Source organism: Sarcophilus harrisii, chromosome 1, assembly GCF_902635505.1.
Source record: "Sarcophilus harrisii chromosome 1, mSarHar1.11, whole genome shotgun sequence".
NCBI classification, from domain to species: domain Eukaryota; kingdom Metazoa; phylum Chordata; class Mammalia; order Dasyuromorphia; family Dasyuridae; genus Sarcophilus; species Sarcophilus harrisii.
Genome location: NC_045426.1, coordinates 507,742,782 through 507,794,893, shown reverse-complemented (window position 1 = coordinate 507,794,893; position 52,112 = coordinate 507,742,782). Strand labels below are relative to the sequence as shown.

The window sequence follows — 52,112 nt, the reverse complement described above, 5'->3', positions numbered from 1 at the left end:
CTCCTGGGAGATATGGCTTTAGGTTAAGAGATGAAAAGAAAGAATAGAGAAATTAAGTCTGTCTATAAGGCCACCTTTTAGCACAAATTCAGCACAAATGAGGGGAGCAAAGGTGAATATATAAAAGCAATTGAGATGTAGAATTTAAATGAGATAGTTTGTGATGGATTGTCTATTTTCTCAGTAACGTGAAGAGTGAGGCTATTAGCTGAGAGAAGTGTGTAGTAATAGCCTTATGGAGAGAATATTTCAGAGACAGAAATTTTCTAACAGCTTTTTCCTTCTTCCTGCATTGGTTTATTAAACAAGAATAGGAACTGAGAAAATGAATGGTGGTGATGATCCAACTGAAAGGATATGAGTGATGATAGGAAAAGGGGGCAAGAATGGAAGAAAGTGCAGGTCTTTGCCCGGGGTATTGTTATTATAACTCACAAGAATCATAGAATTAAAGCTGGAATGGACTATGTAGGCTGATATTTTATAGAATAGAAAAATGAAGGATAGAATTTAAGTGACTTGTCCAGAGTCATAAAGACAGTATCTGAGGCAAGCTTTGAAGATAGATCTTTCTTTCTCCAAGTATGATGCTCCCACACTACACTATACTGCCTTTGTATTCTAGCATTGAAACTGTGTGTTTAGTTCCAGCTATTAGACCTTCTGATACCATCAGTCCCTTTGCTTGCATTTATTTTTATAAATGGTGGGAAAAGAAATATTTTTCTCCAGGATCTATGGGAAGAAATGAAATCTCAGACAATAAGCATTCAGATTCAGAAGGGACTATCTCATGGAGCATGTTCAGAGTTTCATTTCCTGGTTCTAGGGGAAGACAAGTATACATATTTTAAAATGTAAAAATAATTATATGTAAAATAAATAAGATAATTTTTTGAGATAGAAGCAATAAGAGTTGAGAGTGGGGATCAAGAAAGACCTTTTGGAAGAGGGGGTATTTGAACCAAGCTTTTGAAGGAAGGAACCCTTTTTTCCCAAAGGGTTGAAGTAAATGGTGGGAAGCAAAGAATCTAATAATGGCCATCAAAATACCCCCCCCCATACTATTTTCCTTTGTCTGTGTATGTGTGTGTGTGTTTGTGTGTGTGTATGTACATAGGAACCTAGATTTAGAGGTAGGTAGAAGAGCCATTACATGTCAACTGGTCCAACTAGTTCATTTTTCAGATGAATGCAGCATGGGGAAGTGACCTTCTTAATATCGCAATGGTAGTTAGTGGAAGAGCTGAACCTAGACTTTCTAATTCCAAATTCAACACTCTTTCCATATTGCCATCCTGCCTGTAAACTCAGCTTGTTTCTTAAATGCTTGTTTGTACTCTTTCCTTGGAGCCAAACATTGCCCACTTAAAGGGTTTAACTGAGCCCAATTTGAAGGCCCCAGGGCTTCTCCCCAGCTGTCTCAGCTGCTCTCAGGAATTTTGTGGCAGCTTCCACAGGGGCAGCTGCCCCCTTAATTTTGGTCCTGGCTCAATGATTCAGAAAGCATCTTTCTCCACCCCTCTCCCTACCCCATCCATCTTTCCACACCCTCTTTACAAATCCCCTGGCTTCCTTAATCTCTCTACTAAATTAAAATTGTGAGTAGCCTTCCCAAATGTTACTTATATGGTTTTCTCATTTGGGAAAGGATACTTAGACCCTGGGCTCTATATCAAGGAAATGGCTCAGTGCCTTAGCATTCTATCTATTTATTATTGGTTTGGTTTATTGGAGTCCAGGGATATCTAAGCAACATTTAGAAAATGATTAAAGGGTTTCTTTAGTATTTTACCCTCTACTGTTTCTTTTTGAATTAGATAAGGACCTGTGATTTCTTTGGTATAGGCAACTCCCATAAGAAGAAACTACCCTACCAAGGCAAATTAACAACTCTGAAAGTCTGAAAGAATAGCCCAGAACTTTGAGAGTTTAATTGACTTGCCCAGTGCCACAGAGTCAGTATCAGAATGGGCTAATTTTTCCTGCATTTTACAATGTCCAGCAGTTCTATTTCCTTTGTACTCTTTCCTTGGAGCCAAACATTGACCACTTAAAGGGTTTAACTGAGCCCAATTTGGTGAAAGTTCCTCTTCTCTTGTTCTCCCAGGTAACACAGATCCCCTTCATCCCAGGGAGGCATTCATGCTAAAACGCCTGAGTACAATACATCTCTTCTAGGCCTCTGGATGCAGAACTCCATCAAATCCCCACAGAAAGTCTTCTCTCTTCTTTACACTCTCAGTTGGTTTGAACACAACCAGATTAAGGCTAGGGTTTCCAACCTATTTTTACGAGACCATCGGAAATACAGTCTGGGCCCAGCAGCAAAAGCAGCAGCTCACTGGTGGAATGCTAGGCCAGATGGATTACATGCCAACAGCTGAAGCAGGATAGCCCTGGAGCACTGGCTATGGATGTGTTTACTGATTTTGAGAAATCTGGGCTGGGACCAGCCAAAAAAACACACCCAGAAGGCTTGGGGTTCCTCACCACCGTGCTGTTTCTGAGCTTTTTCTCCCACTAAGGCCATAAAGTGCTGCTATGGTCAGGGCCAATGACTGTCATTGAAACCTTGAATGGTTTTCTGGACTATGGGAGATAAGGATGTGGAAGGTCAGGAAGGCCATGAACCAGGCTCCATTCCTGCTGGAGGCTAGCACTGAATAACCTGTTTCACGGTCTGTATGTTAAACACTGTGGTCAGCCCATTAAAAGATTAGCTTATCTGCTGTTGCTGATACTGCCACCAGCACAATGCTACTCTGCCCTGTTTTGAACAAAACAAAAAAAAAGTGCCTTTGTAGGCAAAACACAGAGAAAGCACACATTCTGGTTTGTAGGGAGATTTAGAGCTTTTATAGGAAAAAACAAAGAGAAACCTAAAGGCCCAGTGAGCCCGGAGCCAGGAAGACTTGGATTCAATTTCTCACTGTATGACCTGGGACAAGTGTGAGACCCCTAGCTTTAAGCTTACAACAGGGTTTTTTTAATTATTATTATTATAGCTTTTTATTTACAAGTTATATGCATGGGTAATTTTACAGCATTGACAATTGTAAAACCTTTTGTTCTAACTTTTCCTCTCCTTCCCCCCACCCCTTCCCCCAGATGGCAGGTTGACCAATACATGTTAAATATGTTAAAGTATAAGTTAAATACAATATATGTATACATGTCCAAACTGTTATTTTGCTGTACAAAAAGAACCGGACTTTGAAATAGTGGACTTTTTGAAATAGTGGACTTTTGAAATAGCCTGTGAAGGAAATCAAAAATGCAAGTGGACAAAAATAGAGAGATTGGGAATTCTATGTAGTGGTTCATACTCATTTCCCAGAGTTCTTTTGCTGGGTGTAGCTAGTTCAATTCATTACTGTTCTGTTGGGACTGCTTTGGTTCATCTCATTGTTGAAGAGGGCCATGTCCATCAGAATTGGTCATCATATAGTACTGATGGGATTTTTAATGTGTGTATGTGTTGTAGACCCTTTTGGCAATCTGGAGAAGCCCATGAGCTCTTTCTCAGACTAATGTTTTAAAATGCATAAAATAAAACACACATTAAAAAGGAAAACCATGTATATTAAAACAGTGCTTACTATGTGTCAAACATTCTGCTAAGTCTGTAACTAATTATAAAAATATTTTAAAATCAAGTTCACAGAACTCAGGTTAAGAACATTTGATTTACTAAATTGCAGATGGGAAGGAATTCCCACACAGGGAATCACAGATCCTAGACCTATTGATTAACAAGGCTCAATTCCACTGTGAAATTCTAGAGCTGGAAGCTAGTTAAGAGGTGAATCCTCTTATATAACAGTTGAGGATTCTGAGCCACAAAAGAGTAAGTGACTGGCCATGTCAGAAGTGGAATTGAACCCTAATTCTATGACTCCCAGTTTGGTGCTGCTACAAAGGCCACAGGTATCTCTAATGGGGGCCCAAGATCATAGGATAATCACCAGTAAATATCACCTTTTCATTTGGACCATAGCACTTGGAAAGATGTGAACTCATTCCTTTTTATTTTTATATATTACATATATTTAGTGAAAACAAAGTATTTTTAAAGGGCTTTATAATATCCTCTGTTTCCGAAAGAAAAAAGAATCAACAATGAACAACTTGATTTTCCTTTTCTAGGAACAGAGAGAATAACAGACTGGTGAGAAACAATTTCTGAATAGCTAGGGTCATAATGTTGACACAGCTTTTTTCCTCTAATAGAATCAATATTATGAATTCAACAAAGATATGGCTTTTGATAAAAGATTTGTTAAGCAATTGATAATATAAATATGAATGGGCAAATTAGATTGCAAAAGAATTTCCCCATATTTGTTTGGGACACTAGCCAGATGGGGGGGTGGGAGGAAGGGGCAAGAAGGGGGATCTAGTAGAAAAGTCCATTTTTTAGAGATTGGGAGATGCTGGTGCTAGCCCTGAGCTGCATTTCATTTAAGCTCTCCTATCTTAGATTCCTTGTACTTGTAAGGATCCCGGAAAGGATTAGTACTTCAAACAAAATGATTCTCAAAATGCAATTGGCATTTTGAAAAGCTAAATATCCATCCACCTCTCTCTCTCTCTCTCTCTCTCTCTCTCTCTCTCTCTCTCTCATCTATGATTTTTAATGAAAATGGGGTAGTAACTCAGTTTTTTATTCTTTAAATTACTTGTTTGAATATTGTGGTATTTGCCAAAGGGAATTATTCATTAGCAGGAAGATTAGAATAAGAAATGAACTATGGATCTCTTGGACTTAAGTATCTGTCTTGAAACTGAAAGGAAAGAAAATATTTATTTCTGTATGACAGAGTGCCTATGTGAACCTGTGAAGAATGTCCTTAACTAAAGCTGTTTGACTTATTGTAGAGCTTCAAACCTTTATGTTACTTTTAACAGACTTGAAGCTCTAAATGTATTTCCCCTGTTATTGCAGTGGAAGTCTTTTCTTTGGCACTGCTCCCCACCCTCCATATTTGTTCTATAGGAATGCTACTTTGAAGGCAGGACAGGTTATCATAGGAGTTTTACCTTGGGTTTCCAAGTGGATCCATCACCCCAGTTCCTTTTCACTAGCTTCAAGGTTAATCTCCCTTCCTATAGCAGTGTCCAAACTTGCAAAGATTCTGAGAATACTCAGAGCTCATCTCCAGGAACAAAGCTGATTGTGAAATGTGCATGTGTGGCACAGGCTGTAATTGTATTGTGTTTATACACGTAGAAATAGATAAATGGTTCACCAGTGGCTCGAGACTGCTTTCATTCATCCATTCAACAATCCTTTTTAAAGTGATGACTGTGTGCAAAGGCACTTTGCCAGTTACTTTTGGGGATGCAAAGATGAATAAGGCATAATCTATTTCCTTAAGGAGCATCCAATTTAGTTGAATAGTTGGCTCCTAGTTTATATGTTCTTTAAAACTATTTCTCAATATTAGAATGACAAAGATAATTAGGAAACATAAATCTAAATGTATAAGAAAATATTTTAACTAAAACCCATACCAAACACAATGCAATCATTTAAATTTTTGATTAATAATACATAAATAGTCCATAATTTTCTTTGCTCATGACCTGTTAGTTCATGGCTATTGAACATTAGTATTAATCCCAGATAGAAACAGATCCCTGTGGGCAACATATTGACTTAGAAAAATAGTATATTAAATACTATTTATCTATATAATACTACATATATAAGTAATGATATAATGTCATATTAAACAATATAATAGTATAAAGTTATATATTATATTATATTTTTGTTTATTTTGTTAAACATTTTCCAATCATGTTTTAATATGGATGGGAGTTTTGAAAGAAGCTTGAGTCTCTTAGGCATGAGTTTGACACCTCTAGTACAATATGAGACCTGCATTGCTAAAGTGAGCAACTTTTCTGTAACTAGAAATCATTGAATGATATCTAGAGCATCAAGGGGTTGTTACTTACCATGACCACGCAAATATAGACTTGAAATCAGATCTTCCTGGCACCATGTCAAGCTGCTTCTCATTTGTTAATAATATTATTTAATAATTATAACCATTATAATTATTTATTTATTTAATATCTATTTATTTATTATATATTATTAGGGACTACCAAGTGACACAGTGGATAGACTTGGAGAAATTAGACTTGGAATAAGGAAGATCCAAGTTCAAATCTGGTGTAAGACCTAACAGTGTGACTCTGGGTAAGTCACTTAACCCTGTTTTCCTCAATTGTCTCATCTGTAAAATGAACTGGAGAAGGAAATGACAAATCACTCCTGTATCTTTGTCAAGAAAACTCCAAAGGGTCATGAAAAATTGGATACAACTACACAAAACCATTAAATTAATTGATGATCCTTGCTACAATTAAATATTTTTAAGATTCATTCTTTGAATTTCAGAAGGTTGAGCCCAAGTATATAATTATCTCAGGAACAAATTTATCATATTAAAGATACTTTTCCTTATCTTTAAAATGAAGGAATTAAATAAACTAGATCTCCAAGGTGATTTCTTCTAGTACCAACATTTTATATTTGTATGATTAAGTAATGAAACCTACTATGTCATATTGGTAGAGAATTGTTCTTGAAGCCTAGAGGGCTTGGGTTTAAGTTCTTTTATATCACAGGGTTAAGCCATTTCATCTCAGGGCTTCAGGCCAGTAATGCTAAAGTCAAATGAAAATGGTGGCTACCATATATAAAGATCACTTGTGAGTGCATATTGACTTAGTTTTAAAGTATGAAATAATTTATATTTATTGTATTTTTATTCAGTTCATTAAATACTTCCCAATTACATTTTATAATTTTATGTTTACATTTACAATTACATTTTAATTTTTTTTTAAACTAAGGAGCTTTGTGGGCTCCTTTGACATCTTAGACACCGTTGCTCTAGGCAGCTCTCTAAAACTAAAAATTGCAGGAGGGGTTTCAAGAGGAATTGTTAGGGGAATTTCCTTACCTGTAATCCAGGCACTAGGTAATATTGTGGATAGAGTTCCAGGCTGGAGTCAGGAAGACTCATCTTCCAGAATTTAAACCAAGCCTCAGGTACTTATTAATCATATGACTCTGAGCAAGTCACTTTACACTATTTACCTCAGTTCCTCAGCTTTAAAAATGAACTGGAAATGGAAATGGCAAATCACTTCAGCATCTCTGCCAAGAAAAATTCACAAAGAATCAGAGGACTCAATAACAATAACATTCTTATTTTAAGATTAACTCTTAAAACAGCTTTAATGATGGCCTGTATTAGCATGAAAAAGAAAGAAAACTTTGAGGTTTTTGTTTGTTTTTTTGACAAGAAAATTAAGATAAAGTGGCTTGCCCAGGTTCATACAACTAGTAAGTGTCAAATGTCTGACATTAGATTTGAATTCACGTCCTCCTGACTCCAGGATTCATGCTCTATCCACTGTGTTACCTAGTTGTCCCTGGGAGTATGCACTTAAACAAACAAACAAATAAATGAATGAATAAAACACTTGGAAAAGGAAAAAGGCAATAAACAATGATAACTAATATATAACTGAAAATAAGAAAACAAACTGATAAAAATAAAACCAAGAACTCGTTTGTTTTGTTTTGGAAAGACTAAGAAAACTGATAAAGAATGAACAGATCTATTTCTTTTTTTCAAAAGAGAGAGCAAGCCTATATTCCCAAAAATAGCAATGAGAGAAACAAAAATCAGAAAAATCAACATGATCAGAGATTTGCTATACTCAGCTGTTGGCTGATAAATTAGAAAGAAATGAGTACTTATTTACCAAACACACAAAATCCAAATAAAAGTTAAGTTCAAGTTTCCAGTACAATGGACTTTATGTCACTCTCCCTCATCTCCGCCCAGACTAGCTGTGGAAAAAGGGGAATTGGAGACAATTGGATATTTTCTGCTTCTGCCTTTAATCCTCCTAGTCAGGGAGCCCTTTAAAGGTTGATATAATGGGTTTCTGCCTGTACTATGTTGGTATTTCAGTGCAAAAAGAAACATTATTCTCTGTAAAGAATTTCAAAGAGGAACTTTCATTGAGACTGAATTATCAGTTCTCTAGAAAAGTCTTGGACAAACAGCTGGGTTTGGGGAGACAGTGTCATCCTTTGTTGCCCAGGGACTCCTAAGGAAAGCTGGATCTGGAGAACCAGATGCTACTGGCTCATTAAAGGGAAAGGCTTGCCTTCTCTACAGCATCTTGTGACTCAGGGAGCTGCATGTTTACAAATAGGACAGTCAGAGCCAAATGATCTTTCTGGAACAGCTGCTAATGCCAAAGATAAGAAAGATCTCACTCCAGACCAGAATTGGGGAAATCCAAAGAGATCAGGGAAACTGAGCTCATAAGCGCAACTTTATTTTAAGCTTCATTGGATCTGCAGCTCTCAAGGGCTGAAAAAGTTTTTCTATTAATATCTTGTAAGTACTTCAAGTATTTTCCTACCTATCAACAACTTTTCTCAGAAACTCCCTAAAGCATCTAGATGAGATGTCATCATTCTTATCTTACAGATGATAAAATTTATTAATAAACTTATTTTTACAGATGATAAACTTATTTTACAGATGATTAAAGTTAGCACGAGAACAGAATAGGAGTTTGGACCAGTGCTCAGGATGATGCAATCCTGACATCTTTCTTTTCACTTAAGAAAAATTTTTAGATTAATTTATGAGTATTATCTTTATAGTTACCTCTTAAATTCAGTCTATTCCAACAAGAATTTAATAAGCACATGTAGCTGACTGTAGATCTTGGGTGTATAAAGACAAAAAAATGAAACAGTCTTTGCCCTCAAGAAACTTACATTCAACCAGAAAGCAAGTAAGTAAATACAAATCAGGATGGGTATGGGAAAGAGAGAACACTAATTCCTGGGTTGATTAGGAAAGGTCTTGTGTGATTGGTGATACTTGAACTGACGCTTGAAGGCAACTGGGTTTTCCAAGAGAGAAGAGGGGGCAGAAAATTCCAGAGTACAAATTGGGAATTTTTAGTTGCATATTATGTAAGAATGCTAGGCTTTTCTTTTCCCCTGAACCTTGAAATTCACAAATACTCTATTTTTAATCTTTTCTATAAGCTAAGGTAGTTGGTGTAAGAGAAATAAGAGGGTCATGTGATAATCACTAATGATGATAATCATCATCAGTAATCACTGACCATGGCCTTTCTAGGTCAATCTCAATTTTACCAATGAATTAGCATTTAGAATCTTTCAAAAGATTCTATCAAAGGTGACTGAGGAGTGATTCAAAAGACATGTCAGTTCTTATACTTGAGCCAGTTGCCTTAAACTGACTATGGATTGCTGGGTGTGCTGATTATCTCCATTCCTTCGTTTGTCAGCTCCTTAGTATCCCTTTTCTTTTCTTTTCTTTTTTTATTTAATAGCCTTTTATTTACAGGTTATATGTATGGGTAACTTTACAGCATTAACAATTGCCAAACCTCTTGTCCCAATTTTTTACCTCTTACTCCCCACCCCCTCCCCCAGATGGCAGGATAACCAGTAGATGTTAAATATATTAAAATATAAATTAGATACACAATAAGTATACATGACCAAACCGTTATTTTGCTGCTTAGTATCCCTTTTCATATGTTACCTTCAAACCAAAGGTCATTTGGCAGAGAAAAATAGAAGCAAAATAAAAATTGAGTACCTTTATCTTGTTTATCCATTTGGCCCTGGTATCAGTCTTATACCTTCTTTATTCCTCTTCTTTTCCCCAATATAACTAAATAAAAGATGTTTCTTGACCTTAAAAAAAAAGATTCTTGCTTTTTCATGACCCAACTCAGATTTCTTTTGATTGTTGGTCTCACCACCAACATCTAAAAGCACTTTCACTTTTCATTGAACTCTGAGGAGACTTATTGTTTATATAATTCATATATAATTACATGTGTACTACTTTGGGACATCTTTCAACTCGAAATCCTAACAATTCTGTTTTATTACTATCTTGAATTGTCAAGGTAGTTAAGTGGTACATTAGTGTATGATCTCTGCCTCCCTTTCCTCAGCTATAAAATGAAGATAATAACAGTACCTACTTCACAGGATTGTTGTGAAATAATATTTATAAAGTGTTTAGTAGCACAAAGTAGTCTTTTAGTGAATGTTTCTTCCTTTCCCCCTTCTCTTCTTATTTAACTTTTCATAGGAGTGATATAAGATCAAAGACAAATGACCCTGACTTCAAGGAGTTGACAATGTAGTTGGGGAGATTGAGTTTAGTTATAGGAATGAAGAATGATTCTTCACATTAGAAGCTCCCTCTTATCAGAGTTGGATCTGCTTGGAGAGGGGGGGAACTCTTACTTTTCTTATTAGTGTCTCTACACAACTAGGACTTTATACTTTTAATCGCTGTCATTTTTCCAAGGGTTGCCACCAGTTCCTTCTAATAAGTAGTATGACTTACAACACTCCCCAACCCAAAGTTTCACTTACAGAATAGACAACCACAAAGTACTTGTATCAAGTCCATAAAAAGTCAACAACTAGCACTTCTTTCTAAGTTCTTCCCCAAAGGACTTATAAAGAAATACCCTGGGGAGAAATCTGTCAGGAAAGAGAAAAGAAAGCAACCCAAAACTTTTGAGTTTACTTTTTTGAAGCATTGAATCTCTTGACTTCACTTCTTTCTTGACAATAATTCTTTTCTCATAAGTATTTTTCCTTTGCATCATTGTTCTAAATTCTGCCATGTGTTGTCTCTACTGTTCAGAATTCCTTCCACAGACATTTTATTGCTCTATAGATTCTTTTTACACTCTGTCTCCAGTCCTGTAGTTTCTTCTTGGACATAATAGTGCCAATTCTTAAATGGCAGAATTGTGAAGGGATTAAAGAATAATGATTATCAGTTCCTCCAACTAAATTTTTTTTTGTTTCATCTACTTTTTTTCCTTAATAGTATATTATTTTTTCCAATTACATGTAAATATAGTTTTTAACATTCATTTTTATAAGATTTTGAGTTCTAAATTTTTTTCTTCTTCCCTCCCTTATCTCCCTCTCTCCAAGACAGCAAGCAATCTCATATAAGTTATACATGTAAAATAATTTTTAACATATTTATTAGTTATGTTGTGAAAGAAATATCAGAACAAAAGAGGAAAACCACAAGAAAGAAAAACAAATAACAACAAAGGTAAAAATAGCATGATTTGATTTGTATTCACTCTCCATGGTTCTTTCTCTGGATGCAGATGACATTTCTCATCCTACATTGTCTTGGATCACTGTATTTCTGAGGAGAGCTAAATCCATCATAGTTGATGGATCTTGCTGTAACTGTGTACAATGTTCTGATTCTGCTCATTTCATCCAGCATCTGTTCATATAAGTCTTTCCAGGCTTTTCTAAAATCAGCTTGTTCATCATTTTTATAGAGCAATAATATTTCATTATTTTCATATACCAGAACTTGTTCAGCCATTCCCCAATTGATGGGCATCTACTAATTTTCCAATTCTTTTCTACCAAAAAAGAGTTGCTACAAATATTTTTGTACACATGAGTCCTTTTCTCTCCTTTATAATTTCTTTGGGATACAGACTGGCTACATTCTTTTGCTTTCCTCAACCCCTTGGTGAATCAGTAGATTAAAATCCTTTTCCCTATTGTCTTTTTGCCAAATCCTAACCTCAGTTCACTCCTACCAAACATCTCTCCCTCTCATTTCTCCCACCTTGAGAAAACAAGCAAGACAAAATACTTATTATATACATGTATAATCCAGCAAAATAAAATTTTTCATTGATTATTTAAAATGTCTCAATTTACAATCTAATAATTTATATAGCTATTTATTGTTTTAATCAGCTAAGATCTATTTTCTTAATTTCTCACTTCCCATTCCATCACCATAGAGAATAAAGAAAAACAAAACCTATATAATAGGTTTTAGATATATACATTATAAATGTAATATAATTATATTATAAAGTATCATATACATTTGTATGTTGTATTGAATATTGCATGTATATTATATACATTATATATAATATATATTTTACATAATATATCTAAAACCTATTATGTACATGTATAATCAATCAAAACAGATTTCCAAATTGGTTATGTCCTAAAAAAATATTATCTCAAGTCTGAATTCTGAGTTCTTCATATTTTTATTAGATAGTAGATAGCATATTTCACTATTATTTCTTGGGAACTTTGGTTGGTCATTTTGCTAATAAAAGTTCAGCACAATAATATTCTGTCACATACACACACAACTTCACACACACACACACACACACACACACCCCTTGTTCATCTATTCCTCTATTGATAGATATCCCCTCAGATTCCCATTCTTTCTTATCTTAAAAAGAGATATAAATATTTTCATGTATTTAGAATTTCTTTCATTAACTGGAAACTGAGTGGATGCCCATCAGTTGAAGAATGTCTGAATAAGTTATGGTATATGAATATTATGGAATATTATTGTTCTATGAGAAATGATCAGCAGGATGATTTCAGAGAGGCCTAGAGAGACTTACATGAACTGATACTGAGTGAAGTGAGTAAAAACAGGAGATCATTGCACATGGACAGAGTAAGATTATATGATGATCAATTCTGATGGACGTGGCAAATGGTCTTGTGATGAAGAGAGCCATCTGCACCCAGAGAGAAGACTGTGGGGATTGAGAGTGGCTCACAACATAGTATTTTCATTCTTTTTGTTGTTGTTTGCTGGCATTTTGTTTTCTTTCTCATTATTTTCCTTTTTGAGCTGATTTTTCTTGTGCAGCAGTTTTTGTATTTTAGCAAGAATTAATAATTGGTACAATCAGGGTCAGTTTTATAAGGGAGAGGTCACTTAGACTGAGTCTTGAGGTAAAAATAAAATCATGAAGGACAGAACTGGGCAGAATGTGCATTTCAAGCCCTGGGAGTGAATTGTTTAATTTTTTATTTTTATATTTAAAATTTTACATTTAAATTTAAAATTTTTATTTTTCTTGTTTTGTGAATGTATGGAGTGAAGTAATATCAAGTTCAGAGAACAGGGAGTAAACACATTTTTGATCAGAGACTTGATAGACTTCTCAAGTCCAGTAATGGGAAATGAGGCTAGAAAAATAGCCTGGAGTAAGAGCTGTTTCATATAGCTAGATACAGAAGAGACCTTAGAAGTCTCCAAGTCTCTAATTTAACAAACAGCATCATACAGCTAATAAGTATCTGAGGCAGGATTGTAATCTAGTTCTTTTTGACTCGAAATCCAATAGTCTATCCACTATACCTTAGATTGTGGGATAAAACTGAAAAGGTAGTTTAGAATCTTAAAAATCAGAGTATATATAATTTATACTCTATATTTCATAGATCATGTGTGTTGTTGTAATTTTTAAAAACTGAATTGAATATCCAAGTGAATTGGGTATCCTCAAGATGGGGACCTCTGAGGTGATGAAGAAAAGTCATGGTCAGATCTGTCTTAGAGAGATTATTCGGCAACTATATGGAGGATGGATGGGGTAGAATGCAGAGGAAGGTGTGGGTTAGAGATTGAAAGAAGAGATATTTGTATGAGTCTATTACAAGAGTCTACATGCAGGAGTTGATGAAATATAGAACTAGTCTGATGGCCATGTGAACTGGAAAAACTAGACAGATGTGAGCTGTAGAGGAAAGATCAATCATACCTCTACATGACTCACTGGATAGAATTCTGAGCCTGGAGTCAGGAAGGCTTAAATTAAATCTACCCTCACTTGCCTATGTTGTATGACTTTGGGCAAAACACTTAATGGATAATTGCCTCAGTTTCCTCATTTGTAAAATTGGGATAATAATACAGTTACGTTTCATAAAAGAATAAAAAAGAAATTCAGAGGAGGGGGAAAAGAGGAAAAGAGAAAGATGAGTAGGGATAACAAAGAGTTGAAGAGTGATAAAAGAGAGAAGAGATAGTAATAGAAAGAGAGGAAAAGGGGATGAGGAAAAGGAAAGGAAAGGGAGAAGAAGGAAGGGAAGGAGTAGTGGACTTGAAAGGAGAAGAGAGACAGAGAGACAGAGACAGAGAAAGGGAGGGAGAGAGAGAGGTAGAAAAAAACATAGAAAGAATGTTTGGGAAAATATTCTCATACAATTTGCTGAAATAGCATTATCAAATTATTTTTCTTCTATTTTTTCTAGAATTCCAATAATTCTGAGGTTTCTTAGAATTATTGGACAACAGAGCTTTTTGTTGTTGTTGAATAATTTTCTATCGTCTCCAACTCTTCATGGCCCCATTTGGGGTTTTCTTGGCAAAGATACTGGAATGGTTTATGATTTTCTCTTCCAGCTCACTGTACTGTTAGAAAAATGAGGCAAACAGGATAAATTTGTCTAGTATCACACAGATTATAATTAGGATAATAATTGTTTGAAGATTAAGTCTTCCTCACTGAGGTACCAAGCTGCCCCCAGTCTCTAGGAATCTTAGAGATAATTGTTTTACAATTGAATTGAAATTTTTAAAAAAGTTGTAGTACACAAAAACATTTGTTATTCTTATCAGCATTCAAGTGACAAAAGGGAAGAATCAGGGGTAAGTCTTAGGGACTATGGTAGCTGGGTGATGGCTGAGAGGAAATCAGTGGCTGTTCAGGAACTGGTCAATTTGGATGATGCCATTTTTTTTTTTTGTATAGTTACTTTCCTAGATCCTGGACTCCTGTTCCAAAGCTGTAAGTGTTAATCTACAGACTATGGGCCTGTCCTCTGGAATGATCTATCACGCCAAAAGCATCTTCCCCTTTTATAACCTAGAATAAATGACCTCTCTATAAGGTGATAGACAGATCCAGAGATCTGTCAGGCTCACATTGCCTAGAAGTCTTGTCTTTGTTTGTCATCCTAGGTCATTCCAGAACAAACAGCCTTATTATAAAACCTGTGACAGACAAAGCTTATTCTAGAACAAGCAGGACTCTGATCCATAAGGTGGAAGGACAACTCTGACAGTCATACCACCATCTTCTAGTGGAAATGCTTTATTTTAGAGCTAAGAAAACTGAAGTCCAGAGGCTGAGGAGTGACTTCGCTGAGTTCACATTGTTAAGAGGCAGACAGATCAAGGCAGAGGACAGACCCCCAGCCTCCCATTCCAATGCAGTTTTTCCTACCACACTGTCTCTTTAATCCCCACACTGATTTCATCCCCTTGATCTTTCTTCCAAATCTGTCATCTTCACTGTAGTGCTTCCAAATGTTTTCCTAGTTATTTTCTGAGCTTATTTTTCCATTTCAGCTGCATTATCTGCCATCCTGACTTCTATTATATTAATCTTGCTTTTAGCTGCAATTATTGATCTCAAAATCACACTGTGCTATTTTCCATTTTATTCCCAGTTTTGTCATCATTTACTCTTGAATATTTTAGATTCAATCAGTTATCAACTTAATTCCTCCAGAGATTTTTTTAAAATTGCATTTAATTCTTCTTTTAACTCCTATTGTGATTCTTCCTTCTTCCTTTCTCTTCCCCTTGACTTCCTGGAATATATATATATATATATATATATATATATAATCTATTTGATTGTATCTCTGGCATTGCATCTGTTGCTGCTTCTGATACTATTTCAGTGTGTTTATCTTCTGGGTGTTTTTTGCCCCCTCAATGTTCCTCTTATTTGCTGATATTCTGATGGCATCAGAGTTCTTCAGTATGTTGAGTTTTTTTTTTTTTAAGTGAATTTTAATTTTCTGTTGCATACTATAGTTTTCTTTCTCTCTTCATTTTCTTTCTCTTTCCTTTCATTCTTCCTTCCATTCTCTCTTCCCTTTCTCCCTTCCTTTTTTTCTTTTTCTCTCTCTCTCTCACTTCCTTCCTTCCTTTCTTTTTCTTTCTTCCTTCCTTCCTTCCTTTCTCTTTTTTCTTTCTTTCTTTCTGTCTTTCTTTCTTTCTGTCTGTCTTTCTTTCTTTCTTTCTTTCTTTCTTTCTTTCTTCCTTCCTTCCTTCCTTCCTTCTTTCTTTCTTTCTTTTTTCCTTCTTTCTTTCTTTCCTTCCTTCTTTCCTTCTTTCTTTCTTTCTTTCTTTCCTTCTTTCTTTCTTTCCTTCTTTCTTTCCTTTCTTCTTTCTTTCTTTCTTTCTTTCTTTCTTTCTTTCTTTCTTTCTTTCTTTCTTTTTTCCTTCTTTCTTTCTTTCTCTCCTTCCTTCCTTCCTTCTTTCTTTCTTTCTTTCTTTCTTTCTTTTTCTTTCCTCAAATTATTTTTAGCTTTTACCAAAAATCAAAGAGTTGCCAACACTGACAATATTCAAGAAGGTGATAGAGACTCTGATAGAACACATTTCTCCGCTGTTTTCCCATCTCCCCCATGACTCATAATTTTGCAATCCATAGATATTTAAGTTTTGTCATGTTCATTAAAGAAATTTGGAAATAAACACCAGCCTCACTACCTTAAAGACTTGTCTCATAAATTCTTGACTCATATCCTTAAGTAGGGCAGGCTAACTAGGGCTTTTCCCAGAGATATATCTTGGGGCAAAAGGATATTTCTTTATTCTCCTGTCTCAGCTTCCCTAGTTTCTACACAGGGTGACACCTCCAGAGTCTTTCCCTCCCCCTGGGGGTTGGTCAATATTATCCTAAGCCTCCTCCATGGGGTCACCTGGATCAGTTACATGAGAAAGCCCACTCCTTGTTGCAGAAGCTCATTCTCTGCTAGGAAAATATTGGTCTTCTGATGAACAGAGGTAGGAGGAGAAGACTTTGGCTTTTTCATGAAACCCATAATAGCTAAAGCTTGTCCCAGAAAAGATTATTTTGAAGTAAATAATATATTTGTAAAAAATACTAAAATGTCATCAGGGTTAGAGAAGAGCTATTCAAAGCTTTTCTCTCTATATAGATATGATTGGAGGGAGCAGAGGGAATATAGTTAACACAAGAAATGTTAACAATTAGTTTTATAAATTATAGCAACTGAAATAGGTGGGAGCAGATGAGTAAGTATTCTGGTTCATTTCACTTCCATAACACAGATCTAGAAGTGTAAGAAGGCATTCAGATTTGCTAAAGGAACATCAGTTGCTCAAATACAGTGAGTTCAAGCCAGTGAAAAACTGTTAAAACAGTCCCTCACAATGACAGATGAATTCTACTTCTAAAAAGGGAAAGTAACACAGTGGTATTTTATACTAGAACTCTTTGCCAATTTAAAAAATGATTAGAGAAATCATGTGATAGGGAAAGAGTGAGAAGCTTGGGTTTTTATTTTTTATTTTTTAAGGAAACAGAACAAATTTGACTTTATCCAAAGAGCTTAATAGTCGGTAATAGTGCGAAAAATGTTTCATTCAATAGACTTTATTGTACATATCCATGTGAAATGTCCAGCTTTCATGGGAAAACCCAATCCTCCAACATCATATTACTCCCAATTTCAAGTGGGAAAAGTCTACAGCAGAATATTGAAAGATTGAGGTGACATGTTCTTTTAAAAAAAGAAATGTCAAAACCTCAAAACATAAGTATTATTGGAGACTAACAACATGGGTAGAATTCATCAGCACAATCAGGTAAGGCAAATTCCCCACAAATTCAGTCATATTCAATTCTTTCTTACACTGTTTGGGCTTTTCTTGACAAAGACATTGGAGTAGTGCCATTTATTTCTCTAGATCATTTTACAGATTAGGAAACTGAGACAAAAAAAAAAGAAACAACTAAGTGACTTGTTAAAGTCACAAACTAGTATCTGAGTCAGAGGCTTAAAATTTTGAAATCTTGTCTGAGGTCAGACCTGAATTCAGGAGCATTGATCTTTCTGACTACAGACCCAGCACTCTAGCCACTATACCATTTAGTTGCTCCAAATTCTGCACATGAAGAAGCTACAGAGCCTGCTTCCAGGAGAGTTGTGAAGATGGGTAATGGAAGTGCTTTGGAGAAATAAGGATACACATTAGAGACATTTGGTAATTTGTTCTGGTCTACTAAGTACATGCTTAGTTTTTTTCTTAAATTGCCTGCATAGCCAGAACTGGGGACAGCTTCAAGAAAGCCAGAGTCATGACTGGTTGTAGCTCAGGAGCTACAGAAGTTAGAACTATGAATTGGAAATGTGATTTTGGAACACAACAGAGAAGTAACAGCTTGCATTTTGAGCAATCTTTTGAAGGTCGATTGTAAAATATTATCCCCAGTTTTGTAGATGAGAAAACTGAGGCCTAGAGAAATGGATTTTCTATTTTAAACTTCCTCTAATAAACAGTGGTAGGCCTGGAGTTAGAAAAGACCTGAGTTCAAATGTGGCCTCAGAAATTTACTAGCTATGTGACCCTGCACAACTCACTTACCCTGCTTGCCTCAGTTTCCTCATCTGTAAAAAATGAGCTGGAGAAGGAAATGCCAAATCACTCTAGTATCCTTGCCAAAAAACCCCCAAATAGGATCATAAAGAGTCAGACATGACTGAAAAATGACTGAACAACAACAATATGGACAAAGGATACTTGCTTATCACTCTTTCTGGAAATTGTTTTAGTGCTAGGTATTCCCCTCTCAGAGAGGCTCCTCTGAGTCTTTTGCTAATCAAAAAATGAAAGAAAGAAAATTACCATTTTTTCCCTGGCCTCTCTGCTATGTAGGAGCTACCTGAAGTGATACTAATTATCTTGAATTAGCTAACTGATTCATTCACTAATAATGATTGCTTCCTTATAATAATGGCTAATATTTATGTAACTTTTATATGTATTACCTCATCTGCTCCTATTGTACATGCTACTATTATCCCATTTTATAGATGAGGAAATGGAGTGTGAGAAAGTTTAGAAATTTACTACAGCTAGTAAGTCTCTGAGGCAGAACCACCTCTCCATAATGTCATAATGTCCATAATGTCTTTCCTACTCCTAGATAATTATAATTTAAATTGAGAAAGTAGTATGTTAGAGATAGTACAATGTCTTAGGAAGAACACTTTACATGGAGCAGGGAAACTTGTGTTCAAATTCTAGCATGATTGCCAAATTGGTCATGTGATTTTGTTCTTCTAAATCTCTTTCCTCATTTGTAATGGGGATAATTATTCATAATATATACCTCAAAGGGTTACTATGAAATAAGGGAAAAAACCCTTTATCAAATACTTTTTAATGGGGAACTAATTTTCTTAGAAGAAGGCTATAATAATGTGTGGAAAAATCAGCTTCCCTTTAAATCACAAGAGCCTGGCTAGCTTTCTCTCTTTTGTAGTTCAATCCCTACAAAGGGGGACAACTTCCACTTCACCCACCTCCTCCTCTTAAGATAGAAAAGATGGAACACTATTTTAGATAAAATACTTCCCTCTCCCACCTCTGCCCCACACACCTCATCTACACTACCATGGTTTTTCTGAAAAGTGAAGGGGGAGAAATGAAATCCCAGAAATATCAGAAGAGCCTTGGAAGGAATAAGTGAATGAACACTTGTTTCTTTTGCAGTTCAAGTTATTCAAGGCAAGAGGGTTGGGCCAGAGCGGGGCAGTGCTGCCCACAGAGTGACAGTGCAGGCTGAGTCAACAGGAATGAGGTCTACAGTGAGAATTCCTTTTTTGGAAACCAGGCAAGCCTGACTCTTTCCAGGAGTGTTCAAAATCCTTGGTCAGTGACGCAATCCCACAACGAGCAAGTAGCCCGAGAACAACTGCTGCTTTAAGGATTTGAAAGAAAACCGGGGCAAAAAAAAGTTTTAAAATTCCATACTTATTTTGAGAGAATGAAAAGAAAAAAAGTTAGACTTATGTACTTTTCCCACTGGGCTGCCCTGTTATCAAAAGAACTATTTAAGTATTTAAGCTCTGCAGCAATATAGACTTAATGACACAAAGAGATTTTAGACAAAACTGTTCTTTTTTTTTTTTTTTTTTTCTATTTATACTAAAAGGAAAAGCTCTTTTTCTCAAGAAGTTAGGAGAAAAGATTAGAAAGAGGGGGACAGGGTCAGTGTCAAAAAAAAAAGCAAGAGAATTCTTTATTACTTATTACATTTAGAATGTATATGTGTAGAATGGTTTTCAGAATGATTATTCTGAGTTATTTATTTTTTTATACCCCCAAATGGCACTGCCACTCTCAAAAGAATCAAACACTATCCTTCCAAAAGATTAGTCTAAAAGAATTAGACCTTACTGTTTTCAGAACTATGTGATAAATAAAACTCTAGACCAGCAGAAAGTTTGGGCAGTGGGGGCACAGGGGAGTACAAGAAAGTCTTTAGAGTAAATATTGTTCTACCTAAGTTTATTTCAGCTATCCTTTGTGATAATAAAGCAGAGAGGGAAAAATAACTCGTACATCTGCCCCTGTTCTTTATTATTTTTTTTTATTTTAATGTTTCAATAGGGATCATTGGATGTTTGTATGCCCAGTGCCTAGCACTGGTACTAAAATACTAATAAGCACTAATCGACTACTCGATTGATGAAAGAGGAAAGGAAATAATAAATTGATGTTATGGGTGCTGTGAGTATTTGATGGTGGAGGGCACCTAGTGGTGTTGCCAGAGGTATAACCACTCTGACCTGGCTCATTTCTCTGATTTTTGCTATTTATAGAGCACTCATGGCTTAACTAATTAATTAGCTGGCTAAGGGGTGCAGTATGTTTATTTGGCCATGAAACTATGCTCCAATTAAATGTGAAAAACCCACTGGCTCTCTTGTTTGCTAGCATGCAAACGTGCTAGCCTAAGGTTCTGTGGAGATCTAAAGATCAGATCTGAAAAATCCCAGAACCAAACCTTCCTCCCAAATAAAATAATTAGCACAAAATACAATGGGCAGCTAGGTTTTGCAGTGGATAGAGCACTGGGCTTGAAACCATAAGTTTAAATCCAGCCTCAGATACTTACTATCTGTGTGATCCTGGACAAGTCACTTAACCTTGTCTGCCTTAGTGTCCCATTTGTAAAATGAGCTGGAAAAGGAAATAGCAAACCACTCTAGCACTTTTGCCAAGAAAACCCTAAATGGGGCACAAAGAATTGGAAATGACTGAAAGGACCCAACAACAACATAAAATACAAATCACTTTGAGAAGAGGAAATGTGTCTTATCTCTGCTTTTCAAGTTTCCATTCCTTGTTTGGGCCCTTATTCCTTTCATTTCTCCCTTCCCCCTTGCCTGAATTCTAAGGATTTGAAAATTTGCTTTTTGCTTAACAGCCATGTGACTTATTGAAACAATAAGAGACCATAGAAAAACCAAACCAAAAAACAAAAAGCCTTTCAAATAGCTTGCTTGTGGACTTGTTGCAACTTGGATCAAACCCTCTTCCCCCCAGCTCCCCCCCTCCCCTGTACCTCTTATTAGCCAGTAGAAGGGAAGAGAAAAGAAGAGGAAAAATTCAATCACTTTTAGGTTTTGCCATCTTTTTCTTCAGCAATCAATCTAAGGGAATGGGAGAAGGGAAAGACTGGATTTGTCCCACTAATAGTACCCTAGCCAGGGTATCCCTACTAATCACCTTGCCCCAGTTGAGTACCAAATCCTACTTTGTTTTGTTCTGCATCTTCTCTGCCCATTTCTGTCTATTCTAGGTCTGTCTTCTCAAGGGACTCCCACAGTATTCTCTGAACATTCTCAGTTCTTCCTTCCCTCTGACTTGAGCAGAAGCAAGAAGGGTACCTTCGCACTCAATGGCTCAGAAGGAAAAATCCAACAGGGGCTCTGGATGAGTGTTTTTTTATACCTTAAGCCAGAAAAACTGATATTAGGAAGTCTCTCTGAAGACAAAAAGAAATTAAAAATCTCAGGATGCTGGAAAATATAAAACTCAACTTTCCTCAAGCCTCACAAAATAATTGGTTATTTCTCAATGAGGAAAGTAATAGGAATATATAACATTGGCCGTAAAGAATTCCGTCCATAAGTCATGTTTAAAATGAAATTTTTCTAAGAAGCTGAGAAACTGGCAAACTATAACTGCAATCTTATTTAGGTGAAGATAATGCATGTTTAGTTCCTCAGTACCCATTAGACACAATACTTCTGCCAGCTCTTTATTTCTTTTATGGCATTAGCAATCTGGATTGAAGACCAAAAGTACTTTTCCTACATTTGCTTGCTTAGAGATGAGATAGTACATAAAAGCCAACTCTCAGAAACACACAAACAGATATCTAGAGGGCCCTGCCTACTGCAATAAGTAAGCCACTAAAGCATATTTATTGAGTAGTATATTTATTTAGTCCTCTTTGTAGCAATTCACAGAGGATAGCTTTTCCCATTTTCAGTCATTGGAAACCCACTATGTTTACCCTTTTTTCCAGGCTCACTTCTGCATATCATCCCTTTCATTAGCATAAAGAAATTTCCTAGAAACAAAAAGCTGACCAGAGCTAACTTTTATCTGAATTATTAGTATTGAGTAGCAGTGGCCAACTATCTGCAATTATATGTCATTTAAAAGTTAACATTGAGAAGGAAACTAAAGGAGCCATCTACATTTCCTTTAATGCAAGGCACTGTCCCCCTACTGGAGCCACCCCTTGGTTCTTGGTTTCAGAGGAGGGGTAGAATCATCAGGATTGTCAAGCACACGTAACATGTAATTTCCAGTGTAGATGAGAAATTGTCCAGTGACTTGGGCAGCATAGGACATAAACCTCAAGAAGTGCCTAGAAGACAGAAGAAATAAGTTTAAAATAAATCAAAAAAGGCCCAAAGATTTCATCCCTAAGCATTTTAAATTAGGATAGAAAAAAATCAGTTTTCTACTTCTATATCTGGCTCCATTGTCCCCCAAGTGGCAATATGAGGGTTGGAAAGAAGCAACAGTTTCCAACAGGAAAGAAGTCTATTCCCTACCTCTCCTGAACTTAACTAGGTTATAATTAGACAAGACACACCCCTTATCTAAGCCCTGATTTGAGTGGAATGCCAAGCTTAAACACGGAATAGCACCTGATATAGTTAGTGCTTTGAGTCATTATTTTTCAGTAACTTTAGAATATTATGGCCTATGGAAGGGGGAAAAATTAGTCAGGATTTCATTGCCTGTATAAAGGGGTTAGTTAACTTATTCCATTCAGGGTAATCAGTTACCAACTTCAAGGTAGTCCTTAGAAGTTAGTTAGAGCTTCTTAAGATTAAAATCATGCTATCTTGCCTAGCACTTACTACAGATTTTAGTATTAAAAAGAGTTCTTGTTTGTTAAAAAAAAAAAAAAAAAAAAAGTCTTCAATTTTTGTTCCTATGGATTTTTTTTTAAAAAGAGTTCCCCCTTCCTCCCTTAACTTGTGTCACAATCACAGCTTAGATAGCCAGGAATGGTATAAACTTCTTATGTGTCTTCACTTATGGGTGGAAGCTCTTCCAAACCTGTCTGAGATGCCACAGAGTAAATTATTGCCTTTTGCCAGGTGCAGCTTTCCTAGGGGCTTGTGCTCAAACAGTTGCCCAGAGCTAGACAGCTGGGCTGCTATCACAACTCCCTTAGCTGTTGTGACTATTCAGTGAATGCTTGTTGCTTCTCAGGAGGATCATTTGATCTTCCCGTTCATTTGAACTAATGAGAAGAAATCCTTAAGTTTGTCTTTCAGGGAAGTCTTTGCTGGGAGTCAAATTGCAGCAAGATGCTATTATCCATCTTTTACTTGCTTCAAGCCACCTTATTGCTGCCTCTGCCTCATTACTAGCTACATATAAAAGGAGTGTTGTTTTTTTTTTTTTTAACTAAAGTGACAAGAGAAATTAGACTAAGCTTTTTAATCTGAAGATTAACTGATAAACCTATTTGGCTTTTATTATTTTCTTAAGCCATCTTCCTGACCTGTTCTAGTGCACTCAGAGAGGGTAGTTGTAAAATTTGTTATAGGAAAAATACAGAAAAGCAATTTATTTCTATTTCTCTCTCTCTTTTTTTTTTTTTTTTTTTTTTTTTTTGCCAAGGCAATTGAGGTTAAGTGACTTGCCCAGGCTCACAGCTGGGAAGTGTTAAGTGTCTGAGATCAGATTTGAACTCAGGTCCTCCTGATTTCAGGGCTGGTGCTCCATCCACTATGCCACCTAGCTGCCCTGCTGTCTCTTTTTGATAAATAAAAGCAGGCACACTCCTTCTCATTGAATGTAGAAGGAGTGATATCTATATAGGAATTATCAAATCTTTGTATAAACTTCCTAGGGGCCCTGCTGCTTTAGCTGCCTTCCTAGGAACTCTCTTCATAGAATCCAGTAGTCATAGGTCGGGTTCCTTGCATGGAAATCAGTTCATCCAACATTCATGGAAACTCTGGTGGAGTAAAGATATTCAGAGGTCTCTTAATCCTTAATTATAGCATCTAAAATCAGAAGAACCACAAAGATCATATAATTCTACTTCCTTATAAAGAATCTCAAATTTAGAAGGATAAATGGCTTTCCCTTTTATTAAGTGAATTGAATTAATTGAATCAAGTCAGAATCCACCAATTCCCAGCACTCAGTGATGTTTTTGCTATAGCAGTATTTGATAATAATATTGAGAATCAGCGATTATACACTTTTGATGTCAATATACAATCTAAAGTAATTAAAATAAACTCTGAGGTTAGACTAAAGGCTCTTGTAACCTGCAGTCAATCAATATACGTTGTTCCTCATCAAGCCCCTACTGTATTCCAAGAACTTTGCTAAGCTCTGGAGTTGCAAAAGAAGGGTAAAAGACAACTCTCAAAGAGTTTACAATCTAATAAGGAGATAACATACAAACAACCATATACAAAAAAGATTATACATTGGATAAACTAGAGATAATTAACATTGAATACAGTAGCATCAAGGAAGACTAGAATGGCTTTTTGTAAGAAGAGAGCTCCTAATTTAACAATCAATAAGCATCAATTTATCAGACCAGTTAGTCAATAAGCACCTATGAAGCACCTATTATGTAACCAGCACTGTGCTAAGTGCTGGGGAATATAAAGATAGACGAGTTCTTATCCTCAAGGAATTTGAGACTAGGAGAAGTGAAACACCATTTGCTGTTGGAATAATACACGGAGACATTTTACTTGTTTACCTCAGCACAGCTTTGGCAGATGTACATTTGATGTCATAAGTGACAGAGTACATCTCATACATGGTGGCTTTCACGTTTAAGCATCCAAGAAAGTCTTTGGGATTCATCTTATATAAATCAAAAGTGACTCTTGCAATTCCAGACCTTTTTTGCTTCTGAGTAACATATTTAGGACCCTGTTATGAGGAAAGATAATTAAAATAAATAAATAAAATCCTAGCCAAACCAAACCTTGTTTTGTAACTTTTTTTTTAGGCTGGCTTCAGGCTTCATTGAAGCCAGTGTAAAATCTGATGCTCACATGGTGCTGCTTACACTAAGGCCTATAATTTAAGCAGAACTATTTGATTTAGAGTTTTGAAAAATTTGTGTCTCAGTCCAATGTTTGTACCACTGGGATTAGGATTCTGCTGCCAGAATTTTAATAAGACAAAGTATAAACTTAAGAGTTGGATTCTGTAAATAGAAGAGATAAAATATATTGGAATATACTTATAGGTTTGCAAGTTGTAACAGATACCAAATAGCTATTTGATTGGATCTTCTGGCTTTACTCCTGACAATAAAACACTTCATCATTCATTTTCAATTGAGAAGTAGTCAGCATTGTTTCTATTTTGGAGAAGCAGTCAGGCAGAAGATGTTAATGTCATATTGTTATCAACTGAGGTGGAATGAGGTTTAAATGGGTTATCAATTTAAAGCTAGAAGTGTTCTGGGTTTTCAAGTCCAATTCCTTTGTATTTTGAGGAAATGAAGATCTGGGGGTTAAGAGGTCACATAGGTACTAAGTGGCAAAGCTGGAATTTCAACTCAGGTCCTTTGACTTTAAATGCATTGTTGTTCTGCATCCCTTCCCTCCCCCTCCCAAGTAAGCACTGTATTAAAAAAAAAAATTCTCTGCCTGAGGCAGAGAGAAATATTGTGCAAAGCTATAACATAGTCAGAAATCCGCATTAGTAAGGTTTTTCAGACCAAAATATTTTAATTCCATTATTTAAAAATATTATCAACTGTTTTTATTTCATCCCTTTTTTCTTACTATTTTTCTATTTCCATACACACAGAGTTTTTTTTCCTAAAGTCCCTGAGCTTCATTTTACAGATCAGCAATCTGCTAGACATAGATGATAATCCACTCCTCAATCATATTGCTTCCTCAAGGATAACTGAAGATTGGCCCAAAAGTTGATGTGGCCTGTTTTAATGGCCCTCACCAGAGGGCTTTCAACTAAAACTTAGGGTTTCTTTACTGGTGGTCTAACATCCACAAAAAGAGATCCGAATTAGGACGCAGCAAAGTCATAATCATTGCACACCTAGATACTAAACTCTAAGCCATTAGGGTTTATATAAATAACCATTATGTCTGCTTGGAAAAGGAAGCTGCCCTAATGGAATATAGGAAGGAAATAATTTATTTGCACCACATCCCAGATAACTGACACACCATAGCCTAAAAACCCTGGAGTTTATGGATTTGTTATTTATTCCACAAGGGGTAAAGAATGTAGAAAGCCATCTTCAAACCACATGTTTTCTTAAAAGACTCCAGCTAGCTACCTAAGTCTTCATCCTTTAGTGGAGGAAGACACCTAGTGGTCACATTATATATTACAAATAGCTGATTTTGGATCACTCATTTATAAAGTGTTTTTTTTAAGGGTTTAGAAATTATTGTGCCTTTTAAAATTTTTTTACATATCATAGCCATTTCTCAATATTCCTCATCCACTTAAATTAATTTAATATTTGCAAAAATAATATCTTTACAACAACCTTAGGAAATAGGTTATTATAGTATTATCTCCATTTTCCAGATGAGAAAAGTATGAATGGTTAAGTGACTTGATTATGATCATACAGATAATAAATCTCTTTGAAGCTGGATTGGAATCTAAAAAATGGATGCTGCAGTGGATAAAGTAGAGGTGAAGTGTTGAAAAGATCTTGCTTCAAATCCCATCTTGGCTAAATCTCTGCCTCTGGGATCCTGGTCAAATCACTTAGTTTTCATAGTGTTCTAGACAACTCTCTAAGACTATAAGTTACAAAGGAAGTTGCAACTTGCACTGGTAAAAAGTTTCCTTATCTGGCAGTTCTCTCTGCCAATGAAATCATAGATTCTGTCCTTATCACTAAGCTATTAAGTCTCAAAACAAATTCAGTGAATGTCTCTATTAGGAGGAGTTGAGTATGCACTTTAAAAAATTCTTTAAAAGGAAAAGGGCAAAAACCAAGATGATACCTGAGATCAGTATAGTTGAAAATTAAAAAAAAATTAAAAAGATAAAAGAAAATCAAAATCTGTTTTGATTTGTTTAGAACAACCCTTCCATCCACACCTGTCTGTTAGGTAGACAGAATGGATAAAGAAAAGCATGTTCAAAAGAGAATAAGTGATTTATTCAAAGTCACACTCCTAGGAGAGTCATGATCCCTGGTTACTTGCAACTCAGTATCTATCACTGTGTACAATTCTTTCCCTTAAACAACATGGAAAAAGTACCCTCAATTTTGGAATTGATAGGCTTTTATTTTAAGCAGGGCTGGAAATCATCTGATGGAAAATGCTTCTGGGATTCAATCTGGCCTTTCATTGGTTTATGATGAACTTTCTTAAAACTTTCCATAGTCCTTGCTCCAGACTCATTATGTCATTACTGATAGCTCTTCAGTGGAATTCAATAATTCAGCTTTTCCCCCCATCTAAACAAATTTTCTTCTCTCCTTTCCTCCTCTATAACCTCTCTTTTCCTTGACTACTACTTATTCCCTCATTAAAATCTCTCTCTCTCTCTTTTTTTTAAACAGACTCAGAAGAATAAAGCAACTTCTTATTGCAAGTTCTATTAGCCATCATCTCCAGGAAAATTAACTCTATGGATTTTCTGGCCAAGTAGCACAATGTATCCATCCCTTCAATCCAAAGATTTATCAAGTGCCAACTATATGCCAGATGCTGAGTGAAATAATTCTAAGATTAATAGATGAGTCTTATAACTTGATACCCTACATGCCTAAAATGTCTTTTCCCCCTTCTTTCCCTGTTAAATTTTTACCAATCGTTTAAAGTTCAACTCAAATGCTTTCCCGGGTAGGTAGCCTTTACTTATCATCTACCTGTCTCCTCCTCATAGATCTTATGGCACTTGGTTTTATACCTCTCTAAAGCACATATTCTATAATTTTGTATTATCTATGTTATCTGTTCCAATGCCCTACTAGACTGTAAGCTCCATGAGGGCAGGGACTAAGACCTCTACATTTTGTGTTTCTTTTCTTCCCAGTTTCCTCCCATCCCACAGCACAGAGTAAATAGTAAATGTCTGCTGAATAAATGTAGGCTGTAAGATTACCTGGTTTTCCCCCATTAATCTCCCCCGAAGACAGGGATATCATTCAGTCACCAGGCCACACCCTCAAATACACATTATGCTATCAATTACAACTCTAGGATATATCTATTTATTGACCCTGACAGGCCCATCAATTCCTTTGCCTTAGGTCTAACAATTTTATTTTCCAAAGACACTAGTTATGTTGGGAGTATGGATAGAGCTCTCCCTGGGCACACATTTCAGATAAATATCAGCTCCAATGTTAGGAGTTTTGCAAACTGACAGACAGATAATTTTGCTTACCAGTGTCCACTTCTGTCCTTTTTCCAAGATCATGAAATGTGTATTATCTCCTAGGGTCTGAAAGAATTCTTCAGTATCCACAACTGTGCCATCTTCTTCCAACACCAAAGTAACCAGCCCAGGAGTAATTGCTAAAGCTTCCAGGGTCTAGTTTGTGATAGAACAGAAAACCAGTATCATTGGTCTTTTAATAAATATGGTCTGGCTCAGCTCTAATGCTCATCATTGCCATCCATCTGTTAACTTCCAAAGGAGATTATTGATTTTACCAAGTTTGGCTAATGGCAACCACACATTTGTGTAATACTTTAACAGATTTCTTCTATCTCAAATTTAGTTATATCTCAAAGAGATCAAAGTCAGATGGAAAGGACCCACATGAACAAGAGTATATTTTTGGAAATGTTTTTTGTAATAGCAAAGAACTGGCAATAAAATAGATCCATTAGTTGGAATTTAGCTAAACAAATTTTGGTGTAAGAATTAACAAAATCTTATTGTATCGTAAGAAAAAACAAATATAATGCAAAAAAGAAGAAAAATAGGCATTTATTAAAGCGTATCTGTATTGTTTTCCAAATACTGTCTCAGTTAATTCTCACAAAAACCCTGGGAGGTAGGCACTGTTGTTATCCCCATTTTACAGATGAAAAGACTGAAGCAGAGAGGGGTGATGTGACTTCCCCAGGACCACCTAGCTACTAAGTATCTGAGGCTAGATATGAACTCAGAAGTTCCTGACTCCAGATCCAGCACTCTATTCACTATGCCATGAATTCAGAGAAACATGGGAAGATTTGTATGAATCAATATAGGGGGAAATGAGCAAACCAGGAGGACAACTGGTTGTCATAGAAAATCTATGACAATAATATTATAAAGGAAATTAATTTAGAAAGATCTTGGAATCTGATCAAAGCATCTTGGTCTCTAAGTACTTTTCCTTACAACTTTGTGAGATATAAAATATTTCTAGTCTATATATGGGGAAATTGGAAGCTATGAGCTGTTAAATGATTTGCTTTTGGTCATAGTTATCAAGAACTAAAACACAGGTGTCTTAATTCAAAGGTCAGCACTCTTTCCACTAGGCTTTGCTAGTTGTCAAAAATCTATTATTAAAAGGTATAAAAATACATATTAATATATTTTGTAATATAAAAGTAAATGTCAACATGTTCTTCAAACTACTATCTTGAAATAAAATAGCAACTAGAGGCTCTCAAATGACTTTCCCTTTTATAATTTAAGTAGATTTTAAAAAAATAATAGCTTTTTATTTTCAAAATATATGCAGTTTTCAGCATTCACCCTTGCAAAAACTTGTATTCTAAATTTTTCTCCCTCTTTTCTTCCCTCCCTTAGACAGCAAGTAATCCAATATATGTTAAACATGTACAATTTTCCTATACATATTTCCACATTTATCTTGCTGCACAAGAAAAATCAGATCAAAAAGAAAAAAATGAGAAAGAAAAAAAGTAAGCAAACAACAACAAAAGGTGGAAAAACTATGCTGTGATCCAAATTTAGTCCCAACAGTACTTTTTCTGGATGTAGATAGCTCTCTCCATTACAAGTCTACTGAAATTGGCCTGAATCACCTCATTGTTGAAAAGAGTCAAGTGTTGTTGCTGTTCTCTTGGTTCTACTCACTTCATTCGGCATCATTTCATGTAAGTCTCTCCAGACCTTTCTGAAATCATCCTGCTGATCATTTCTTACAGAACAATAATATTCCATAACATTCATATACCATAACTTACTTAGTCCCATTCCCTAATTGATGGACATCCACTCAGTTTCCAGTTCTTGCTACTGCAGAAAAGGAGGCTGCTACAAACATTTTTGCACATATGGGTTCTTTTCCCTCTTTTATGAGCTCTTTGGGATATAATATGTCAACTTTTTTTGGAAGTTTCTTTAAAAATGTTAATCAGATTGTTTTGGTAAACAGATTTTAAAGAAATTCACTAAATTATATGTGATTGATGTCTATAATTCACAGAACTACCAACATATTGGCAAATTATGGACTTTCATTTGATCATTTTTTGAAAAACTAATATATTGCATGACCTTAACTACCACTACCAATTTTCTCTCTCTCGTGGCTTTCATATATATGGTGACTGTTTAATTTGTCAAAAAGGGGCCTGGCTCAAGTAAAAGTAAAGAAAATCATTGCCTCTCTTTCCTTATTCTGCTCCTCCCCCCCCCCCAAGTCCTTAAAATACAACATTCCTTAGCCTTCTCTCTTGCCTTTTTCCTCATATTATTGAGAACTAAAATAATTTATATAGTACTTTAAGGTTTATAAAATGCATTCTATAACTACATTTATACTCTATTGTTGACTCCAAAGCTTTAAAAAAAAACCCACAACTTTCTATTTCTACAAATAAGATAAAGGTCTAACAGTATGTTAAATTTTAGCTTGGTAAGTCTTGAAAATTAATTCATAACTAGCATTATTCTTATTAGCTGAAACAAAAAAAAAAATTAGCCAAAAATAGAAAGTCTATTTCCAAAGTTTGACAAGGGATTAAAGAAATAGCAAAAATCTTATCACTTATGCTCTGATATCCATCATTGAGTTGTATTATGTATCTTAGTTGGACCAACTGTGAATAGTCAAAAGAGGGCTTTGGGAACAATACCTTGCTAATGAGTTCCTTCAGTGTGTTGGCTGTCACACCACGCCGGCTGCTTCGGTCATGATTTGAGACCCGGAAAGGCCGAGATGAATACATGAGGGGAGTTAACAAAACTCGTTTGGTTTGTGATCCCATGAAAGTCAAAGGCCTGAAAACAGAAGAGTCAGGTCAAATTCAATTCATTTTTAAGTCAACACACATTTGTTAAATATTTATTATGTGTAAAGCACTGGTGATACAAATTGAAAGAGTATCTGCCCTCAAGGAGCTTATATTCCTTTGTGGAACACAACGTGTGTGTGTGTGTGTGTGTGTGTATGTGTGTGTGTGTGTGTATGTGTGTGTTTGTGTGTGTGTGTATATGTGTAGGTAAATACAAAAGTATACCAACTAATTTCAAGAGTAACAGCATGTGAACAGTTTGGAGGCACAAGAAAAGCTTTATGTAGAAAGCAGGACCTTAGGGACTTGAGGAAACTCAGAATTCTAGAAAGGAGAAACAACAAAAAAGCAACTTAAAGCAAATTTTTGTACCTAAGATACTAAGCACAAGTATTTCAATTAAAAAAATGTTCTGTACAATGTTCCAAAATCATATTCTGGGCTTGTTAACATGATCTTAAAAAAAGGATTCCTCAGATTATTTTTAATTGGTTTGTAATAAGGAAGAAAGATATTGTCATCCCCTATTTGTCTATAATACTAGATACTAAGAACAATCTGGATAAACTCCCTGAAGACTTCCCTGACATCTTAAACCTACAATAATCACTAAGCCTCTTGGATTTGCCATCTGTGCCTCACTCTTTATCATCCTATTTCATATAGAATGCTCTGTCTATGCAGGATAGTTCATTACTGGTTGTGGAAACTCATGTTTATTTTTAAAAATATGTATATATTTTGAATTTAAGAAATAAAACAAGCATTTTCATAACATAGTAGCATAGAAAAAAAAGATGACCACATGAAACTGCAAATGTTATGTACAACTTTAAATATATAATAATCATGTAATTTTCTTTTTTTTTTTCTCCTTCCTCCTCTCCTCCCATCCTAGAGATGGCTACCATTAGATGCAAATGTGTTTATATGTTTGTATGTGTGTGTGCATGTGAAATCATTCTATACATCTATCAGTTACTTCTGTAGATATAGATAGTATGTTCCTTCATGGGTCATTTGTAGTTAATTTGGGTATTTATAGGTATTTATGATTTGATCACTTAAAGTTGTTCTTAAAGCAATATTGCTCTTACTGTAAACATTTTCTTGGTTCTATTTATATCATTTCAATGTTTCTATTCATATTTTTCTATAGTCATTAAGCTCATCATTTCTTATAGCACAGTAGTATTTCATTACAATCATAAAACACAATTTGTTCAGACATTCCCTAATCGACAGGCATCCCCATAATTTCCAATTCTTTGCTACCACAAAGAGAACTGCTATAAATGTTTTAGAACACATAGTCTTTTTCCCTTCTCCCCAATCATCTTGGAAAATACTTAGTAATGGTATTGCTGGATCAAAGGTTATACATAGTTTAATAACTCTTTGGGGATAAGTCCCTATTGTTCTCCAAAATAGTTGGATCAGTTCACAGTTCCACCAACAGTGAATTAGTGTTCCAATTTTTCATTGCCCCCTCCAACATTTCTTTCTTTCTCCTTCTATCATTTTAGTCAATCTAATAGGTGTAAAATGATATCACAAAGTTGTTTTAATTTGCATTTCCCTAATCAGTAATGATTTAGAGCATTTTTTTTCACATGACTATACATTGTTTTGAATTCTTCATCAGAAAACTTCCTGTTGATGTCCTTTGACCATTTGTCAATTGGGTAATGACTCATATTTTTATAGATTTGACAGATCTTTATATATTTGAGAGATGAGACTGTTAGTTGAGAAATTGTCTATAAATTCCCCTTTCCAATTTTCGGCTCTCCTTTTGATCTTGATTACATTTGTTTTATTTGTACAAAACCTTTTACATTTAATATATTCAAAATTATCCATTTTTTACCTTACATTGTTCTCTATGTTTTATTTGCTTATAAGTTGTTCCCTGACCTATAAATCTGATAGGTACCATTTTCTATGTTTTTCAAAATTTCTTATAATATCTCTCTTTATACCTAAGTGTTAAGATCGTGTATTTTAAGATCAGCACGAGACAGGAATTCAGGTTAGGGGAAAATCGTCAGTCTTTATTCTCAGTGAAGAAGGATCGGAGGTGGAAGAGAATCGGCGATAGCAATGTATGCAGCTGAGTCAAGAAGCTAGCTCGACCAGCAGCCACACAACCAGCAGCTCGGAGTCTCGAACCCAGCCCAATCTCTCCCAGCTTGTCTTCTTCCCTCTCTCTCTGCCTCCACCCACCAAAATCGTCATTTCCTATACAACACATCAGGACTTGCACGGAGAGTGGGCAGGGACCATTCTTTATCCAATCATGTATATTAATAGAGTATAGCCCAATTACTATCTAGCCTCATGTACTTGGGACCTCAGTGCATCAGCTCAAACCTCAGCCCATTACACCTAAGTTATGTATCTATTTTGACCTCTGGGTAAATGATATAAGATATATTCAGTTTCTATCAGACTGCTTTCCAGCCTTCCCAATGTTTTTTTTTTAAATCAAATAGTGTCTTCACACTTATCAACACCAGATCACTGTAGTTATTTGTTTCTATAAATTCATGTTTATTCTGTTTTACTATCTACATTTCTATTTCTTAGCCAGTACCAGTTTTGATGAGTACTGCCTTATACTGTAGTTTAAAATCTGGCATTGTTAAACCTCCTTCCTTTAAATTTTTTTCTCCATGAATTCCTTTGATATTCTTGACCTTTTCTTCTAATGCTAATTACTAAGAATATGAATACTTCTATAGATCAATTGAATTTTGTTATTTTTTTCTAACTCAATAAGACAATTTTTTGGCAATGTAATTGGTATGGCATTGAATATGCAAATTAGTTTAGGTAAAATTGTCATTTTTATCATATTTGCCCTACTTACCTATGATTAATTAATATTTCTCTAATTATTTAAATATGATTTTATTTGTGTAAAAATGTTTTTATATTTTTGCTTATATAGTTCTTGGTTTTATTTGGCAGATATACTCCCAGGTATTTTATACTGTCTAGAGTTATTTTTAAGTGAGGTATCTCTCACTACCTTTTTTGCAGGGTTTTGTTTGTGATATATAGAAATGTTGAGAATTCATGTAGTTTACTTTTTTTATTATAGCTTTTTATTTACAAGATATATGCATGGGTAATTTTTCAGCATTGACCTTTGCAAAACCTTTTGTTCCAATTTTTTCCCTCCTTCTTCCCCACCCCTTCCCCCAGATGGCAGAGAGACCAATACATGTTAAATATGTTAAAATATATGTTAAATACAATATATGTATACATATCCATACAGTTATTTTGCTGCACAAGAAGAATCAGACTTTGAAATAATGCACAATTAACCTGTGAAGGAAATCAAAAATGCAGGCAGACAAAAAACAGAGGGATTGGAAATGCTATGTAGTGGTTCACACTCATTTCCCAGAGTTTTTTTGCTGGGGGTAGCTGGTTCTATTTATTATTGAACAAATGGAACTGATTTGGTTCATCTCATTGTTGAAAAGAACCACGTCCATCAGAATTGATCATTATATAGTATTGTTGTTGAAATATATAATGATATCCTGGTCCTGCTCATTTTACTCAGCATCACTTCATGCAAGTCTCCCCAGGCCTTTCTGAAATCATCCTGCTGGTTATTTCTTACAGAACAATAATATTCCATAACATTCATATACCACAATTTATTCAGCTATTCTCCAATTGATGGCCTGGATTTACTTTTTATCCTGCTACTTTGTTAAAATATTTAATTGTTTCAAATGATATTTTAATTGAATCTTTGAGATGTTCCAAATATATCATCATATTATCTGCAAAAAGAGTTTTATTGCCTTATTTCCTATTCTGATTCTATTTCTGCTTCTTTTATATGCATTGTATAGTTTATTCTAGCTCCTATGACTCTTTCCCAAAACAATCAAATTTGTTTGAATATCCTTCAAAATAAGATGACATAAGAATATTTATCCCTCATATAAACTGTAGAAGAAGGGGAAATTTTTATATGTAGAGTAAAGGTAATTCTTTGGATATCCTTGATACTTCCTATTTTCTGCAAATGAATCTGCAAATGACTCTCAAAGTTCACTCCCAATTTAGACACTGGGGGAAGGGAGACAAAAGAAGGATGAAAGAGGGGGCCAGATAATTTTAAGTAGCTATTTTCTCCATCTGCTTCTTCATGTCATAGTAATACCTTATCTTACTTAGTAGAGATAATAGTGTTTCACTTGAAAGCAATAATGATAGTCTTTGCATTATTAATCAATGCCAATTGTTAAGAATATGAGCACCTATATATCAAATGTTATTTTAGATTCTCTGGAAAATATCAAAATAATATATTATTGTCTCCTGATTCCAAAGAGCTTATAATTTGATTGGAGATCTTATATTACTATTTGGTGGAGACAAAAAGAATAGGTTTATCCTAAGTCAAGGAGTTCTTGACTTGGGATCTGCTGATAAATTTCAGAGGGTCTAGAAACTTAGATGAAGAAAAAAAAATACATCTTTATTTTCACTAAGCTCTAAACAATGTAGCATTTTCTTCAGTTATAGTTTTTAAAAAGACTCACAACCCTTTTTTGAGGATTCCCTAGGCTTCTAGTAGACTGCCAGAGGATACTGGCATATTATTAAAATTATTAAAAAAAATTAATAGCCTTTGTCCTAGGGAGAATCTAGCCTCCATTAAAAAATGGCCCCAAATATCTGTCCTTGTTATTGTTCTTCAGTTTCTTCCTGTCTGTGCAATTAGTAATTGTTGGTCATGACTGACTGCTTTATTTTACACAGAATTTTAAGTCACTAAAGCTCAGTTATTCTTCTAGGAAAAGTACAGTAGGCTGGCTTTGTGACAATTTACCTCAAAGCTGAGAACTGACTTTTTTCACTTGTTTCCAGATTTCCAGTGGAATTCTGAGAAACCTGATCTGTTATTCTACTTGGTTTCTCCAGAACAACATTTTCCCTTCTTGATTTTTCTTTTTGCTATATTTTATTTAGTCTACTACCTTGAATGCTTGTGCACTGATGGTCCCTAAGTTTGTAACGTTCTTTAACAAAGCAAAAAACAAATTCATCAATCCCTTTCATTGTCTTTATGAAGACAAAATAATTAGCTGATTGATATCCCTCCCTCAATTTCCAGGAAAGTAATTTTACTCTTTCTTATCTGAATTGACCAAGTTTTATATTTTTCGGGAATATCAGAATTAACTTCTTTGGCAATAATAGTCTTTAGCTTTAGCTCAACAAATCCATTTTCCATATGCTAAACAATGTGTTTATTCTTATCACAACTGTATATATGGGCAGGAAAGGGGATTGTGTGGAAAGGATCTACATTTTATAAAACTTCAATGCAAGGCATGATTTTAGATATTTTCAGGAATACAAAGACATGGATCCTGACCATTTCGTGGTCTTTGAAGGTATCCTATGTTCTTTTACTTACCTTACTAATAAGACAGATGACTAATCTCCCCTAATAATGCAAAAAAAATTTTTTTCTCTTTAAGTAGTTGTGTTTCCTGATACCTTTTGCAGTTTCTACTACTCCTGTAGTTAAGTTCCAAACACTATGGTTTAGTGAACAAGGTCAGCATTCTAAATGAAAGGATAATTCATGCTATCTGTTCAACCATCATTTTAAACAAAAAACAGAATGTACACTGCTGAGTACAACACCGTCTTTGTTTCATTCATTTCAGTGATGACATCATAATTGTGTGACTGTAAAATGATTTTGCTTGATAAAGGTGAAAGTTCAGGAATTAAATATAAATCTTATTACTATTTTTGTTTTTATCTGCCTCTGACTGGAAAGAACAGCAATCTACTAATTTCACAAAGATAGTTTAGAAATTTACTAATGAGTTTACTTTTTTTTTTCTCAATAGAATTTTATTTTTCCAATTAGTTTTCAACATTCATTTTTGTGAGATTTTGAGTTCCAAATTTTTTCTCCTTCCCTCTTTTACCTCCCCCCCCTCCCCAAGATAGCAAACAATTTGATACAGGTTATACATGTACAATCATTTTAAACATATTTCCGTATTCTTCATGCTATGAAAGAAAAATCAGAACAAAGAGAGAAAAAAACACAAGAAAAAGCAAGTAAACAAAAAAAGGTACAAATATGTTTTGATCCACATTCAGTCTCCATAGTTCTTCCTTTGAATGTGAATGGCATTTTCTTTCTTAAGTCTATTGAAATTGTCTTGGAGATATTATATTACTATTTGCTGAGAAGAACTAAGTCAATCATAGTTGATTATCACATAATCTTGCTATTACTGTGTAAAATATTCTCTTGACTCTGCTTACTTCAATGAGTCTACTTACAAAAAAAATAATGTTATCACAGCTTTTTGGGAATTGTTTTAATGACAATCTGAATGTATGTGTAATCACATAGATTTAGGGTTGAAAGGGTCCTTGAAGCTCTTCTAGTCTAAGGTAGGCATTTTATTGATGAGGGACCTGAGGTCCCAAGTGATTAAACAACTTGCTCTTTGTCACAGAGGAAATAAGTTCAAATGCCAGAATTTCAACCTAAATTCTGATTCTAAATTTAGTTTTCATTACACTATATCACATTCTTTTTGAGATAAGGTTCCCTTTATTACCCAAATATGAAATGCAGAATCCATTTAGAAGTTAGCCCATTCTGAAAAGCACCAGAACTTTGGTGGGTTTTGTTTTCCAACCTCAGTCCCACTCCTTAGGCAACTTGGGAGCTCCCATTCAATGCTGAATTATCCCACTGCACTCAGAACCCCCAAATTTGAGACCCAAAACTCTCAGCCTTTCCATTAGCAGGTATTATGGGCATGTAACATCACGCTGGTGCTAAAGTGTCACACTCTACCCACAGGTGGCTTCGGAGAGATACAATAAAGCTTCAAAAAGATGGATTTGAACTGAAATTAAGGAAACCCTTTAACATTCCTCTAGAAATATTTTATTGTTTACATTTGGTGATAACACATTTTAAAAATAATGATCTAGGATGATACTGCTTTTAGTCGTATTTTGCTAAAATAATAACAATAATGGAGAGTTAATTAAGACTTAATAACTTAATGTCTTCTTTAAGTTTAAATTTAAGGGCTTATTTATGTGGTTCTTGATCATATTAGATTTTACAGATGTATAGTTTGCTAAGAATGGTTCTAAACAGAAATATTTAAACTAGTGAAAATAGAATGGAAATTTCTACTGTAGCCTGATAAAGTTAGTAGTTCAGAGGTTATTAAATTAAATTAAAGTAGGCCAGCACAACATGATGCTGAGAACAAGATTGGTGAAGGTTTCAATCAATCAGTTTTGAGGACCTACTAGGAACAACTGAATTCTCAGATATCTGACAGAAAGAACCACCTCTGGAAATTTACTTAGGATCTTCTGTCTCTCTGTTACATCCTAAAGAGTCAGAGAATTTTGACTTTCTTACCACTACTTTGAAGAGTTCATCAAATATGAACATGTGACTCATGTGGAAGGGCAAGCCAATCTAAAGAGTCAAATGTAAATTATATTATTTGTATTCAAGCTAGACTGTTTTCATGGAAGAAAATTTCAATATCCCTTGAAGTTTCAGAATCTGATATAAGTATCATTGACACTATAATGGTTTCCTTGCTAAGTAGCTTTACAGAGTTAAACAAGTAATGGTGTTGGGGATACTTGCAGGTTGTGTACATTAATAACTGTATTAATTACAATTATTACAAAATTACATAAATATTAATACATAATTATATTAATGTTTGTAACATGCCAATATCTTCATATTTTGAGACAGCTAGATGGCACAGTGTATTTGACACTGGGCCTAGAATCAGGAAGACCCAAGTTCAAATTTAGCTTCAGATACTCACTAGTTGTGTGATATTGGCAAGTCATTCAACCTCTATCTATAATTGCTCAACTATAAAATTGGGATAATTATAGTACCTATCTCCCAGAGCTATTATAAAGTACAAAGCAAAGTATCTGGAACATATTAGTTGCTGAATAAATACTTGTTTTTTTTTTTTTTTTTAATCTTCTATGGGTACCTCTTTTTTTCCCCTGAGGCGATTGGGGTTAAGTGACTTGCCCAGGGTCACACAGCTAGGAAGTGATAAGTGTCTGACACTAGATTTGAACTCAGGGCTTCCTGACTTCAGGGCTGGTGCTCTATCCCCTAGCTGCCCCACCTCTTATTTTTTTTTAAGCTCTGGACTTTGAGTCTACCTTCTCCATCACCCCCTCCTACAGAAGAAGCACAATACAATAGTAATAACAGCATCAAAAGGTCTAAGTTGATGTTCCAGTTCTGACACTTAAAGGTTGTGAGATGGTGGGCACATATTTTTTTCCCTCTGGGCTTTAATTTCCTAATCTAGAAAATGAGGATAATGCTTTCTATATTACAGGGTTGGGAAAGAAGCAGCTCATACACTCCTTAAAGAGTTATGTAAAGCTCTCATTATGCCTAATAAAAATATTTTTCTTGCATCTGACTCATCTTCTGAGTGTGACCTTAGCCAAATTAATGAATTTCTTGGTGTTCTAATTAGCTCCTAAAGATGACAGTTGGAGAGAAGGTGCCAAATTATTGATGGAGGAATTCCCTATAGAAATGAAATTACAGCCCCAGCCTTGAGCCCTATCTTGTCTGACCTTTTAGTTCACTGCAACCAAGCTAGTAGAGACATTGTTAATTCTCTAACTAGAATGTGAAAATAGCCAAGCAGGTCTTTCTTTCCCTTTCTCACCTCTATCACATTCTCCATCCAAAGCTGGATTAATTGATTTCTAGATCTTTATTTCTAGATCTGGCCATATCATTCTGATTCTTAAAAATCTGAAGTGGCTTCCTAGTACCTCTAGGATAAAGTTCAAACTTTTCTGCCTGGCATTCAGGCTCTTTCACAATCTGGCACCTCACTCCCTTCTTGCTGTTATTTCCTGCTACTCCCTTTCACACCCTCTGCTTTTCAGCCAAATGAAGGTGCTCTTTCCCCTGAACAAGTCCTAGGTCCTTCTGCCATCGTTTCCTTGCTTACACTGTACCTTGCTCACTTTTGTCTGGTATGCCTCACTTGACTCTTGAAATCCTATTTATATCAGTTGTTCAAAGTTAAATTCAATTACAATCTCCTCCATGAAGGGTTCTTCTTTTTTGTCAATAATAGTCTCCTCCCATCTCAGGTCACACATAACAAGGAACTTTTTAACCTATCTAATGCTCTTAGCATTATTATATTATATTATGTATTGTAATTATCTAATTGATCCTCTAGCTACAATGTTGCTCCCAATCTAAATCTTGAATCTTTCCCATGTATTAGTTTAATCCAATAAAAATTTGTTAAGCCCCTGTTTTGGAGAGGGTACTCTGTTAGGGGTTGGGAATGATGCAACATTTAGATGCATCAGGAGGTTACATTCTAATGGAAGAGGGAGATACAATAAGTACAGAGATAAATAAAAAGACAATTTTGGAAATTATGAGCTTAAGCTCACAACTGAAGCAATCAATAAATGCTTAGAGAGAGAGAAAGAAAGAAGGAGGGAGAGAGACAGGAAGGGAAAGAGAGAGAAAGCAAGAGAAGGGGTAGAGTGAGAGAAAGAAAGGGGGAGAGGAAGAGAGAAAGAAAAAGAAAGAGGGAGAGAGAGGAGGGAGGGACACACACACACACACACACACACACAAATACACACACACAGAGGAAGATTTGATCTTTGAAAGAGCAGAGAACATGAGGAAGATATGCATTCCAAGAAAAAGATGGTTCCACTGAGGCAGAAAATAGAGTGGAATTCTAGAAGCAGTTAGCCATTTTCAGTCTCAGTTAGGAAGACAGAGGGCATCTGTAAGCTGGCAATAGGAAACAAAGTTGAAAAGAGACAGGCCAGGCAACAGAAGACCTTAAATGCCAAATAAGGAGTTTTCTATTTTACATCTTTTTTTTTTCAATCCTCATTCTTCTTGAGCTCTTTGGCATTTGACATGTCCTCCTGCATATTCTCTCTTCATTCTGGATTTTTGTGACACTGTTCTCTTTTGGTTCCCCTTCTATCTGTCTGGTCACTGTCTCAATTGAATTGTTGTTGGATCATCATTCATATCCTGCCTCCTATTTGTGGGTATAGCCCTGTCTGCTCTTCTCAGGCTACACTCTTTAGATAACTGTGTCTGTGCCCACAAGGTTAATTACCTCTACGCAGATGCCTCCCAAATCTCTAAATTAAGCTCAGGTCTCTAGTTCTCCTCTGCTCCAATCCTGTATCATCAACTGATTATTGGACATTTTTAAGTGAAAAAAAATTGTAAATAGACATCTGAAACTCAACATATCCTAAACAAAAGTCATTATCTTTCCTCTGAAATTCACCTCTCTTCTGAATTTTCTTATTTCTGTCAAGGGAACTACCATCCTTCCAATCATCAAAGTTATCAATTGACACTACAGTTCCCAAGTTTTATCAATTCAACCACCATAATAACATATTCTCATATTCTCTCTCTCTGTCTGTCTTTGTCTGTCTGTCTCTGTCTCTGTCTCTGTCTCTGTCCCTCTCTCCCTTCCTCCCTCTCTCTCTTTCTCTCTCTCTCTCTCTCTCTCTCTCTCTCTCTCTCTCTCTCTCTCTCTCTCTCTCTCTTTCTCTCTCTCTCTCTCCCCCACACACACACCTTTCCCTCTTTCTCTCCTCATATAGCCATCACTCAGGTTCAGGGTCCCATTAACTTTCACTTGAACCACTAAAAGAGCTTCCTTATTGTTTGCTCTATTTCTCAATCTATTCATTGGACACAGGTGGCAAAGTGACATTACTAATGAGGGCATGTCACTCTGTCACATCTGACCCATAAACTCCAGTGTCTTCCTATTGCTATTGCAATTGAACACATTCTTTAATTGGCTCTTGACTATCTTTCCAGATCTATTACACATGACTGTGCTTTGCATATTCTATTGTCCTGTCAAACTGTCCTGGGAGCTGTTCCATCTCCTGTGTTTGTGGCTTGGCACAGGCTTTTACCTCACAGTTGGCACATATCCTGTATTCATCACTGGTTCTTAGAATCCTTAACTTCCTTCAATGTCCAGCTCAATCACCACATCCTATGGGAAACTTTTCTTGACCCCTCCAGCTACTAATGCTTTTCCAAAATAAATCATCTTATATTTGATTGCATTATTCTTCATACTTATGTGTCCATGGTGTTTCCCCTGTTGAGCTCTTTGACAGGGACTGGTTCTTTTTTTTTAATTTTTTTTTTGTTTGTATCCCTGAGTACACATAACTGGTATCTGGAATGTAATAGATGCTTAATGTTTGTTAACTGAGGCAATAGGAAGGTATTTGAGCAGGGGAATAAGAGTCAGATGTGTGCTTTATAATGGATTAGAGAAGTTCCAGACTGGAAGCAGGGAAGCCAATCAGTAAGCTATTACAATAATCCAGGTGGAAGGTAGTAAGGACCTGAAATAGAGGTGGCCCTGTGAGTTGAATGAGGGAACATATATGAGATAAATTAGAGAAGTGGATTCAGTTAATCTTGGAAATTAATTAGATTGGGATGATAAAGGGGAAGGATAAGGCTAGGCTCACCTCAAAATTACCAAGTCTAATGCAGAAACTTTCAAGCTCCCTTCTGGCTCTAATCTCTGATCATGTGATTCTATGAAATTAATTCTGAGGGTTAAATTCAATATAATTAGTTTTATATAATATACTTATATATCAACATGTTTATATAACATAATAATATATAAATATGTAATTATTGATGATTATAAGTATTAGCCTAAAGAAAAATGACTGAATTCATCTGTGCAAATTATATATGTGATATATAAAATATATATATATATATTTATAAAAACATATTGTTGTGTCATTTCATCCATGTCTGATTCTTTGTGATCCCATTTGGGGTATTCTTAGCAAAGATACTAGAGTTGTTCGTACTTTCTTCTTCAGTTCATTATACAGATTAGGAAACTGAAGCAAACATGGGTTCTGAAACCACATTTGAACTCAAAAAGATAAATTCTGACTCCAGATCCAGCAATGAGCCACCTAGCTGCATATCTATCCATCCATCCATCCATCCATCCATGCATCCATCTCTCTACCTATCTATTTTTGCTCTTTATAAATATAAACACAAATGCACACATTTAAAATATACACATAAGTAAAATATGCATAAATAATATAATATATGAATAAAAATTAAAGCATATGAGTTCATTACTAAACACATTTTGAGGCAAATGATTGTAGTTCTAAGACTGATAATTGATAAAGTGACTATCAAGGACATCATATTGAATACATGCTCAAATTAAACTTCCCACTGCAGCTATGTACAATTGATTTTTAGCTTTGCTCTTTCTATCTATAAGAATAAAGTGTTTTGTTTCTCCTACTAAGAAGTCACCAGGAAACGATTTGCTTTTAGATACGGATTGAGGAAGGTAGACAGTAACTTTCAGATAATCATAGCTATAATTTGGCAGTAATAAACTAGTATTAACTCATTCCTAGGGTGCTCCAAGCTCAGCAAGAATGCTTAAGTCTTCTTGGAATTTCAGAAACTTCAGTAAGCTTTTCTGTAATAAGGTTTATTTAATCAAATCAACCAATGTATAGTACATTTCTTATCCTTTGCTATCAGTCTCCACTTATCTTAGGGGCTAACATTTTTAATCTTCTTAGATTACTTTTTTTTTTTTTTTTGGTGAGGCAATTGGGCCTATGTGATTTGCCCAGAGTGACATAGTAAGTACTAATAGTCTGAGGTCCAATTTGAATTGTCCTTCTGACTCTATAGTTAGTGCTTTATCCACTGCACCACTCTTAGATTACTTTTAAACTTAGTTTTAGATTGCTTGCTTACTTAGAAACTTACTTAGGTTATTTTTAAATAATTAAAAGCAAGACTGCTTTCTTAAGCTTTAGTCTTCAATTCACATTTAACAATTCCTGTCATTACTACCAATATATAAAAAGAACCAGTATGTGTCCATAAATGTGTAATTTTAAAATATACATCTTTTTAAGTATAGGATGTCCAATCTTTAGGATATCCAGTGTAAACATGAATCTTGGCTGGAAAATCCAGTGACTTCAATATCTCTCTTCATTCCTTAAGCTTCCTACATGAAGAGAAATCTAGTAGATCCTGGGTCAGCAGACTATAGCTTTTGAGGGCAGAGACTGTTTCATTTCTGTCTCTATGTCCCTAGAGCCTGGTAGAATGTTTTGTATGCAATAGGTGCTTAATAAATGTGTATTGAATTGAAATACTTCCTGAGAAGCAACATGAATTCTATTCATGTTTTTTCAAACCCTCTTGTCCTTTAAATCTTTTCATTTATCATTAAGTAGCCAGATGATGAACATATAACTGACATTTATATAATCATAGCAATTCTGTGCAGCAAATAATGTAGGTCTAGAGTCCTCATTTTGCAGACTGCTGGTTTTGGAAGCAAGGAAGATTTTAATTAAAATTCTGCCTCTGAATCTTATTGTTGGCTAATCCTGGTCTAGTAGCTTCATCTGAGATTCTTAAACAGTTTGTTAGACCTACAACTGGCGATTTGCTTGGCCAGAAATCTTTCCACTAGTCACATTGCTTTTCAAGTACTGGATATTCAGTCTATACCTCTCATTTGCTATTGTTGTTGTTTGTACTTCATTCTGGAAAAGGACCAGGACATTAGGGAAGTGATGCTGTGAAATGCAAATAAGTTGGATTTTAAACGAGGGAGGGCTGTGCAAAGTCACCTGCCTCACTTTTTCTTGCAGAGGCATCTGAATTCAGTGGCAAAATAATAGGTCAGAATGACTGGAGATGGTCCAAACTTTACCATACAGTGAAAGTCAGCAATACCATGTGCCTTCTGAGTTCCCACAGCTAGTCTCATTACCCTGCAAGACACAATCATCCTCTAATTGGAAGTTGGAGCCATGAACTTGTAAAGAAATGGGACAGAATATACATCAGCTCATTTTCCAGGGAGCTCTGCTCATCTTGGTGTTCTGTAACTTGTTGTCCATGCTCCCAAGTCAAGTACCTTCTCCCTCCTCCCTTTTCAGTTTTCTTTTGTGTTAAGTCTTCCTCCACTAAATTATAAGCTTTTTGAGGGAAGGAATTGCCTTTCTTTTTTATGTGTATTTCTATTCCCTTCACTTAGTACAATACTCAATCCAGTAGATGTTTAATAAGTGTTTATTAGTATTTACTGATGTGAGAACTAGTCATTTCTTGACTTGGATCCACCAAGCAATAGTGTGTTTACTTGAAGTCATCACAGGATTGGAAACACAGGTTTGTCACTTGTACCTTAGTAGCATCTCATATAGGGGCAGCTAGGTGCTGCAGTGTATAGAGTGCCATGCCTGAAGTTCCGAAGACTCATCTTCCCAAGTTCAAATCTGGTTTTAGACACAAACTAGTTATGTGATGCTGGGGAAATCACTTAACTATGTTTGCTCCATTTCCTCATCAGTAAAAAGAAAATGAGCTAGAGAAGAAAATGGCAAACCACTCAAGTATCTTTTCTAAGAAAATTTCAAATCTGGTCACGAAGATGGGACACAAGTGAAAATGACTGAACAACAACAAAAGCACCCCTCACATATGTCTCTTCTCTCCTCTAATACAACTACAAACCCTGTTGCAGGCTCTCATCACCTAATGCCTGGTCTATTGCCATATAATTGAATACATATAACCTATATTGGGTTTTTTGCCATCTCAGGGAGGGGGAAGGGTAGGGAACAAGAGAGATTCAAAACTTTATTATTATTTTTCTTTTTCTCCATTTTTGTAGTATTTTATTTTTTCCAATTACATGTAAAAATGGTCTTCAACGTTAACTTTTTTTTTCCAGTGAGGGAATTGGGGTTAAGTGACTTGTCCAGGGTTATACAGCTAGAAAATGTTAAGTGTCTGAGGTCAGATTTGAACTCGGGTTCTCCTGACTTCAGGACCAGTAATCTATCCACTGCACTATCTAGTGGTACAACATTCACATTTATAAGATTTTGCATTCCAAATTTTCCCCCTCCCTCTCTTCCCAAGATAGCAAGCAATCTGATATAGGTTATATATGTACAATCATATTAAACATATTTCTACATTTTATGGGTAAAGAATGAGAACAAAAGGAAAAAAAACCACAAGAAAGAAAAAAAAAAAAAGTGAAAATAGTATGCTTTGAACTGTGTTCAGATTCATTGTTCTTTCTTTGGATATGGATAGCATTTTCCATCATGAGTCTTTTGAATTGTCTTGAATCATTGCATTGCTGAGGAAAGCTAAGTCAATCAAAATCGATCATCCTGTGATGTTGCTATTACTTCATACAATGTTGTTCTAGTTTTGCTCCCTTCCCTCAGCATCAGTTCATATAAGTCTAATCTGGGTTTTTCTGAAATCTGGCTGTTCATTATTTCTTATAGCACAATAAGATTACATTACATTCATATATCACAAAAAGAACTGCTATGAATATTTTTGCATATGTGGGCCTTTCTCTCGCCCCCTTTTTTATGATCTCTTTAGGGCATGGATTTTGTGGTATTATTGGATCAAAGGTTATGCACAGTTTATAGCAATTCCAAACTGCTCTCAAGAACAATAATTCAGAACTTAAAAAAAAAAAAGTTTAAAATTGGATTTAACATGTAACTGGGGATAACATTTTTTTTTTTTAAATAGTGCAATCATCTGGTGGTTAGTCTTCCTGCCGCAAATAGCTCTTTATTTCATTCCTTCTTTCAATCAACTATCAAATTAATCTTCCTATAGTTTTGACTATGTAAACCCCCTTTCACACACATATACATATTCAATAAACTCTACTGGCTCCCTATATTTCCAGTCTTCTGTCTGTCTCTTAAAACCCTACATACCCAATATAACTGACCTCTTCCAATCATTCAGTATTCTTATACCTTATTTCCCCTCCATGTACTCTGAGATCCAGGAACAATGTTTTTCTTTCTGTTCCTCAAAAAACCTTCTTTTCCATCTCCCAGCTCAGACTGTTTTTATTGACTGTCCTCCTTACCTGAAATACTCTTCTTTAACCCCAACCTCCTAGGATTTCCTTCAAGTCTCAGCTAAAGTCCTACCTTCTGCAAGAAAACTTTCTCAGCTCTCCTTAATCTTAGTTTCTTCCCTCTAAGACTAATCTCAGTTTGTCTTGTATGTGTCTTGTTTGTTCATGGATGTTTGCATATTTTCTCCTTGCTATGAGCTCTTTGCCTTTTGTTGTAGAACTTAATATAGTGCCTAAGGCATAGTAGGCATTTAATAAATGCTAGTTGATTGTGATCTATAGGACTGTTAGTTTATGCAGGAACTACACACCAATAAATGGAAGCCCAGAGAAAAGCAACTTTCCCCAGCTACATACCTTGTTTGAGATAAAGTCATGACTAGAACCTATTCAGGCACAGCTAGGAGAGGAATGTAGTGGATGGAGGGCTGGGCCTGAAGTCAAGAAGACTCACCTTTCTGAGTTCAAATCTGGCTTCAGATAGTTCCTAGCTATGTGACCCTAGGCAAGTCACTTAATTCTGTTTTCCTCAGGTTATTTATCTGTAAAATGAACTGGAGAAGGAAATGGCAAACTGCTCCAGTATCTTCGCCAAGCAAACCCCAAATGAGGTCACAAAGAGTGGAATAACAAGAACCTGGTTGGTCTCTGCCTTTTGGAAGAGATGAGTGAATGATCCTCCAGCAGCTCTTTTGCAGTATTAGAGTTGCTATGGCTTAAAGGAGTGGGGGGACTCATGGGAGAAGAGAGATAAAAGTGGGTGGTGATTTTACTAGGAAGGCAAAATAACTCAAAGTGTTGAAGGAGATTGCCTGACTCAACTTAAGGCTGTATTAGTCATGATCTTTCTTTAGTCATGACCTACTGCTTGATCAGTGGCAGTTTCTGGTAGATTTGGCAAAATCAAGACTTCCTAATTCTCAATCTAGGGCTCCTAAATGGTACACTGAATACAGGGCTAGGTCTAGAGTCAATAAGATTCATCTACCTGAGTTAAAATCTGGAGTCAGACACTTACTAGTTGTGAGGCACTGGGCAAATCACTTAACCCTATTTGCCTAGTTTCCTCATCTATAAAATAAGCTGAAGAAGGAGTTGGGAAACTACTTCTGTATCTCTGCCAAGAAAACGCCAAAAGGGAGTCATGAAGACTGAAACACAAATAAAAAAAATAAAAAAAACAATTTCTAATCCAAGGTTTATTCTACTATCTGAAACTAACCTGTTTCGGAGATAATATATTTGAATGAGTCCTTTAAAATTTCCCTTACAGTCCTCCTAGTCTATCTATTCTCTGCTTCAGGTTATTCAGTGATGGAAACTAACAACTTCATGAGGCAATTAAATTCAATAGACCTTTATTAAATTCCTATAAAAACAAAGCACACTGTTTCACAATAGGGATATAAATGAAACAGTCCTTGCCTTCATGGAGCTTATGTTTTACTGGGGAAGGGTGAAACATACAGAAACAATAACTATATAATACACACAAGGTAATTTCATTCCTAAAAATGAGGGTAGGAGGAAGAGGGAGGAGACAAAAAAAAGATAATTTTGGAAAAACTCCCCTTTTTAAATGTATATTCTAATAACTCCTGAATGATTTTCATGGATGTGAAGATCTTTTAAAGGTATTACCTCCAAAGATAGTCAGACAAGATATGATTATCAAAACCTTTCAAAAAAAACAGATGAACATTAACTTCTCCAATAAAGATAGATCCAAAAGCAATACTGAAGGTAAGGCTAGGTGGCTTTTAGAGTAATTTCCTATAATTATGCTTTTAGAGTAATTTCCTATAATTAGCTAGAAGAGAGACCACAGGATTCAGGGATGTCCAGATCTTTATGACTCCATTTAGGGTTTTCCTGGCAAAGATACTGGGATGATTTGCTATTTCCTTCTCCAGCTGAGGTAAATAGGATTGAGACTTGCCCAGGGTCACATAACTGGTGTCAGAGGTTGTATTTTAGTCAGAACTCTATCCACTGCCCCACCTAGCTGCAGATGTCACCGTAGATGTGCAAAAATTGGATGGCCATCTATCAGAGATGTTATAGAGGAGATCCCTACATATTGTTGGATTATTTAGTTAATGTCTCCCGACATCCAGTTCTTCATCCAGAAAAGAAGGATGAGCTAGATGATGGGCAAGTTTCCATTCCAGATCTAAATCCAGTAAGTAGTCTCTTAAGTTCCCTGTTACTTTTAAAACCGTACTTGCCTCCTTCCCTGACAAAATTTACGAGGAAAACGTATCCCCTTCAGATGCTGAACACCAAGGGCCAACAGGACTGGAACTAGCGACAATTTTCTTTCATATAGCTCAAGAGAGCTATCTTCCCAGTTCTGTGGGGTCTTAGAAGGGCAACTATCTCGGCAGTCTCCCACTCCCAAGAGGCTGAGACACGGTCTCAGCGTCACCTTGGTGGGTAACATAAACCTCTAAAAAAATCTCGAGTTTTTCTCACACAAATGCAATCCTCTAGGTAGCAGCTTCGCGGACACTTCTAAACACCCGCATCCCCATTAAATTCCCGCACCTGGTAGCTCTAAAAGGCTATGTTGGAAAAAGTGTCTCTCTTTCCCCAGTTTCTTTCCCCGCCACTTCCAGATTCCCAGATTTCTTGAACTTGAGAGCTGACCCTAACGGGTCACTCTCCACCCATTGTGCAGACAGACTGACCGCTCCGTAGCTAACAGCAAGAAGCCGGCGCAGTTCAGTGGAACCCTGCGTGAGGCGGCAGCGGCGGCGGCAGCAGGTGGATGGAGTCCAGGGACTCCTACACTTCTCCGGAAGGTACACCTGGACTGGAACCTTTATCAGCCTTTAGAGACTGAGGCACAGCGGATGGAAGATGGGAGGGTGGCCGCCTGACAGATAACAATGCACAAATAACGCCTAACCGGGTATGACTCAAATCCCCTGGGCCCCGCCGAGAAAAGAGGGGACTAGGCTAGAGGCTGTCCTGGCTCTGTTCCTACTAGGCAGAGGGCTGCGGACGGGACTCGGACAGGACATACCCCGCGACGCCCCAGCTCAGTACTGGACTCGAAGGGCGCGGGGAATAGGAAACTAAGGACAAGCCGGGGCCGGAATGAGAGCAGATCGGGATCCCCTTCCTGCGACCTCGCGCTGCTGCACGAACCTCGAACCCACCTTATCAGGGTTCCGGCATAGTCTCTGGCGGTATCCATAGCGTGGTGACCTTTGTTGTGGAGCTCCAGGGAAGAGTGGGCGGGTGGCGCAACTGACCGCAAGCCACCTTCCCCACCCTCCTCTGTCCCTTCTTAACGCTCCGGACGGCGATCCACACCCCTACCCCAGGCTGGCCACGCCCCTCCGCGGCCCGCCCCTGCCAGGACCCGGCCGAGGTTGAGTACCCCAGGGACTGGGGGAAGGTAACCGGGAGGTTTACTTGGCGAGCGGAGCCCGAGCAACGCCGGCTCCTCGGTCCCACCGAGGCTGGTCCCTAGTGCTGCGGAAGCGGAGTTTCTGATGAGCAGTTTAACAAGCATTTATCAAGTGCTTCTGCGCCTCTGGAGAGTCAAAAGCAAAAGCTTAAGTGATGAGGGATTTGGAGCAGATTTATGCGTTTCCCAACGAAAGGCTGCTTTTCGCTCGGTCAGTTCCCTCTCGGCTGGGCCTCAGAGATTACGTGCATTTCCCGTCACACGGAAGCACGGCGGGCTTTGCATAGTGAACGTCGTTTTAGGCTCAGATCACAATCCCCTTTTGGCATTTCGTGCTTGTTGCAGAATTTGTACTAATTAATCTTGTGTCCTTAGAACCTCTGCCATCACTCAACGAACCACGAACTGCGCTCTTGGAAACCACACACGATCCATGTTCACGCCCAGGCTGTGTATTTTTACACCGATCACTTACGAGGAAGGTCAAGGTGCTCTAGATATAATTAACTATGGCAGTGTCACTTAGGAGAGTGATCCTCACTTGAGAACACAAGAAGGTGTATTAAGACAGTTTTGCGGATCAATTGTACTGAATTAAATAAGGAACAGAAAGGATTGAATTAATCACTGATCCAAGAAGGGTCAAGGGAAATTAGGAATGGACAATTAACTTGCAAATTCAGGTTCAAGCTCCGACTCTTTCAATAAAGTATAGCTGATGATAGTTGTGTGAGATTGGCTGGAATATGTTTATTTTACTGATAAGGAAAATGACATCACATAATAACCCGTTCTGCAATTCTCAATTCCTTCATTACTTTGTTTTTTGTTAGATTGGTTGTTTTTTGTTTGTTTGTTTGTTTGCTGAGGCAATTGGGATTAAATGACTTGCCTAGGGTCACACAGCTAGAAGCATTAAGTGTCTTGAGATCAAATTTGAACTCAGGTCGTCCCAACTTCAGGACGTTTAAATACTCCTTGTACTTAAGTCACTTCTATATTCTACTGGTATCAACATCACTCAGTAAACTCTACTCCTTTCATGTCCATTCAATTCATATTTATCTCCTAACCAGGATTCTGGTAACTTATTTACTGACCTTTAGGATACTTT

At 36.1% G+C, this 52,112-nt stretch overlaps 1 protein-coding gene across 1 annotated transcript; it reads right to left on the bottom strand.

Annotated features, from left to right (window-relative positions):
* Positions 1 to 22,202: 22,202 nt before the first annotated feature.
* Positions 22,203 to 50,881, bottom strand: CIDEA (cell death inducing DFFA like effector a). Its single transcript, XM_012541562.2, has 5 exons — positions 50,745 to 50,881; positions 31,343 to 31,487; positions 28,683 to 28,829; positions 25,039 to 25,214; positions 22,203 to 22,656 (listed from the first exon to the last, which is right to left on the bottom strand). The coding sequence occupies exons 1-5, from the start codon at positions 50,780 to 50,782 to the stop codon at positions 22,512 to 22,514; spliced, it is 651 nt and encodes a 216-aa protein (XP_012397016.1). The 5' UTR covers positions 50,783 to 50,881; the 3' UTR covers positions 22,203 to 22,511.
* Between the last annotated feature and the right edge of the window lie 1,231 nt (positions 50,882 to 52,112).

What these genes read in the sequence shown, in the direction of transcription:
- CIDEA (XM_012541562.2), bottom strand. Translation starts at nt 50,782, where the DNA reads ATGGATACCGCCAGAGACTATGCCGGAACCCTGATAAG. An exon ending in TATGCCGGAACCCTGATAAG is followed by an intron (nt 31,488 to 50,744) that starts GTGGGTTCGAGG and finishes TTCTGTTTTCAG; the next exon opens with GCCTTTGACTTTCATGGGAT. An exon ending in AAGGACAGAAGTGGACACTG is followed by an intron (nt 25,215 to 28,682) that starts GTAAGCAAAATT and finishes TCCTCATAACAG; the next exon opens with GGTCCTAAATATGTTACTCA.